The sequence below is a fragment of the Euprymna scolopes genome, chromosome 15, assembly GCF_053919585.1.
Source record: "Euprymna scolopes isolate OS-2025 chromosome 15, ASM5391958v1, whole genome shotgun sequence".
NCBI classification, from domain to species: domain Eukaryota; kingdom Metazoa; phylum Mollusca; class Cephalopoda; order Sepiida; family Sepiolidae; genus Euprymna; species Euprymna scolopes.
In genome coordinates this window covers 101,671,122-101,743,210 of record NC_136496.1, presented here as the reverse complement: position 1 = coordinate 101,743,210, position 72,089 = coordinate 101,671,122, and the positions used below count along the sequence as shown (strand labels likewise).

The 72,089-nt window shown below is 34.8% G+C and overlaps 1 protein-coding gene across 1 annotated transcript; it reads left to right on the top strand.

Annotated features, from left to right (window-relative positions):
* Positions 1–36,348: 36,348 nt before the first annotated feature.
* LOC145294249 (U8 snoRNA-decapping enzyme-like) lies at positions 36,349–66,939 on the top strand. Its single transcript, XM_080141350.1, has 3 exons — positions 36,349–36,616; positions 63,008–63,274; positions 66,476–66,939. The coding sequence occupies exons 1-3, from the start codon at positions 36,410–36,412 to the stop codon at positions 66,662–66,664; spliced, it is 663 nt and encodes a 220-aa protein (XP_079997476.1). The 5' UTR covers positions 36,349–36,409; the 3' UTR covers positions 66,665–66,939.
* The last annotated feature ends 5,150 nt before the right edge of the window (positions 66,940–72,089 follow it).

Genomic DNA, 72,089 nt, shown 5'->3' with positions numbered 1-72,089 from the left:
ACCATCCATTTGCGGCTCCATTCCACTATGGTCTGAAGGTCATTTTCTAACGATTCTCCCATTGTCTTAGATTTATGGACATCCGTTCTTCTTTTGTGCATGTGATAGAGTGTTGTATCATCAGCAAATATACCTATCTTGGACACAATATTATCAGGGAGGTCGTTTATGAAAATCAGGAATATTAGTGGTCCAAGGATCGGCCCCTGAGGCACTCCCACATTAATGTTATGCTGTTTGGATATACATCCATCAATGACAGCCGGGATAATTCTATTGTCTAAGAAGGATCTACTTATATTTAGTATACATCCAGTTATACTTACAAAACTCGATAAATGTTGTCTTAAGGATAATTGCTTCCCATCACCCTGGAAGATCTCACCAGTATGCCCTGTATTAAAGAATTCATGTGATCGCTCATCTCCCTCTCAGTACAGGCCAATAAGTCTCCTGTGCGTCATGAGTAAGTTGCTGGAATCTGTGTTAAATAGAGAAGTAATCAACCATCTCAGCAAAAATAACCTTCTTAGCGACACGCAATATGGTTTCCGTTCTGCTAGATCTACAGCAGGTGTGCTTACAGTTATATCTCATAGGATTAGTGAATCTCTCGACGGAGACTACCTTTCTAGGGCAATTGCTCATGACATATCAAAGGTCTTTGATAGGGTATGGCATAAAGGTTTACTTCACAAGATCTCCATCTATGGTATAGCTGGAAATGTTTTCTCAATTATTAAATCATTTCTTTCTGATAGGTTCATAAGAGTAGTGATTGATGGATAGAAATCAGAAGCTCTCAGTATTAATGCTGGAGTTCCTCAGGGTACCATCCTGGGCCCAATTCTCTTCCTGATCTACATCAATGATCTTCCAAATCTCATCCTTACATTATTTGTAGACATTTATGCTAATGACACTACTATCTATGGTAGCACATCTAAGACCGTAAATGACCAAGTTCTCTCTGATTCTCTCTCCTCTGATCTTGAACAGGTGGTACAATGGGGAAAGAGGTGGTTTGTTACTTTTAATGCATCTAAAACCAAGCTTTTATCTTTACATCATCAACGCTCTGATCTACATCTGGCATCAATTGAAATGAATAGCTCTCGTCTTGGGGGCCTCATGTTTTGCCAAGCTTCTGGGCTTGACCTTTACTCCTGATCTTAAATGGAACACATACATTAAATCTGTTGCCAAGGCTGCTGGAAAAATAGTGGGATCCTTCTATCGATCCAATAGATATCTCACTGCTGATGCAATTCTCTATCTATATAAGAGCCAGGTACGTCCAAGGATGGAGTACTGTTGCCACATTTGGGCAGGAGCTGCTAGAAAGGACTTATCCTTCCTTGATAGAGTTCAAAATAGACCTCGTAGCCTTGTAGGTGATATCCTTTTCTCTTCCCTGCAACCTCTTTCTCACAGAAGAGATGTTGCGAGTTTGTCTCTGCTTTATCGTTATTTTCATGAAGAGTGTTTGACTGAGCTTCAATCCATGGTCCCCCTCGCCAAACTTTCATAAGAAAGACCCATCTAGCAGAAAACGCTATCAATAATTCCCCCCACTCTTTATCTGTGCCTCAACGTAAATCTAAATTCCATGAACAAAGGTTCTTAGAAGTGCACGCCTGTGGAACTGTCTTCCGTTTTCCTGCTTTCCAGCTGACTACAATACGGTTGTCTTCAAGTCTAACATAAACAAGTTTTTGATGAGCCGTTCCATATAAGTAAACAAATTTACCGAATTTCCATTACTAATGATTACTATATTGTCCAATTTCTACTGTACATGTTTTAACCCTTATCCTCGAGTGGCCTCTGGGCCTTGATAAGTGATGATGCCTATGTAAAAAAAAAAAAATCGGCTGGGAAGCAGGTCAATGGAACAGTGTTCCACATGCGGGCTGTTCTAAACTAAATAAAACTATGACCTTCAAGAATATATTCCAAAATTGATGCTGCCTATTTTATTCCACCCGAATGAATCAGAGGAGATTGCAATTTGCATTGTTATGTTTACTGAATTTATGCATTCATATCAAACTCTAAGAAAGTAGCCCCTGTCATATGCGTGCGTCAGAGGCAGAGGTGCATCATTGAATTCCTGATAAAAGTGAATTAATAAATATGCATCAAATTTAATGCAAATCGTAATTTTTGCATTATGAAATTGGAAGTTGTGCTATATTATGACCTCTAAAACTCCTCTAAGATACGCCAAAGAAACTGAAATGTGGAGAATATTTATTAATTTATAGCTAATAATTATGATTAAAATCTCAGCATAGACAGGGGCTGTTCACATTTTCATGAGAGACTTTCAACCCTCTTTGCACCTTTAACATAAAACCATATTAAACTAAATATAGATCCACATACAGCGAAATAGCACCGTATATGGATGATTATATATATATATATATATATATATATATATATATATATATATATTACTCAGAATTGACATGAAGCCTTTAAATCGTCAAATAGAAATCCGTTGTTGGCCTGAACCAAAGTTCCAAGTCAAAGGTTAAACATTATGAAACCAAGGAAAACTCTCAATTCTACCACGGATTCTTCTTATAGTTAAACAGAAAGTCAGTTTTTAATATGGAGAAAATCCAGCTAGATTTTTACAAAAATTTAAATTGTATAGTTTGGAAGGATAACTACTTCCCTGACCGAGGACAGATTAGATTTTTTTTTTTTTTTTTCAAAAGGGTCACCACATATCAAAGCCTGGAGATTACTCAAAGATAAGGGTTATGTGTGTACATTAGTCATTGGGACAATAGCGTAGTAATCGTTTGTAGTAGAAATTTGGTATAATTAGATTATTTAAAAGGGCAGTTCAATAAGAACTTGTTTACAGTGGACTTGAAGACGGCAACAATGTAGTCAGTTGGAAAGCAGACTAGTGGAACAGAGTTCCATAGTCGGACAGTTCTAGGAATAAAGCTTTGTTCATGGAATCCATGTTTAGGTTTAGGCACCAACAGAGAGTGCGGGAAATTCTTGATAGTGGTTTTGTCTAGATGAGTGTTTTTGTAAAAGATTGACAAGGGGGAGGGCATAGATTGAAGCTCAGTCGAGCACTTGCCATGAAAATGATGATAGAGCAGAGACAAGTTTGCAACGTCTCTTCTGTGAGAAAGAGTTTGGAGAAAAGAGGAAGAGGCATCACCTACTAGATTGCAAATTCAGTTTTGAACTCTGTCAAGGTAGAATAGGTTGATCCGAGCAGTTCCTGCCCAAATATGGCAACAGTACTCCATTCTAGGACGTACTTGGTTTCATATACAGGTAGAGGACTGCATTTGTAGTGAGATATCTACTGGAGTTGGAGAATGATCCAAGCATTTTTCCAGCGACCTTTGCAACAGCTTTGATGTATGTGCTTCATTTCAAATGAAATATAGTATAGAACAAATGCCATACTTTAATGCCAGCGAAAAGGATGAGGAGTACTTGTGCCTTATTATAGGATCATGTTTTTAGTATGCAACTATCATTGATCGCTGCAGGAAAATTCAAAGTTATTAGTTCGATTTTACAATAGAATGAAATTCTTCTAAAAGAGGAAATGGATAAGCATAAACTGGTGGTAAAGAATAGTTAACACATAAGAACATGTAAACAAAAAAATAATAAGGTCAATGGTGTGAGTTGCATATAGAAAGTTGATTTAATTTGAATAAAATAAAATATGCATCAAGTGCGCTTGAAAGCCAAATCACAACGTAATATTATGAAAATAAACAAATATTTTACTTGTTTGAAATTTATAACATAAATATATTTCGGAGCTAAACTCCAAACAACAAAAAAACGAAAAAAGAAAGAAAGTAAACAACATACTGAGGATGGAGTTTAGCTCCGAAATATATTTATGTCATAAATTTTAAACAAGTAAAATATTTGTTTATTTTCCTAATATTACGTTGTGATTTGGCTTTCAAGCACATTTGATGCGCATTTTATTTTATTCAAAAAGATAATACATAATTTATAGGAAAGGAATTATCTATCAAACATGTCAAATTTTAATATGTGGAAACAATACTGAAAGAATTTTTTAAACGGTAAAAAAATTTTATAAATCATTTTCATAGATTATGATTAAATGAGTTTGACGGAGAGTTTTCTTCCAATGAGTTTTATATAAACTATATGTTTTTTTTTTGTTGTTGTCGTTTTTTCTTTCTTTATTTTATGTTCTCAAATGTTAACTATTCTGTACTTTTACCCAACTATTATATTCATTTTTTATTTTAATTTTCGTTAAATGCACAATTTTCTTTTTTTCTTTTTTAGTATTGATAATTTATATTTTAGAAGCATATAAATAACTTGTTCAAAAAGATATATTTTTTTTATTATTATTATTTTTGTTTCTGCAAAATAGAATTTTTTTTCCTTTTTAAATAATCTTTAAATTCTTGAATTCAAATCGAGTATTTCACATTTAGGAAGATAGGGGTGGGGGGTTAACAAGTATCGTGGGAAAATTTCTCAGACCAATAGTTTATTGTTGATTCATTTTGGAGGATGAACGTAAACGCTGACAGCTTTATTAAGAACTAGCAGAGGGGCCCGACATTGCCCGGGATTGAATGATGATCAACGAATATTTCTCACTCCTATATTTTTATCGTCATCGAAATCTGTGAAATCGCCCAGGAGGAAGCTTCACATGCGCTCATGCAGTAACTTAGTCTAAAATATATGTTATTCTATATTGCACTCTAGAGAACCTATTGTTTCTTTTATAAAATTATTTTATATAATCTTCTTTCCAGTTAACGAAAAAAAAAGCATTTACGTGTGGGGTTTGAACCTAAAAGCCACGTCATGCAAAAAAAATTTTAAAAAAAAAAAACCTAAATTTTCAAGTCTTATAAAATTCTTTGCAGTTTATGAAAAAAACAATTAAGAAATTTATGTGCGGAGTTTGAACCTACAGACCCCATCATGCAAAAAAAATAAAAACATGCTATCAACTTATCCACGGTAGAATTTTCACGGCCCATTATTCTATCATTGTTGCTAAGTGACAACGTGGAAAAAATGGCTTTACCAATGATAGATAAATTAAAATAATGGTTTCGATTATCAGTAATTATCGGGAGTATTCTGAGACAAAACTTAACTAAGATCACTCCCAGACTTATACACTAAATTTTTAAAATAATTTTAAAGAATATATGTTCAGCCGTTTTGGTGTCTATAAGGAAGGAACTCACACACACAGACACAGTTGCATTTATATAATTGTAGAGATAGAGATGTAGTGGAAATAGCAAAAAATTAGAATAACCGTTTCAAGGATATAGGTGGGGAGATGAAGAAGTATCGATAAGGGTCTATATACATAAAAATGAACCAAGGTGTAGGCAGTAATGTGTAGATGAGAGGGGGGGGCGACAGAGCAGTAGCACCACCCTCGATGGCCGTGCGCGGCAGTAGCTAAGGGTATTTAAATTTGTGGAGGGAGGTTAGGGTTATCTCCCTTTGTCATAATAATTTCTCAGTTTTCAAACTAATAGTTTAGTTTTCGATGCATGCAAGTAATTCGCCCGAGCATCATACTTACATACGCCATGGTGTGTAAGGAATTGAAGGACTTTTTCTCAAAGCAATTTCTATTGACACAATGCATTTTTCTTGTAGGTCTTTACTTTGCGGAGTGGGACTCACATATATATCCTACTCACAACAATATCTTACAATTTTTTTTTTTGATAATCAGTTGCATTAACTAGCTATATAGAAAAAAAGGACATCATTGTGATTGTCATAAATCATGAAGGGCAGAAATGCGCATCAATGAGAATTACTGATAATACACAGCATAGTAAATTTTATATAATTTATCACTATTCCATGGAATATTATAAAGTAATACTTTCAGTATGTATTTCAACAGTGCTCAATACATGAATAGAGTTTAATACTAGTATGAAAACATATCTATGGAAATATATACTGCATACATACTAGAAACGTGCATGTTTTATTCCCAAAGGAAATCATCAGGCTAAATGATGGTTTCCTTCTCTCTCTCTCTGTCTCTCTGTCTCTCTCTCTCTCTCTCTCTCTCTCTCTCTCATACGCGCGCACACACACACACACACACACACACACACACACACACACACACACTTTATTCATTAAAATATTTCCAATCCTTCTAACTGGAATATTTTACTAGTAAAAAAAACAAAAGAACAGCGACTTCTAAAAGCAACTTTCAATGAATTATTATTTATTGTAAGAAAGTCTGCAGAAATAAGCAGACTCCTCATTGGTCGGGTTGTCCGCCAACGATTTTGTTTGAACCTAGCAGATTGCCGAGGGTATTCTTGGCACCAAATTTATCTTTTCAGATCACCAGTTTCGACATAGATGCAGGTTGAAATGAACGTACAAAACTCACTCAAGGCTTGTAGTCTCAAAATCACTTTGTCTCATTGAGATGTTTTAATGCTCTAATGCAGGGCAAAATGTTATCATTTGCAAACACCAATGCGTTTATGTTGGGCGAAATATTATCTTATCGCACACTGTTGTGCTCTGTGAATCTATTGACTTTCATCATTACAATATAATGTCTTGCGGAGATGAAATTAAGGTCTATACATTAACCTGTCATTTGTCCGCCATTTGGATGGTTATCTACAGTGAACTCCATGAGGCTACCAGACTAGCAGTATCCATCACTCAATTCTTCAACCTATTGCAGCATTCTTCATCAGCAGAGTTTTGTATCCAGCATATCGTGAAAATGAACTATTACCCTTTTAGGGTGTTACCAGCCCAGTTATGGCAGATAACTAAAGATGACACATCTTTTGCAACTTGGATCTTTTTTGCTTTAATAAAATTTACGTTGAAGTTTAAAAATCGAGCCTGTTGTAATTTCGGATTGGTTTTCTAGAGAATTTCTCACATTATTTCATTGAGCAGAGAAGTTTTGAATACGATTTTATTGACTCCTGAAACTCACAGCTCTTAATTAATCAATTCAAACTTCTTCTAATGTCTCAGCTAATGAACCCCCCTTGTTTTTACAAGAAATCTATTCACGAATATTCTGTTTCCTATTGCTGTAAATCTTCCATTTTAAACATAAGCTTTATTGCAGATTAATAAAATATCAATATTTCACTAAATATACGTCACAAAAAATGAAAATTGTACCATCAAAAGGTTGCTTTAAGTTTAGTTACTTCCCAAAATGTTATTCAAATTCATGCTATATTCATGAAGTTATGACATTTATTTTTTATCAAAGAAATTTTACTGTCTTCTGCTTTATTGCAGATCTCTTACAATGACAAAAAATCAGGCGAATAAATGTTATTGAAAAGCAAAGGATAGTTGCTGGACTCGCAGAAGGATTATTCATAAAAAATTTAGCCACAAAGCTGGAATGGGATCCAAAAATCTTGGCTGCATCCTTGAACAACCCGAACACCAAATCCAGAAAAATAAGGGCACCAGGAGAAACTTTTCAGATCGTGATATTCGGAAAATTCGTAGAGAAGTCAACCGAAACACAAACAGCACCAGTGCTTTCGTTTTTGCAAAAGCTGGAATCGCTGCAAGATCCAGACATGCCCAATGGAATGTGTTGAATGAGATTGCAAGGAACATCAAAACTCTTCCAATGCCTCCATTGAGCAAACAACATAGGGAAAAACGAATGGCTTGGACACAGAATTACATGAAAATGGATTTCCAACAGAGTTACATACCCAAGAAAGAGGTGAAGGCATCATGTTTTGGCTGGGAGTCATTGGGAATAAGTTGGTTGGACCATTCCGAGTGGCAGAGGGTGCAAAGCTTACCAGCAATGTGTACACAGCCTTTTCGGATAATCATTTGTCGACATGGCTAGATGATCTACCATCGTCACGTCAATTTCAGATGGTTTTTATACATGAAAATGTACCATCCCATTCTGTTTGGGGCGACTGCATCCTTCTTTGAATCTATGGAATTCGTTGGGGAAACTCTCATGACCTGACCACCGTGTTCTCCAGATCTTAACTCCATTGAATATCTCTGGTCAATATTAAAAAGAGGAGTTTATGAGGAAGGAGAGCAATTTACTTCAAAAGATGCCTTGTGGAGGAACATAGTTGATGTTGCTAGAGCCATAACTCCTTTTAAGATCAAAGAATTGACTTCCTCAGGGGACAAAAGGTTGTTTTAAGTTATTTTTAAAAAATGGTGGATATTTCGATAAATAATTAATTTATATGAGGCCCATACCTAGGATATGTTTTAGTTTATTATTCTTTGACAGAAAAATATAATAAAAAGTAAAGTTCGCAAGATAAGACATTGTATTTTTGCCCTAAAACAACATTTTAAGAAGCCTACAATAAAGCGATGGACAGTGGAAATTCTTTGATAAAGAATAAAATGTCATAACTTCGTGAATATCGCATGAATTTGAAAAAACATTTTTGGAAATAACTAACCTTAAAGGAGTCGTTTGATGATATAATTTTCATTTTGTTGTGACGTATGTTTAGTGAGATATTGATATTTTACTAATCTGCAATAAAGCAATTGATATATATATATATATATATATATACTAGACTACCCGTGACCCGTTGGGTCAGTATGTTATATTAGCAATGGAATTCATGTATGAGCATGACATTTGTAATGTAAAGAAAATAGTTTTTTTTTTTTTACATAACAGAAACATTTCTATGAAAGTATATTAAAATGAAAAAAGAATATAGATAGATTTCTATGAGTCGTTTTGTTTATTATAATTGATTATTTAAAAAAAAAAAAACATTTACAGTTACTGAATTATAAGTGGTTGTCCATACTTATAGGTAAATGTGGACTGAACGGATACCATAATATTTATTATAGTTAAATTTAAATTTTTATATATCTGGGGTTTTTTTTACATCGTTCATTTCTGTATTATGTTTAAGTTATTTTAAACCTCATTCTTCCCATGTTAAATAATAATTTCGAAATAATAACATTAATATTTCAGTGTGCAGGTAATGCGCGCATGCGCAACCGGATGTCGTAAACCGGAAAGTAGGTTACATACATCGTTACAAGGTCATTTGAGTTTTATAATTATATAGATATATATCTTTTGTGGATATATGCTTTCGTAACTCATTATTTCGTTTTGTTTACCTCACCTGTCGTTTTTCTCACATTTGATTATAAAACTTGCAACAATTTTTTCACCGAAAATATTTCTCTGAATCCGGCTCCTCCCAAAAATAGTTCTCCTATTACAAACTCCCTAATGTAACACATAAAACTGGCGTAAACACATCCCTAAAATCCGGTGATCGAAATCCTTAAAAATACTTGTGTCAGAAAAAGATTAAGTCTCAAATGTCTGTAAAAACTGAATGAAATAAAGCAACGAATATCGTCAAAAGTCTCTTAAAACATGATGTAAATGATTTTATTCATTAATCAAAAACAAACAAATGATATAACATTATTTTGTATTCGAACTTCTTTAAATAAATTACATTTTGTTTATAAGCTTCAAGAGAGATAACTTTGATTTATTGTAACAGATTGATTTCCAATGGTGGAGATCATGAAGTATGATTAAAAACAAGAAATGATCAGTTTTTTTTGTTTTGTTTTTTTTTTAGTGGGGGAGGGGGTTACACACCTTTCATCCCAAACAAGACATTTCGCCACTTGGACGTAAGGGGCCACTAATTAGGACCATGCCTAAGAAAGATTAACAAGATGTTGATTTACGTTACATTTAAACTTCTGAATCTCAGTACAATTAGGGAAGCTGGCAGCAGGAAGGGAATTCCAAAGTCTAGCTGTTTGAGCGAAAAAGCTATTAGTGTAGAAAACTTTCTGGCATTTAGGAACCTGAACAGTGAACGGGTATGGTTTTGTTACTAAGCAGGTTTGCTGTGGATATGTACGTCGAGGGGGGGCACAAGTGCAATGAGTTCATCAGAGCACATTTCATTAAAATACTTGTAAAACAGGCACGGGGATGCAATATTGCAGCGATGAGACAAGGGTTGGAGCCTAGTTGACAAAGCAGAACCTATTAGATTAGAGACTTTTTTTTTTAACCCTATCCTGGTGGTGGATGCACCTGCCCAGATGTGGCAACAATACTACAAGCATGGGCGAATGGTGGCTTTGTAGAAGTACAGGATACTCTCAGAGGTAAGTAGTTTTCTAGCATGATAGAGGGATTCCGCCTTCCTTGCAGAAGCCTTCATAATGTCCTCAATTGCTGGTGGCACACAAGTCATTTTTGTAAACTTTTTGAATCATTACTATATATTGGGTTCAATATAATACAATAATAAATATTTAAGCATATTTTACGACTGGACAAATGTTTTGAAAGTTATTAAAAGTTAGCATTCATCTTTTATGACGTGACGTCAATCAAATTTCAAATAAATGCGTTCTTTCAAAGATGAATATTATCTACCGATGTTAAAATTAAGAAATTGCATATATAACATATATAAAACTACTGATCCAACGAGTCACAAGTGGTCTAGTGTAACACAAATGGTAGATATACCTATATTAAATAGCTGTATCAGGAGGAAATTAACTCTGAATACTGTAAAAACTAAATGTTATAAATTAAATTTGGTTTAGAACTGTCAAGGGCGATAACTTTGAATTACTTTGACTGAATTATCTCCCATGGATTGATTTCAACGGTTTTTTTTTTTTTTGTTTGTTTGTTTTAATTTATTTTTGTGTTTTATTTTTGTTTGTTTATTTTGCTTTGTTTTTGTTTGTTTGTTTTTTTGTTTGTTTTTTTTTTTTTGCTTGTTTGTTTATTTTTGTTTAACAGAAATAGCGTACGCACCACATTATGAAAAAAAAGCATCATTTCGCTTAAAATTAATCCATAATCATTTTTCCCAGTTCTACTTTTCTTTTCGCTGGTCTTTTTTTGTTATTATTATTATTATTATCATCATAATTATTACATTTTCACCCCAAACAAGGCACAGTGCCACTTTCATATAGGGGGATACTATCAGGAACATAAGTTGCATGGATACTATGTAGGGAGTTGAGCAGCAAGATATCTCTTCACATTACCCTTGAACTTCTGCATGTCACGTCTGTTGGGGAAGCAGGGAACCGGGAGGGAATTCCAGAGTCTGGCAGTTCTGGGGAAAAAAACTATTAGAGTAGAAGGCTTTCTTGCATCTAGTGATCTCTACTGTGTATCGATGAAACTTTTCTGCTTGTTGGGTTTATCGGGAGTATTTATGTGAAGTGAGTACAAGGGCTAGTAGTTCGTCGGAGCATTCACGATTAAAATACTTGTAGAACAGGCAGAGGGATGCAACATTTCGTCGATGGGACAGAGATTGAAGCTTAGATAACAGTTCAGGAACTATCAGATTGGCGACTCTCTTTTGAACCCAGTCCAGGAGCGAGAGACTAGTAGCAAGTGCCCTAGCCCAAATATGACAACAGTACTCCATACATGGGTGAATGGTGACCTTGTAAAGACACAGGATACTTTCAGGCATAAGTAACATTCTAGCACGGTAGAGAGAGCCCACTTTCTTTGCAGCAGCATTGGCAATACTCGCTATGTATCTATTCCAATTCATGTTCCTTGTGAACGTTAAGCTCTATCCCAACCATCATCAATGGACCTGAGATAATCTCGTCAGCATCAGACAAAGCCAGACTCTTTACCGAGAACTTTGCAGCTAATTCTACCCTATTCAACCAAGGCCGTCAACTTCCCTTATTTCCGCCTGTATCAGAAAATATGCTATGCAACATACAAATAACTGTGTGTGATGTTGCCAAGCTAATCAAAAATCTTGATTCCAGTAAAGCAATTGGCTCTGATGGCATTCCAATTATAGTGCTGAAAAACCTTAAACCAGAACTAGATCCCAAACTAACAAAGCTGTTTAAGCGTTGTTTTAAGGAGAATTGCTTCCCAACACCCTGGAAAATCTCATCAGTATGCCCTGAATTTAAGAATTCTGGTGATCAGTCATCTTCCTCTCAGTACAAACCAATTAGTCTCTTGTGCGTCATGAGTAAGTTGCTGGAATCTGTGTTAAATAAAGAAGTAGTCAACTACCTCAGCAAAAATAACCTCCTCAGTGACATGAAATATGGTTTCTGTTCTGTTAGATCTAGAGCAGATGTGCTGATGGTTATATCTCATAGAATTAGTGAATCTTTTGACGGAAGCTTCCTTTCTAGGGCAATTGCTCTTGACATATTAAAGGCCTTTGATAGGGTATGGCATAAAGGTTTACTTCACAAGATATCCAACTATGGTATAGCTGGAAATATTTTCTCAATGATTAAATCATTTCTGTCAGATAGATTCATAAGAGTAGTAGTTGATGGGCAGAAATCAGAAGCTCACAGTATTAATGCTAGAGTCCCTCAGGGGTCCATCCTGGATCCAACTCTCTTCCTGATCTACATCAATGATCTTCCAAATAACATCCTAAGATAATTTGTTGACATTTATGCTGACGACACAACCATCTATGGCAACACATCAAACGCCGTCAATGACAAAGTTCTCTCTGACTCTTTCTCTCCTCTGATCTTGAGCATGTGGTATAAGGGGAAAGTGGTGGCTGGTTACTTTTAATACTTCTAAAACCAAGCTCCTATCTTTACATCATCACTGCTCTGATCTCCATCTGGCATTAATTGAAATGGATGGCTCTTGTCTTAGGGAGGCTGCAAGCTCCTGGGCTTTACCTTTACTCCTGATCTGAAATGGAACACAAACATCAAATCCGTTGTCAATGCCACTGGAAAAATGGTGGGGTTCTTCTTCCGCTCCAGTAGATATCTCACTCTTGATGCAATTCTCTACCTATATAAAAGCCATGGAGTACTGTTGCCACATCCGGGCAGGAGCTACTAGAAGCAGCTTATCCTGCCTTGACAGAGTTCAAAATAGACTTCATGACTTAGTGGGGGGGCCTTTTCTCTTCCCTGCAACCTCTTTCCCACAGAAGAGACATTGCGAGCCTGTCTCTGCTTTGTCATTATTTCCATGGCAAGTGTTCGTCTGAGTTTCAATCTATGGTCCCCCCTCGTCAAACTTTCACGAAAAACACTCGTCTAGTCAAAACCACTATCAATAATTTCCCACACTCTTTATCTAAACATAGATTCCATGAACAAAGTTTCTTTCTTAGAACTGCACGCCTATGGAACTCTCTTCCGTTTGCCTGCTTTCCAGCTGACTACAATTTGATTGTTTTCAAGTCAAACGTAAACAAGTTCTTGATGAACCATACCCTTAAGTAATCCAATTTACAAAATTTCCATTACTTATGTATAACCATTAACCCTTATCCACGAGTGGCCTCCAGGCCTTGATAAGTGGCGACTCCTTTATAAATAAATTTAAAAAAACAGGAGTTTGAAAGAAATACTTTTAGGTAATGTATCTTTAGCCATAGCTATTAATTGTTGAGAAGATTTCTTGTAATTATTGAAGGAAACAAGTTTAGTCTTGGCAGTATTGAATGTGACCATCCATTTTTGTTCCCATTCCACTACAGTTTAGAGGTCTTCCTCTAGTATTTCTGCCATTGCCTTAGAGATGTGTTCATTTCTTTTCCCATCGTGTCTGTTATAGAGAGTGGTGTAATCAGCAAAAATACCTATCAGGGACAATTTTATCAAGGAGGTAATTTGTGAATATTAGGAATAATAAAGGCGAAAGAACTGGCCCATTAAATTACTGCCACATTAGCCTCCTTCTGCTTTTCACCAAAATATTTGAGTCCATAATTAACCAAGCTCTAGTCCATCACCTCCTAAACTTCTGACAAACTAACAATGTGGATTTAGGAAGCCTATTCTACAGTAGATATACTAACTAATCTCTGGACAAACAGTGAAGGATAGAACGGTAGCCCCAGATATATCTAAACCTTTTGACAGGGTGTGGCACGATGGTCTTTTCAGGGAATTCAAATCATACGGTATCACTGAACGAATACTTAACATAATTAAATCTTTACTTAAATAAGAGAAGAATCCAGGTGGTCCACGACGGTTGTACATCCAAACAATATGATATAAATGCAGGTGTACCTCAAGGGTCTATCCTTGAACCTTTATTATTTCTAATATTCATAAATGACCTCCCTGATAAAATTGCATCTGAAGTGGTTATATTTGCTGATGACACCACGTTCTATAATAGGAACAAGGGGAAAACAAATGAACACATATCTAAGAAAATGGCAGAAATACTAGAGGAAGACCTCTAATCTGTAGTGGAATGGGGACAAAAATTAAAAACAGCATTTGATTTACTGTTCTTGACAGTCCCTAATTCTGAAAATAGATTTTTTCAAACATTCCTGAAAGTCAAGCAATCGGAGTGAATATATATATCTTTATATATATATATATATATATATATATATATATATATATATATATATAAACTTGTATGTAATATACTGAGTTCGTGTAATTCAGTAAATTTTCATATACCAATGAGTTTTAAGCCAATGGAGCAATTTTTTGAAGAGAAAGAAAAAAAGAGGGAAAATCCCTAATGAGAAAAGCATGTGAGAAACATTTACCTTGGCTGTAGTTACGGAAAAGCCCATTTAAATATTAATATATCGCCTAATTTTTGTATCCTTATTTAAGAACAGAGTCATAGGAAGTTTCTACAGAGAACCATAAGCCATTTAAAAACTTTTTTTATATATCCCATTCGTTGGGTTCCTAAATTAGATCCTGCTATTCCTTTATTTCCCAATAATTGATTTTTATAAAAAGAATTTTTTAAATTTTTGTTTCTATATTTATATTATAGCCATAACAACCTTGCAAAAACGTTACGGTTAGTTTTAGTTTTGATTAATGGCAAGTAATATTTATAGATTATCGTTATATGCCGTCAAGATGTATAGTACCAAAATGCTGAGGTAACTACGAAAATGGACCAAAAATTACAGTGTTTTCATTTCCAAAAAAAAAAAGGGGAAATAATTTACCAGTGGATTAATGCAATAAAAAGAAAAGATTTTTCTCCATCTAAATATAGCAGAGTAAGTGTTAAAATGTTAGAGATATTTAAAAAAAAACAAAAAAAACGCGCTTTTTTTATTTTTATTTATTTATTTTTTTAAAAATAATATTTCTATTATTTTTTAAACAATTTTAATAGTTTATTTTGGAAGTATATTCCATAAAGAAAATAAACAACCCACTTTAAACGGAGAAATTACGAGTTTTGTATATGTTATTCGCAGTTTTGTGTTAGGGTTGTCAAAAATTCCCCCAAAATTCTGATACTGCTAGTGGCGCTGTAAACAAAAATAACGTTTAAAATTACGGCAAACGAGTAGCTCCCAAGATATAAAGAAATGTTAGTTTTAAAAAATGGGGGATCACTTTTCTATAAAAATTTAACGTAAAATGAGCACCCACTTTATAGCCATCGTTTTTTTTTTTTAGAGCGCTTTCTTTTAAATAAATAAAAGCGAAGAAAAATGAGTATGGCCACCTTTATGTTGGGGGTTGGGAGTCAACGTACAATGAACACAGTTTAACGTAAAATGAGTACCTCCCCCTCTTTAAAAAAGTGTAAACAGAATTTTTGTCGGGGAGAGGGAGTCAACTGTAGGTGCTCATTTTACGTTTAGTTGTGCTCATTCCTACATCAAAGAGGCACTTTGCCGTGTTTGAGGCGAAAATGTATTTTTTTTTTTTTAATTACTCGTTGCCCATGTCAAAAAAAAAAATTGGCCATAAAGTGGGTGGTCATTTTAGGTTAAATTATCCCCCCTCCTTTTTTTTAACTAACATCTCTTTATATCTTGGAAACTACTAGTTTGCCGTAATTTTAAACGTTATTTTCGTTTTCAGCACCCCCCGAAAACCTATAAAAGTGGTGATTTAAAAGGATTTTTCGAGGGTGGACTAATTCTGCACATTTACCTTATTTTTTTATTTTATCGTTTTTTTTTGTCATGTAATTTTCTTTCTTTTTTTTTTTTGTATTAAGTCAAACATGGTACGATTTTCTATTAAATTATTTTTTTAGGCATGTGAACTTCATTTCCGACCTGAAGACATACAGCGAGAGGCATCAGCATTTGATGAAAGGACTGGAAAGACAATTTAGTGTTAAATTAAAAAATCCCTATCTTAAGGATGGTGCTATTCTTCGAATATTACCAAACTGTCTCTCCTATTTATCGTCATCAACCACTTTTCGAGATTCTCCTAACGCAAAGAAAATGCGTTTAAAAAATTCTGCTCTTAAGCGTGCATTATGTAAAAGTGTTGCTGACGAGTTAGAGTTATGGAAACGTAAAACTTTCCATAATATTGATGATTTAGAAAAAAAATTAACGTTTATAGATAAAAATTATTGGACTTCTATTAGGCAAGACAATACCATCATTATATGCCATATAAAGAGATGTCCATGCCCAAAAATAAAAATGTCTATGGTGATTGAACCGGACTTGGCCGTTAGAGTATTGTGTAGTGATGTGGAAATGAGTGCTATAGGGGAGTATAGAATTCCTGAACATGTAACAAAGGAAAATGCTCTGCAGATTTTTATGGAAAACATGAAAAAAATGTACATCGAAGGACAGAAAATGAAAACTTCTAATATAAGTTTTTTATTAAAATTAGTCTTATCATTTTTGCTATTAGTGCAAGATGAATCATTTAAATATTTTAATGCCATTAAGTTCATATATGAACAAATTAACATAATGACAATGAATAAGGTTAATTATTCGAGTGAAATGATGGTATTTTCTTCCGTATTATATAACTGCTCCCCTAGAGGGTACAGACTGTTAAGAGACACTAAAAATATAATTTTACTATGCTATTCAACCATTCGAAGATTAACCTTATCAACTTTTATGAATCCTGTTATTGAACAACACGATACCAATTTTCTCATGTATATTAAAAGTAAGTTCAAGTTACTAATGCAGAATGACATCACAGTATCTTTACTTGTTGATGAAATACATTTCAAACCTTATCTTGATTATAAAGGTGGTAATATTGTTGGCTTTGCTAACAACAGCAATGAACCTGCCACAAGTGCATTTGCTTTTATTCTTAGCAGTGTATTCTCACAATATAATGGTGTTATGCATGTTATGCCAACTAAATGTCTTCTAGCTGAGAACTTATTTGACATAATTAAACGTGTAATAATTGGCTTAGAAGATATAGGGTTTAAGATATTATCTGTTATAACAGATAATAATGCAATAAATAAAAAAACTGTCTTTCTTTTGTAGCCCATCAAAGCTTTCAATTGTATATCCCCATCCAGTTAGAACGTCTAGCTCTCTTTTCTTCTTATTTGACTCAGTGCATATATTAAAATGCATTAGAAACAATTGGCTTGGCCAAAAAGATGAACGTAAATGCATGATGTTCCCAAAGTTTTGTTATAATGGAAATCATGAATTAGATAACATCCAAAGTGCTCCATTTTCTAGTTTGCATAAACTTTATGCCCTAGAATCTCAATCACTTGTGAAATATTACTATAAGTTGACTTCAAAAGCTCTTTCTCCGACTACTTTTGAGAGGCAAAATGTTAATTTGGTTTTGCAAATTTTCAACGAATATACTATTCAAGGTTTGCTAACCTTAGGAAAACAGGAATGCTTGCCAAATTGTGCAGAAATCGCAGAATACATTCAAATATTTTATATTTGGTGGACAATACTGAATGTGAAAACACCATATAAAGGTTGTCGACTTTGTGATAAATATGCTAATCCACTTACATTAAATAGTGATAATTATAGTTTCCTAAATGTGTTCTGTGACTGGTTAGAAACTTGAAATAGCATTCCTGGAAGAACTGGTAAGTTAACAAAGGAAACATAGGAAACATATACTGCTTTGCACCATACTACTTATGCAATTTTAGAATTGACTAAATATTGTATAAATGTCCTGAACATGGTGTATATATTACCAGGAAAGTTTCAGACAGATAACCTTGAGGCAAGGTTTGGCCAGTATTGACAACTTAGTGGAGATCAGTATAATATATCGATACGTCAGGTGTATAAATGTGAAAAAAAAACTTAGAATGTTGTCAGTTTTAAAATTGAGCTTACCAATTAATAATCGAACTATTGAATTGAAAAATTTAAAAGAAACTAACTGGGATGAAATGACAATGGAGCAAGAGTTACATGTTTATAAATTTAACATAGATGTAACAGAAGATAATGTTAATCAATGCAAGGAAGTACTTCCTGTTATATTATACTTAGCAAGTTATTGCTGTCATGCAGTTTTCAAAAAACTGAAATGCAATAGCTGCAAAAATTTAATATCCGGGAGAGAGGCTGTTGAAGAAATAGTTGAATTAAACAGCTACTTTCAGGGTATTAACAGAGGTTCTCTGCTATACCCAAATGATATAACTAATAATTTTGTCTTATATAATTATATAGTTATAAACAAACTTACAAAATGCGATTCTTTTTTACATTCGATTCATCAGAGAAAATTAGCCATGTACATAACTTTAAATATTTTGGCTGATAAAAATCGATTATTTCATGTTGACTCTTGTGATGAGGGTCACACTATTCAGCAAATTGAAAAAATGCTGATATGGAGTTCATCGAATTCCCTTATAAACAACTTTTGTCGCAAAGAGAATGACAATATTAGTAAAAAAAAATATCAGAAAAAGAAAAATTCAAACTTTTAATTAAATTCTACAACAGATTTTTGAAAAGTTTTAATATTCAATGTTTGAAATATTTCTGCCTTAGTAACTTTGTTTATACTAAAATTTGTTTGAATTTAATTTTTAACTTATTGTTTGTTATTCAGTTAAACTAATTTATTGTTCGTTATTCAGTTAAACCAATTTATTGTTCGTTTTTCGGTTAAACTAATTTATTGTTCGTATTTCAGTTAAACCAATTTATTGTTCGTATTTCAATTAAACTAATTTATTGTTCGTATTTCAGTTAAACTAATTTATTGTTCGTATTTCAGTTAAACTAATTTATCGTTTGTTTTTCAGTTTTAATTTTTAAAATATTGTTTTTTTGATTTAAAAAATATTTATTGTTCATTTTTATTTATTTCTATTGAATAAACTTCAGTTTCATACAAATCAAATTGTATTCCTTTTCTTTTTAAACTTTTTACAACTTTTCTCCCTTTCAATTCGTTTTTTATTATTAATATTTTTATTATTAATATTGGATGAGTTTCAGTACAAAGTATCATGTTTATCTTTTATAATCCAATTTTGAAGTTTTCTGACGCTTTCTGTAAAAAAATGTCTGCTCATTATCGACAGTTTGTGTTCCACTTATCTTGCTTGCTAGTACCTATTGCGATGACGTCATTTTTCAGCTGACAGGCCATCTATGACGATGGTCACGGCGAAACCCGGTTGGGTGACTCTACTCCTTTATTGATTTTTTTTTTCAACCTCTGTTAAATGTTTTCCCTCCATCCTTCTTTTTACCATGGATACAAAAAAAAACTAAGTCTTCTTTTTTTAACAGCTATAATATATATATATATATATATATATATATATATATATATATATATATATATATATTCACACACAAGTTATTAATATTAGTAAATTACCAAACAATCTAACCGTATAGAAAAAATAAATGTAAAGAATTAGTTTCGTATTTTTCAATGGATGTAAACCATTTTTAGATATAATCCTAGTTTTAAAAAATAGATAAAATAAATATTAGATAAATAATAATAATAATAATAATAATAATAATAATAATAATAATAATAATAATAATAATAATAATAATAAATACAATGAACAACAATCATGAAAACAGCTGAAATATTTAGACAAACCCTTGAATGTGGAAAATAACACACAGGAGCAACAAGAAATGAAACACTACATAGAACCAAGAACACCGAAACCACATATCTATAAGTTCTCTAACCCAACCCTACCCCCATTACCACATCACTACCCCCCACTCAAAAAAATGAGCGAGACCAAATAACAAAATAGAGTCAAGAAAGAAGAAAAGACCGATGAACTGACCAAACCTCAGCTGAATAAATGCGAAGAGAACTGGGACCTTGGAGAGGCTTATTACCACTCAAATCTCAGTAAAGACCAATAGCTACTGCCATCAAGAAATCAATGGCAAGCAGCTGTTGCGATAATGCAAATTTATTTGCAAATGTTATCGAAAGAGGTGGAGAGTACTGGAAACCTGAGTAGACTTGTTGTCACTCAGTTTCCAGGGAACACCACTGGCTGTTTTCAGGGAAAGATCTCTGAAGACCTGTGTAAAAGCTCCTTGTGAGCCAATAATAATAATGATAATAATAAGTAATTTCTTTATAGAAATATTTTTTTTTAATTCAAAGCACTTTAATTCATGCATTGAATAAAATCTGTTTGCATTGAATAAAAGCTTTACAATATGAACAAAGATAGCTGCTGGAACAAACACATAATGTTGAGTCTTTTATGAATTTGTCTCTTGCAACATTATATTGTCATGCATTTTTTTAAATCTAAGCAAAGAATTTCTCATTTTTCGGAAGAGTATATGCATGAAAAGCAACGGTATTGACATAATAATTACTGTTTGTTTCTGCATAACGAAACGGATCTATAAAACCCTAAACTGGTGTAAACCCAAACCCTAAAGACCGCCTCCATAAAACTGGTGAATACTCAACGTCATATGAACATGCAGAACCTTCTGATCTTAACAACAGCAACCAAAAAGGTAACTCGTTCATGCCATACTAAGATAAAAACAAAACAAAACCAAATTGCAATGTTTTGATAGAATGAAAATCAACAAAAGTAACTAAAAGAAAAATTATTAATAAATTAAGTTATTAATTAATAACTAAAAGAAACATCTCACCACAAAAAAAGTGTGCACAAACCTTATGATTCATCTAAAATCAGCAGATAACGGAAAAACTCATCAAAAGGCCAACACTAACTGCAACAAAAATGCAATCTTCCGATATTGTTCAAAGAAAACCAGCAAACAAGAAACGAATTTCTCACATAAGTAATGAAAGCAAAGTGAACCAAATTGTCTACATAACTAATGTCCGAACCTGTCGCGTGTGATAATAATATTCAATGCAATCTCGGTTTATCTATTTTCAACTGAAGTGCAGCATCCTTCCAATTTTTTCCTACAAAATATATGAAATCTAGTTTCATCATCAAAAATACAATAGAGCTCAAAGAAACAAAACTTGACATTCAACAACAACAACAAAAAAACTCACTGAACAAAAAAAAAAGAAGCTTTACTCCAAAAGAAAAACACTTGAAAGTCAAATAAAAAAAGAAACAACAATCGCCACTAAAAAAAAAAAAGATAAAAGAAACACTTCATTTTTCAAACCAAAAAATAATTCTAAAAATATTTTTTAAACACAACCAAATCCTTCTTTACATTTTGTTTGTCCAAAAAATATATACACTCACAAAAAATATATACACTCACAAAAAATATATACACTCACAAAAAATATATACACTCACAAAAATATATACACTCAAAAAAAAAAGTGCAACTCAAAAATGCAGAAAAATGTTTTAACAATAAACAATATATATATCTTGAGTTGAGCATATTGAAAAGTGATACACGAATTACCATTAGCGTATAAAGCGATGCTCTTTGTGTAAAAAAATCGAGCTTAGGTATTCCAGACGATGTCAAAACATCGTTAAACTCACGACTCGCATAGCCGCCTATATTGTAGTGGTTAGGAGCCTTGACTGTCGTTCAGGCGGTCGGGTTTCAATCCTGGCTTGAGGTAGTTGCCTGTCTAGCCGCACTGATGAGCTGTGAAACAGCGAAACAGTACTGCATGCGGATGACTATATATAATCTTTTTACAAAAGCGAAAATCATTTGACAAATACAACTTCATTATCTAGGTGGAAAGTTCTGTAGTACTCGATGTTTACACATCGACTTACAAAATCAAAATGTATAAACACGATTGTACGGAAGTCGTTTGTGCAAATACTATCCTGAATGAAAACAAATAATTATATTTTGGATCAATCAGAAAACTTTCTGAATTCATTTGAAATAGTCTTTTTGGGGGCTACCTAAATCCTTCAAAAGCCAGATTTTTCTTCAATAAAAAAGTAGAGCCCAGTTGACCCGAATCTGTGGATCAGTGTTACTAGGCGCCCCCACTGTGAGTGCTTCACTTCAGCCATATGTCTTCACTCACACGCACACAAACATTAACGAATACACAGATACATACACACAACTCATAGTGTCATTATCATCTGCAGATCTGTATAGACTTTATTCATTGAAATATTTCCAATCTTCTTACGGAAATATTTTATTAATATAAAAACATTAACTCTTATAAACAACTTTCAATTAATTGAAATTTATTTAATTGAGCTGAGAAGTTTTAAATATTGTTGGTACAGGCTTAGGTTCTTCCAAGTCCCAAAACTACCGACCAGCTTTAATAATTACTAAACGTACAACAAGTATAAACGACAAGAATTTATTAACAAACATGAAAACATGACAACACTGCAATTCAGAACATTAAGGTAAAAAGATTACTCACTTCAATAGTGGGGTTTACGGGAGGAGTGAGGACTGTATTCTAGAGTTGTACTCTGCCTGTCCAACCTTGTCTTTTAGGAGAAGAACTTTTTGCGTCCGTGCCTCATGTGTACGGACTCTCCTTTTCTTTTCTCAAGGGACCTCACTCCTTACCCTACACCGGTAATCCGGTGCTCTTATTCATTCCCCTACAGTACTCCCCCCAAAAAATACGGAGTACCTGAAATAAATGGGCAACATTTTTAATTTTATTTAAACCGTCACAAAATTTTTTAAATGTGCTGGCCATCTGACATGTCTACCTGACCGTGTCTTTTTCTTTTCTACTTTCTGAAGCGTCATATCTACTGGCATGGCGTTTGGGGGTGATACTTTTAGATATGTCTCTTCCAGTGCTGCGGGTTTTAACCTGTCTACCGAAATGTTTTGTTCCTCATTCTTGATAAGCACCTTGAAAAACTTATTTTGTCTCTGCACAACCTTAAAGGGGCCACGATACGGCGGTTGCAGGGAATGCCTCCTTTCCGTATCACGGATAAAGACGTGCGTGCAAGTCTCTAAACCCTTAGGTACATATGGGACCATGTTCCTATTCGAGCCTGAGGGAGAATATGCCATCTTGGCCATTTTTGTTGTTAGCCGGTCGACAAACGCTGTCATGTCCATAACTGTTTTTGGTGCTTCAAAAAAAATATTGTGCTGGCAACCGCAATGTGCTTCCATATAGAGCCTCCGCTGCTGAGCAATCCATATCTCTTTTCACCGTTGTCCGCAGTCCCAACAATATTAGTGGCAGATGTTCTAACCACCTTGTATTGTCCGTAAGCTGTGCCCGTAAGGAGGCTTTCAGACTGCGATGTAGTCGCTCGACCATGCCGTTTGCCTGGGCGTGATAAGCCGTGGTGTGTATACTCTTGGTGCCCAAAAGTTTTGCAAGTTTATGAAAAAGGTCTGACTCAAACTGTCGACCTCTGTCTGATGTAACATTTTGTGGTACACCGAATCTGGCCACCCAGCCAGCAAGGAATGTCCTGGCAGTTGTGTATGCCATCATGTCTGGCATCGGTAGAGCTTCAAATCATCATGAGAATCTGTCGATACATATAGATAGCACTGACCTTCACATGTCGGAAATGGTCCGGTGATGTCGATATGAATGTGCTGAAATCTCTCATCTGGAACTGGAAACGTGCCTAGAGGAGCCCACGTGTGACGACCGACCTTGGCTTTTTGACACTCCACACACGTTTTCACCCACGCTCTTGTATCAGCTTTTATTCGCGGCCAGACATATCGGTCTGTTAGTAGCCTTACCGAGGCATTGGCCCCTGGATGTGATAGACCATGTACTGCCTTAAATATGTCTTTGCGTAGCGATGCTGGAACGTATGGTCGCAGTTTGTTTGTGCTTGTGTCACACACAACTTTTGTGTGGCTGGTAGGGTTGGTAATTGTCACTAGGTTCAATGAAGTTGGATTATTCTGCAGGAGATTTTGTAAATGTTCATCCTTCTGTTGTTCTTTAGACAAGGTGTCGACGTCAATTGCCGGCTGCAACAGGAAGGAATTAATTCCCCGCGATAAGGTGTCTGCTGGGATGTTGTCTGCTCCCTTGATGTGCTGGATATCCGATGTCAATTGAAGGATATAATCCATCTGGCGAATCTCTCTGGGAGAATATTTGTCCGAGGAAGACTGTAAAGCGCCTAACAGGGGTTTGTGGTCCGTGAGGATATGGAACTGCTGACCTTCCAAGAGCTGCCGGAAATGGCGTATCACAGAGAATGTAGCTAACAGCTCTCTGGAAAATGTACTATAGCGTTTCTCAGTCTCTGTTAATTTTTTTGAGAAAAAGGAAATGGGTTTCCAGTCCGCATCACATTTTTGTTGTAGGACCGCTCCAATTCCAATTGCGGATGCATCCACTGCTAGGCACAGCTCCTGGTTGGGTTGGATGTGAGACAATTTTGCAGTCTCCTGCAACATAGCCTTGATCTTGTTGAATGCTTCTACCGCGTGCTCTGAAAATACAATGTCACACTTCCTCACATTTGTCAACAAACTTGTCAATGGTAAAAGTACTTGTGCACAGTGAGGTAAGAACCTACGATAAAAGTTTATCAGCCCCAAGAATTGACGCAGCTGCCTCATTGTGGCAGGGATAGGGAAATTTTGAATGGACTTGACCATCTCTGGTGATGGAGATATTCCCCCCTCTGAAATATGGTGTCCTAAAAAAATTACTTCGGATTGACCAAAAGCACATTTTAATGGGTTTAGGACTATCCCATATTGCTTCAAATGTTCGAAGACCTGTCGCACATGACCGATGTGTTCCTTTCTAGTTTGGCTAGCAATAAGTACATCGTCAATATATGCACAGACGAATGGCAAATCTGACAACACCTGGTCTATGAACCGTTGGAATGTTTGTGCTGCATTCCGCAACCCAAAAGGAACTCGCATGAACTCGAACATCCCGAATGGGGTGATGATAGCCGTTTTAGGAATGTGTTCGGGCTCCACCGGTATTTGGTGATATGCTCGAATTAAATCCAATTTTGTAAAAAAACGGTTATTTTGAGCCACTGCTGTCACGTCCTGGACATGTGGTACTGGGTATCTATCTGGTTTAATGACTGCATTCAGTGCTCTATAGTCCCCACATGCCCGCCATGTGTTAACACCTTTGTTGACAAGATGAAGAGGTGAAGCCCACTCGCTCTTTGAAGGGCGAACTATGCCTAACTTCATCATTTGCTGAAATTCAGCCTTGGCCGCTGTTACCTTTTCTGGTGCTAAGCGCCTAGCTTTGCTATGAACGGGCGAACCCTTTGTTTCGATATAGTGTGTGGTGGAGTGTGGCAAAACGTCCCTATGGAAAGAAGGCACTGAAATTGAAGGGTATTCCTTCAAGAGACTCAGAAAATCGTTATCCTGGTTTGCATGTGCCACTGCTGGACACAATGGAGTACCAGTCCTAACTACCCCACACGCTGTGAGATGCGTTTCTGGATCTTTCAGACACTGGCCTGTTATATCCACCACCAAACCGAATGCCTGTAAAAAATCGGTACCTAAAATAGCACTGTCTACATCCGCCACTATAAAAATGTGGGTAAATGTTCTATGCAGACCTAAATTAAGGTCCATACACTTCTCCCTATATGTGTGTATTAACGAGCCATTCACAGCTCGTAGTGTGAATTTACAGGGAAGGGATTTCTTGTCGGCTGCAGTCGCAGGAATGAGAGACACCTGTGCCCCGCTGTCCACCAAAAAGGACGTACCTGAGTTTTTGTCCACCACATATAATAGGCGGCCTGAACGAGATGCACCGACAGTTGATGCCGCATTCTTCTGTCGGTTTAAGCTTTTCCAGAACTCTTGTAATTACACGGTGGGATACAGGAGTTTGCCTTCTCCCCAAATCTCTTGTGCTTCCAGCAAATGGTCCTATCCTGCCTCCGTTCTCTGGAGTGGCTGCACGCACCCCCCCGCCTTTGCTTATTCTCGAGGGTAAGTCTCGCGATGTCCTCCGCCATTTTGTCCATGCGAGCTTCCAATCTGGTCTGTCCCTCCATTAGTTTGGAGAGTAGCTCGTCTTTCTCCGATGTCTGAACGCCAGCCACCGTTGACGACCGTGTCAACATTATATCGGCAATATGGTCGGCTATCTCAGCCACTCGTTCCACTGGCATAGATTCATCTTGTGCAGCTATTACCACCTTATACTCGGTTGGTATGCGCTGTAGGAAGATGTGTTTGACAATATTATTGTCCATTGTCCCTTCAGCCAACTTCTGCAGGCGCTTTAGAAACTGTGATGGCGTGCTATCCCCCATCGTTTCCTGTTCTAATAATTGTGAGATTCGCCTGTGTGCTGAAACTGACACAGCAGTTGTCACTCTTTCTCGTAGGGTGTCATATGGTTTCTCCGTGGGAGGAGATATAATTAGGTCTCTCACCTCGACGATAACATCCTGAGGTAATATAGTCGCCACATGGCAAAACTTTTCAGTCTGTCCTGATATCGTTTTCTGCCGAAAATATAAATCTAGCTGTGCGAAAAACAAAGCAGGGTCATTCCGTACATCCGTTGGAATCAGACTGAATGTGGGCGACGCCATTTCACATTTATTTATGATTTTTATTATTATTATTATTATTATTATTATTATTATTATTATTATTTATTTTTATCTTATTTATTTATTTATTTATAGCGACAGTTAGCTAGATGACACCGTATAGTAGTAATAGTAGGGACAGAGCAAGAGGAAGACGAAGTGTGACGTAGTGTTCACATCAGCCAATCACGAGCCTGGCGCCGCATGCAAATTGAAGAAGGCGCGGTCGGCCATATTTGTTGTGCGAGAAAAATGTGAATATCCCGATGAAAGGGTAACGATACTTGTATAAAACAAATCTCGGCACAAAACGTAACTAGTCATTATTTTTTTATTTTTTTATTTTTAACTTACGTACGTAAATGTTTTGTTTATTTATTTTTAACTACTCTGTAGCCGGGATTCATGTTATGGATTATTTTTATTTAAAAATAAACTTTAATTTTACGCATTTTCCTTTTGTTATTAAAACATAAAAAAAAACGTTGCTTTGCGTATTCTATGTTGCTAGTTGGGGTCACCACTGTTGGTACAGGTTTAGGTTTTTCCAAGTCCCAAAACTACCGACCAATTTTAATAATTACTAAACGTACAACAAGTATAAACGACAAGAATTTATTAACAAACATGAAAACATGACAACACTGCAATTCAGAACATTAAGGTAAAAAGATTACTCACTTCAATAGTGGGGTTTACGGGAGGAGTGAGGACTGTATTCTAGAGTTGTACTCTGCCTGTCCAACATTGTCTTTTAGGAGAAGAACTTTTTGCGTCCGTGCCTCATGTGTACGGACTCTCCTCTTCTTTTCTCAAGGGACCTCACTCCTTACCCTACACCGGTAATCCGGTGCTCTTATTTATTCCCCTACAATATGATTTTTCCGACCACTTAAACTAACGGCTCTTATTTAAGCGATCCAAAATTCTTCTATTTTCTCAGCTAGTGAACCCCTTGTTTTTACAAGAACTCTAAAATATTCACCAATATACAGTTTTCCTATTGCTATAAACTTCCATTTTAAACGTATACAAAATATCTTTTTTGTAAATATATGCCTTCTAAACTCATTATTTTGTTATGTTTACCGAATGACAATGTCTCTCGTTTTCTCACATTTAATTATAAAATCTGCAAATCTTTTTCACTAAAAATATTTCTCTTAATCTGGCTCATCCCAAAAATATTTCTATCTAGTACAAAGCACCCTAAAGTAACCCCCCCCCCCCAAAAAAAAATCTGGCATGAACACAAACCCTAAAAACTGGTGACCGCAAGGTTAATTTAGAGTTATTAATGTATTTTCTGAAAAGGTTCTCAAGTAGATGTAGGTATGTTGCAATAAATTATCTGCATATAAGAGTAATTACATAGAGTTGAAAATTAAGATGTGCCACATTAAAGATTATAAAAATAGAGGTGCGTCGTTATACATTAACCAGTATACATGTAAGTACATTAATAATATAATATAAAATAAATAAATAATGTGTGTGTGTGTGTGTGTGTGTGTGTGTGTGTGTGTGTGTGTGTGTGTGTGTGTGTGTGTGTGTGTGTGTGTGTACTAGCATTTCAGCCCGGCGTCGCTCGGATGTTTGGAGGTGTGTGTTGAGCAAAAAAAAAAAAAAAGCGGTCAATTTTTTTTAAATTTGACCCCTATTATGACCCCTTAACATTTATTGTTTTGGGCTCAAATCAAGTTATTAAGTTCGATCCATGTCCAAAGAACCTATATCTAAAATTTCAAGTGTTTAGACCCAAAATTGTCGAAGGAGTTTGGTAGAGTTCTCAAAGGTCAAATTGTTGAACTTTGACCCCCTTAACAGCCAAATTTCTGACCGAAAACGGATTACAAAGATTTTCCTAAATCTCAGTACCCTGTATATCAAATTTCGAGTCTGTAGACTGAAAATTCACAGTTATTGCATAGGAAAATGTACACAGACACACACACACACACACGTTCACTTTTATATATACAATAATAGATATGTATGTACATACATATATATGTACATATATATATGTACATTTGAAAATATATATATGTACATATATATTTGTAAATATATATATGTACATATATATTTGTAAATATATATATGTACATATATATTTGTAAATATATATATGTACATATATATATATGTACATATATATATGTACATATATATATAAGTAGATTGTAGTTTGCTTGAAGCATTGTTGAAGAAAATTATAAGGTAAAATTAAAAGAACAATGCGAGATTTTTTTTATATAGAGTAAAATTAAATGAAAACAAAAGAAATAAATTTCTTTTTTTTTGTTGTTTGTTTTTTCTTTTTCACACAAATTTTAACTCTAAACAACAGTCATTTTTTTTTTTTTTTCTGTTGTATTCAATGGTGTTATAAATCTCAATATATTTCAGACCTATTAGTCCTTTTTCAAGAGAAGACAGCGGAAGAGTGTTCAAAATTGGAAAAGCAGCCCCAGAGTTTGCCACGTGATGCCGCGAAATATAGAACAAAAAATGACGTTAGGAGAACGTTAAAATAAATCAGTTGGTGTTTGAAATATTTGTTGCGTTTGTGAATCAAGGGAGATGACTATTCAAGCAAGGGTTTTTTTTGTTTGTTTGTTTTTTTTTATTATTATTTTAATCATTGTTTTTCTTATGGTTTAAACTTATATTATAAAAGCGGAGCTCAATTCCAGTCTATTGTTTAGTGTGGGAGTATTTTTTGAAATAATTAAAGATTCGAGGATACGAAGTTGACCTACGTTTCTTGAAGAAGCAAGAATGTTGATGTGAAAATCTGGTTCTGAATTAATGCAAGTGCGAATATGTTTATAGAACGACGAAGCAGTAGTGTTTAACTGCTCTTTAATGCAGTGGTGAAGCAATCTGGTAGTGCTTCCGATGTAAGATGCACTGCATTTAGCGCATTGTAGGTCGTAAACAACGTGGTTCTTAAAGCATAAACCTGTGTGTGATATTGGGCAATTAGAGAGTGAACAAGGGGAAGGTATATGCGATGGATGTTTTCGGTTGAGCTGTTGTCTTAAAGTAGATCCAGTGTGGATGAGTTGAATGTTGAGTCCCTCGCTGCGGATGGCTTTTCGGATTGAAGATGAGATTTTGTCACTGAGGAAGGGTAGTTTTAGTTTTATAACACCATTGAATACAACAGAAAAAAAATGACTGTTGTTTAGAGTTAAAATTTGTGTGAAAAAGAAAAAACAAACAAAAAAAAGAAATTTATTTCTTTTGTTTTCATTTAATTTTACTCTATATAAAAAAAAAATCTCGCATTGTTCTTGGCTTTTAATTTTACCTTATATATATATGTACATATATATATATGTACATATATATATGTACATATATATATATATGTACATATATATATATATTTATGTATATATACATATATATAAATATATATATATATGTACATATATATATACATATATATATGTATATATACATATACATATATATGTATATATACATATATATATACATATATATGTGTATATATACATATATATATACATATATACATACATATGTATATATATGTATATATACATATATATATACATATATATGCATATATATGTACATATATGTACATATATATATACATATATATTTACAGATATATATATACATATATATGTGCATATATATATACATATATATGTACATATATATATGTACATATATATATATGTATATATATATATATGTATATATATATATATATATATATATATATATATATATATATATATATATATATATATATATATATATATATATATATATATAATGTACATATATACAGTTAAAGCCGAAATTATTGGCACCCTTTCAATTTTGGCGTGTTTTGGAGAAAAACATTTTTTCACTAATTATTTTTTATCAAAGTGTTGATGAACATTTATATCGACCATCTACAGATCTCCTGAAACACTTTTAATTTATTATAAAATATTGAAAATAAATATTAGTAATGATAACAAAAAACAGGCAAATTCAAATTTATTGGCACCAATGATTTTTATCATAGAATTCACGATATTTTATGCAAAATAATACTTGTTTTTTATGATTTGGATATTGCATAATCTTCTAGAACGTTCCAAAGCCTTCTATAAATAACATGCATTAGTCAATCCTTCACTTTATCAATAACACCAGACTGCAAAGGTGGCTAAAATTAAGGAACACAGTTTCGATGTTAGACAGAAAATAGTGGATGCACACATGAAAGGTAGTGGACAAAAATCCATTTCTAAGCGTTTTGAAGTTCCTGTATCAAAAGTGAGAAACATTATCAAGGAGTGTGATGTTTTCAATACGATTCAAAACTTGATGGGTCGAGGCCGTAAAAAGAAACTTTCTCCCAGAACTGTATGACAAGTCATTCGAGAAGTGGAAAAGGACCCGAAAACTACTGGTAAGAAAGTAGTCCAACAATTGAGCGATCAAGGTATTGAAATTTCTATTTCGACATTGAGGAGGGCACTGAAGTCACACTGGATTCAGTGTACCGACTAAGGAAGACTCCTCTACTCTCCAAGAAACATGTTAAACCTGCTTATAGTTTACATGAGAGTTTATTGACAAGGATTAAACTTTTTGGGGTTCAGTTTTATGGTCAGATGAGACTAAAATTGAACTTTTTGGCAACAGAAATGTGTCGTTTGTGTGGCGGAAGAAAGGAGAAGCCTTCAAAAGAATATAGTCCCTATGGTGAAGTATGGTGGAGGAAACCGTATCTTTTGGGGTTGCTTTTCGGCCAATGGGACTGTAAAACTTGTCACTGTGGATGGCATCATGAGGCAAGATCAATACATTAAAATATTGACAGAAAATCTGAAACTTTCTGCAGAAGCCCTTTAGTCTTGGAACCAACTGGTCTTCCCACAGGACAATGATCCAAAACATACGGCGAAATCGGTGAAGAAATGGCTTTTGGATAATGAAATAAACGTCCTGAAGTGACCAAGTCAAAGTCCGAACTTGAATCCTATGGAAAACTTGTGGGCTGTGGTGAAGGCGAACGTGAAAAGAAAGAAACCAAGGAACCTGAGAGAATTAGAAGACATTGCTAATGAAGAATGGTTTAATATTCCTGTTGATGTGTGTAGGAATTTAGTAATGCCGTATAGAAAACGTCTAGCAGCTGTTATTAAAAACAAAGGCTTTGCAAGCGGCTATTGATAAAGGGTGTCAACAAATTTGAATTCGTCTGTTTTTTTGTTATAATTAATAATATTTATTTTGAATATTTTATAATAAATTAAAAGTGTTTCAGGAGATCTGTAGATGGTCGATATAAATGTTCATCAACACTTTAATAAAAAATAATTAGTGAAAAAATGTTTTTTTTTCTCCAAAAAACGTAGAAATTGAAAGGGTGCCAATAATTTCGGCTTTAACTGTATATATGTAGATATATATATGTACACACACACACATATATGTACACACATATATATATATATATATATATATATATATATATATATGTACATATATATGTGTGCATATATACATATATATATGTGTATATATATATGTGTGTGTGTGTATATATATATATATATATATATATATATATATATATATATATATATATATATATATGTGTGTGTGTATATGTATATATACAGTAACATCCAAAACTAAGGGACAAAATTTAAAAACTTAATATTTGTTAGAAATAACAACAGTGAAAAACTGAAATTTTGACAACTGGTAGTCGTTATCATCCATAATAATATACTAAAATTTTAATTATTTGCAATAGCTAGAAAAAGAATTATAACAATTATTAAATTATTTTCAAAATAGGAACGTCCAGCCTTTTTCCGGATCGTTTGGCTGAAACTGTTGCACCAATTGAATTTTATATGGAAATTTACTCTCTTCATGAAGCATTCTGTGAAGAGATGATCGAGAGACTCCACTTTGACTTCATCTCTTTCTTACAGATGTGGATGGACCCTCAGTCACACTCTCTGCTAATCTCTGACGATTCTCATCACTTCTTGCCGTACGAGGTCACATACAGTAGGGGAATTGCTTGTGTTGAAGTTTCGTCAAAATTCTCTTAGAGTTTCTGATATTAACTCATTCAACCGAAAATACGACTCTATGATAAATATCCGCTCCTCGGTAGTGTAACGACTCATGATGACCTTAGAAGGGTTACTCTAGATGATCTGAAAAAATAAAAGAAAAATATAAAAAATTAAGAAAGTTATGAATTTTTTTAACCAACAGCTTCTTTTGGGATACCCTGTGTGTGTGTGTATATATATATATATATATATATATATATATATATATATATATATATATATATATATGAAACATTTAGCTGCAGTTTACAATTAAGTCACTTACTTGCTAGCACTTTCACATACTTTCACTGTATGTTGCCTGAAACCCTCATTTGTATTCTACATTTCGTTTATTCTCTCTCTCTCTCTCTCTCTCTCTCTCTCTCTTTGTGTATGTGTGTATTTGTGTGTGTGTATGTGTTCTCTTCTTAACAATTTAAATTAATAAAAAAGTAAAGAATAAAGCAAAACGATTAAATAGTAAATTACAAAGGAGAAAATCGCCATAGCAGTAATACTATTTTAATACTTAAAATGTATTTTGAGAAGAAAAAAATGTATATGTGAGAGAGAGATAGAGAAACAGATAGAGAGAGAGAGGGAGAGAGAGAGAGAGAGAGAGAGAGAGAGAGAGATAGAGAGAGAGAGATGTAGGAGACTAGGATATATATAAATAGCCCAATCCCGTTACAAGAGAATAATGAAACGAATGAGGAATTGAAGGAAACAAAGGCTCAGTTAATGGATAAGATAAACGTTGTTTATTTGCTATTGAAAGAAATGAACGTTTTAGTTACAATATGTCCGCGCGTATGTGGCCAATGTTCGTTGCAGGACTGGTGTTGTTGCAAGAAGGGAAATGTGTTTTCATCTGAAGTTCGGGTCACTATTGTTTGTTCGCGCGTGGGAAGAGAAATAATTGTTGTAGGAAAATTGAGAATAGTAGTCCAGCGTGTGTATGCATTGATAAGGAATTAACTTCTGTGGGGGTAGTATAATTAAACAAAGCGTACTTATCTTTTCAGACGACGGGGGTGGTAAGTGGCGGCCAGCCGTGCTACTTCGGTGATATGTGTCAGGCTTTTAACTGGAGAGCGACGACTACATTTATCAAGCTAGCAGCGCGGCGTTTTTGCCTCCTGTGTTTTTCTTCTTTTTCTTCTTTGGTTTGTGTAAGATAGGCATTGTTAGAATTGAAGGCGTCTCGGCTCATAACGTGAGAGCGGAGTTGGCTTCAGTTCACTGGTGCCTTATTTCTTCTTCTTCTTCTTCTTCTTCATCTCTTTAGGTCGGGTGGAAGAATGTCTGTGCGTTCACTGACGCAGCTGGGCGAATCTCCTTTTCTTTTCTTTTTCTTCTTCATTTCTTTAGGTCGGGTGGAAGACTGTCCGTGCGTTCACTGACGCAGCTAGGCGAATCTCTCTTCTCTTTCTTTCTGGTCCCCTCCTTTTATAGTCGTAAACCGGCTTCCAGCGGCCGTGATAATTTAGGCCTTTATTTTCGGCGGGGAGCTCTGCTATTGGTTCATAATTCTTTTTATGGTTTCTCATTTTTCTTTTTCCAAACGGAAGCGATGCGTGGAGCCATGTGCAAACGACGATTTTTTATTTCGTCTCTTATGCTGGAGACGTTAGCATCCGGTAGGCATGTTCCCACACACATCGCCACCCGAAATAGCGGAGCTATTCCGAGAGTGCCCGTGAGGATTTTAGTGGATTGGTTGGTTGGTTGGTTGGTTCGTTCGTTGGTGGGTTGGTTGGTTCGTTGGTGGGTTGGTTCGTTGGTGGTTTGGTTCGTTGGTGGGTTGGTTCGTTGGTTGGTTGGGTTGGTTTGTTGGTTGGTTCGTTGGTTTGTTGGTTGGTTCGTTGGTTGGTTCGCCATTTATGGCTCAGAGGTTTTTTTTTTTTTTTTATTTTATTTTTTTTTTTTTTGGAGGTTGAGGAGTTTTTTTTTTTTGTTTTTTTTTGGATAGTTTTATTTAGAAGAGGTGAAGTGTTCCTAGGATGTTTGTAGGTGTGTATGCATGCTTCGTTCAACCTCATCCATCTCATTTAAATAAAGGGGCGGGGTCACCATTTTTGTAGGGGACTAGGATATATAAATACCCCAATCCCGTTACAAGAGAATAATGAAACGAATGAGGAATTGAAGGAAACAAAGGCTCAGTTAATGGATAAGATAAACGTTGTTTATTTGCTATTGAAAGAAATGAACGTTTTAGTTACAATATGTCCGCGCGTATGTGGCCAATGTTCGTTGCAGGACTGGTGTTGTTGCAAGAAGGGAAATGTGTTTTCATCTGAAGTTCGGGTCACTATTGTTTGTTCGCGCGTGGGAAGAGAAATAATTGTTGTAGGAAAATTGAGAATAGTAGTCCAGCGTGTGTATGCATTGATAAGGAATTAACTTCTGTGGGGGTAGTATAATTAAACAAAGCGTACTTATCTTTTCAGACGACGGGGGTGGTAAGTGGCGGCCAGCCGTGCTACTTCGGTGATATGTGTCAGGCTTTTAACTGGAGAGCGACGACTACATTTATCAAGCTAGCAGCGCGGCGTTTTTGCCTCCTGTGTTTTTCTTCTTTTTCTTCTTTGGTTTGTGTAAGATAGGCATTGTTAGAATTGAAGGCGTCTCGGCTCATAACGTGAGAGCGGAGTTGGCTTTAGTTCACTGGTGCCTTATTTCTTCTTCTTCTTCTTCTTCTTCTTCTTCTTCTTCATCTCTTTAGGTCGGGTGGAAGAATGTCTGTGCGTTCACTGACGCAGCTGGGCGAATCTCCTTTTCTTTTCTTTTTCTTCTTCATTTCTTTAGGTCGGGTGGAAGACTGTCCGTGCGTTCACTGACGCAGCTAGGCGAATCTCTCTTCTCTTTCTTTCTGGTCCCCTCCTTTTATAGTCGTAAACCGGCTTCCAGCGGCCGTGATAATTTAGGCCTTTATTTTCGGCGGGGAGCTCTGCTATTGGTTCATAATTCTTTTTATGGTTTCTCATTTTTCTTTTTCCAAACGGAAGCGATGCGTGGAGCCATGTGCAAACGACGATTTTTTATTTCGTCTCTTATGCTGGAGACGTTAGCATCCGGTAGGCATGTTCCCACAGAGATTAGCAGAACGTTTATTTTTGAATTTTGCCTTTTTAATTTTAACTCGTTTTACAAACTCATATTTGACCCGATTTTGAAGTGTGTGTGTGTGTGTGTGTGTGTGTGTGTGTGTGTGTGTGTGTGTGTGTGTGTGTGTGTGTGTGTGCGTGCGTGTGTGTGTGTTCTTTTTATTTAGCCTCGACCGTCGTGATCGTAAAGAATAGCCTTGAGATTTGAATGCTTTTATCTTTAACCGGACATTACGTTCCACCTGTAATTATTATTGTTCAAGGGAGATAACTATAAAATACCAATTATTGTTGATATTTCTTATCTCCCTTGTAACGAGTCGTTATTTTGTTTTGTTTTTTTAGTACCAGCTGTCTATTGCTTGCGTTGCCGCTCAATTTCAACAATGGCAGAAATCGGTTGGGGATCTTTACATACATGCGAATTATTCGGCCGTGTTCAGGACAAAGACACAGATTTTAAACCGATCACTTACGAAGGGGTTGGAGGTGCTTATCCAGCCCCTAATTACCAACATGCTGCTCATTGTATGATTTATTGTAAGGACGAGTCCATTTTATGGGACTTGTACCCACGAAGAGCAAAAGTGTTGGTAAGTTTCATGTTTTTGTTTTGTTTTGTTTTCACTCTCCTTTGACGGACACGTTTACCTGTAAACTATTTTCGATGCTTGTACAAAGAAAGGCGACAGATCAAGCAAGGGAGATAACTAATGAAGCAAGGAATATTTTTTATTAAATTGTTAGGTGAAAGTTAAAGTATAAATACTTACATAACACCTTCCCCTCCCATATTAAAAATGGCTTTCTAACGTTAATAACGTTATTATTTCAGCTCGGTACAACAAGTGCATAAATACTAATTTAGTTAAACAACAGACAGCAAAAACAGTATTTTAATTAAATAAATTAAATTTTGAATATTTTTCTGCTGTTTTTGTAAATTTATACAAAAAAATTTTTTTTATATATATATATATATAAAAGTAATTTAATTAAATAACGAATAATAAGCAAAAAGTGAAAGTAATCTTAAATATGTTTTCTAAAATAAGCAATCTGAGTGATATCCCTTGTTTCTGCAATTATATTTTTAAACATCGTAATTTACAAACACCGTAATTTTCTAACATAAAATTGAAAAAAAAATCAGTGTTTGTTTAATTATTCGGTATAGCATCAAAGGCTCATAAACATTTTGGGGTATGTTTTACTATAGACAACAAGCGAAAAAGTGGTAAAGAAACAACAAATAAATGTTACCAAAGGCAAGAAAAGTTACTCTTCTATCTAGATGGATAAGTTTGTATGTGTGTTAACTTATTTTAAAACGTTTATTAATTTTGAAGCGCATAGGGCCGAGCTATCAGCTTTGCAGTGCACTGCAGCCTCGAAAATTGTTCAAAACTCGAAAATAAAACCAAATACTGTTAGAAATTGGCCCAATAAAATGTCACTAGGTACTTCCAACGCGCGCCACAGTTTTACCCACTCACCCCTGTATGTAACACGATGTAACTAATTAATTTATTATCATCATCCTAGCATTTTTTACTATTTAAAAGAAGAAGCTTCAAATAAACTGCTAATATTTTTTTAATATTTTACTACTTACAAAAATAATCAAAATGCGAGACAAAAATCGTGTTTACATTATCGACGCATTAAAACAATGTTCCTATGTAGTAACGTGTTTTAAACCGTTGACAAACCTATGTGTTTAAAAATCTAGCAAAAATCAAATAATAGTCATATTTACCTGCAATTTTCGCTATTTATTCATTATTAAATAAACTTACATATTTAAAGTAGGTTCAATATATTAGAGGATGTTTTTTAGGTGTTCTACCCTTCCCCCCCCCCCATATTTCATGTTACGAAAACTGAAAAAAAATAAATCACCATTTCGGTGCTTCTACACTTTATTGGCGAAATTGGAGACGCCATTTTATTTCACGCACCTGCTGTGCAAATGTAAGGGAGACACCATTATTTTAAACTATGGCCGAGGCATGAAATAAATAACAAAAAAAAATAACCTTCCAGAAAGAACTGCGGAAAAAAGTGAATAAATTACTGAAAACGAGAAATGAAAACAAAAACATTTACTGTATAAAAATTTATCAAAATATAATTGTAAAAACATTTATTGAAAAGTTTCCGTAAGAAAATATAATTTTAATATAATATTGTAATGAAAGCAACATTGGATTTTTATAAAAAAAATTTTTTTTTTTCGGACAAATAAATAATTTTAAACATGTTATTGATTAATTTGTTTTTAACCAATTCAATAACATGTTTAAAATTATTTATTTGTTCGAAAAAAAAAAACTTAGTTTGATGACGTAGTACACAACATTTTGGAAGTACCAAATGTCGCTGTTACATTTATATTTAAAGTATTGTTTTGTTGTTGTTTTTTTTTGTTTGGTGTTAATGCACGTACTGATCCGCGCTATTTTTTTAAATCGTATTTCCAAGTTTAATTAAAGTTTTATGATATGTTTTTTTTATTCAATTGTAAGGTTAAAGTATAGAATAGATACAAAACACCCTCCCCATGTTAAGAATGTTTTTGTTTTTTAAATAATAACGTTATTATTTCAGCACGGATCATGAGTACCTTTTTTTGTGTGTGATTTTTTTTTATTTGTTTTGTTTTTTTCTTTTTTTTGCTGCTGTTTTTGTTTTCGTTTTGTTTTTCCGGGGTTTCATGTTTACTTTCCATCCCGCTGGATTTATAGAATTATAAAGTGTTTCTTTACAGGATGGCCAAAGCCAGAATATATACGTACGGGGGGTAATTTTATGAGTATTTTTATAGAATCACTCCCGTCTCTAACCTGAGCTCCGAAAAATGAACAAGCAGAGGAGGGCTTTGTTAACTCTCTTGTACGTTCATCTAACAATTAAATAACGTTATTAACAATCTAATAAACAAAAGATACCGTAAAAATTTAATTTAACTTGAAAATCCTCCCTAAAAAATAATTAAAAAAAAAAAAATAACATGGTCCGAAAACTACAGAAGTAGAAGTATCAACTTTTTTAATGCCACAAAAAGTCAAAAATGTTTTTGTTTATTTATTTATTTATTGCCTTTCAAGATATTTGTTTCAATGAAACAGTTTCATCTTGTGATCCTTGTTTTTCTATCGTTCCCGTAACTCGTGTACAAAAATCGATCCGCCATTGGTCGCCATGGGTATCGATGTAAACAACGGTGATTGTTGACTTAATGATCTCCGCAAAACCTGTTAAATTTGTTGTGTAAAAAGAAAACAAAGTTATTTTAGCAGGATTGGAGTTTAGGTGGCGATTAACCTCGAACCCAAAACAACCCAAACCAAAAACGAAAGGGACACAAATATCAATTCACCGGTTTTTATCCATGGAAACAACAATGATCATATCGTTCGGTTTACAAATAAGCTGAACTTATTTTTCAAAATTAAACAATATAAACAGAATTTTTTCTTTTATTTTAAACAATATTGTAAATTTCTTTTAATAGGGTTTGTTTTACTGTACACATAGATCCGGAAAAGTTGTCACAAAACAAATATAGGTACTAGTGCACTACTGCAGTAGTGCAGTACAGTACTGCAACTGCACTAGTAGTGCAGAGAGTGATCCGATCCGGACGTAAATAATAACGTTATTATTTAAAAAGCCGTTCTTAACATGGGGAGGGTGTTTTGTACCTATTCTATACTTCAACATTACAACTGAATAAAAAAAACATATCATAAAACTTTAATTAAACTTGGAAATACGATTTAAAAAATAGCGCGGATCACTCTCTGCACTAGCACCCAAATATATAACAAATAAATGTTATCAAAGGCAAGATAAGTTACTGTTCTACCTAACTGGATATGTTTTTAGTGTTTATATTCAATGTAACATGTTTATTCAGCTCGAAAAACATACAGTGTTTACGGATGTGTTGGAAAATTTAAAATGGCAGCCGACTCTCTCTTTGAGCCGGTAAGTTTAGGAAAATGAGTTATAAATAAAATACCAGACAAAATACTGTAAGAAACTCGCTCAATATATGTTACCGTGACATAGGCTGACATATATTCGGCGGATTTTTATCAGTATTTTGAGTGGGTTTTTTATTTATAACTCCTTTTCCTAAACTTACCGTCTCTGAGAGAGAGTGAGCTGAGCCGCCATTTTAAATTTTCCAATACATCGGTAAACACTATATGTTTCTCGAGCTGAATAAACATGTTACATTAAATATAAACACTAAAAACATATCCAGTTAGGTAGAAAAGTAACTTATCTTGCCTTTGATAACATTTATTTGTTCTATATTTGTTTTGTGACAACTTTTTCGAAACTGTGTGTACAGTAAAACAAACCCGATATTTGTTTACTCTGTTGATGTCGCGCAAAAAAAAAAAAAAAAACCCGCTGGAAAAATAAAATATATATATATATATATATATATATATATATATATATATATATATGGAGGATTTTAATAGCACTGGGGGAAATGCCATTATTGAAATTGAGGACTTTTTTTTTTTTTTTTTGACGTTTGATTGATAAGAAATACTACAAAGTCTGAAAATCTAATCTCCAAAACCAGTATGTAGTTCAAATTATTTGAACCGAATGAAGGGGGAAATACGTATGAAAAAGGGGGCTAAAAAGAATTAAATCAACGAAGATATCTTTCGGCCGAATCTTTTCAACTGTAACATCGGCGGATTTAAGAGATAAAAAAAATAATAATAATATCGAGGTCTAAAGACCAAAATTAACAAATGAAGGGGTGAAATTAATAAATGAAGTTTGGAGAGACGGGGAAGTATTCTCAAACTACACCTATAAGTTCTAGATTATGGGTGTGTTCTTTTTGTTTACACAGAGTTGGTTTTCGTAAAATAATCGTGACCGCTTCAAGAATTTTCAAATGTATTTTCGAGCGGGCTCTGTGTAAAATGAAGAATGCTCCATCCATGTAACCTCCAGTGCAGACTTGACACTTTAATAAGTGTTCATCAATGGCCGAACTATGAGTATGCAAACGGCCGGATGTTAGCCATTGTTTGTGCCTACGTATCGAAGGGGGGACATGTTGGGAAATTCTCACCTCCAATCACTGAATAGTATGTCCCACGTAGTCAGCCTCACACTGACCATGAAATTTGTATACTACCATATTATATTCTGTGGTGGGAATACTATTCGAAAGGAGGGGAAAGCACTTCTAGTCCCAAACACTGCTCGAGCCTTCGTTGCAAAATAGCAACAAGAAACGACTGTACTAATTCTATGTGAAAACTCTTGGCTTTTAGTGCCAATCCATGGGATTTTCACATATACGAGACATTTTTGAGGGCCCAAAAATGTTCCACCTTTAAATGTAAGAGTTTTCTTCTTTATACACATTTGAAGGATAACCATTGGCCAATAAGATTTCGGTTAGGCTTTGAAGTTCTGTATCTAATTTTATCGTGGAACATATTTTCAAAGCACGATGCACTAGAGTTTACTAGATTTATCTTTCTGGTTTTAGGAGAGAATGAATCCCAGCTGAGGTATTGCCCAGTAAAAGTGGGTTTTCTATAAACGCTGGTTAGAAAACGCATGCCAGATCTTTCAACCAGAACGTCTAAGAACGGCAATGAATCATTAACCTCCCTTTCAATGGTGAAATTCAAAGAAGGGTGAAGTGAATTTAAATGCCGTAGCAACCCTTCAGCTTCCGTAGAGGATGAGCGAATAGCAAAAATGTCATCTACATAACGGAAATAGCACATCGGTTTTGGCCACTGTTCAAACAACAGTTGCGCCTGAAATCCAACAAATATATTGGCCAATATTGGACCCAGGGGGCTTCCCATTGCTACCCCATCAATTTGCTGATACATGTTCCCATTAAAACTAAATTCAACAGATTTAGTGGCTAAGTTCATGAGCTCTAAAAATATATGCTCAGGAAATGGGGGCTTAGCTAGGGAACCACGATAAAGACTATCGGCACAAATCCCGATAGTTTCATCGAGAGGCACATTTGTGAACAAACTGGATATGTCGTAAGAACATAAATATCCAGTATTTAACGTAACCTTAAATTCACGAATAAATTCTGCAAAACGAAACGAGTCGGAAACGCAGAGTGACAAGGATGACCAACGACCCCCATTTTCCCCCCTTTTGAGTTGGCCTTGTGCCTAAGTTTTTTGTTCATGTTCATTTTTTCCTGAATAAAAGATTTAATATCTCAAAGTGTAGTATCTGTTCTTATTACATGCTGTACTTATTGTGATATAAAGTGGGGGATCACTTTTCTGTATTAATTTAATGTAAAATGATCACCTACTTTACAACCAGTCAGTCTCAAAAGCCATTCATGTCATTCTCCAGATAATTTAAGTTGTTTTTGAAGGATTCCAGTTATTTTTTAAGCATTCAAGTCATTCTTAAGATCATTCAATTCATCCTTAAGTTCATTAAAGTCATTCTAAGTCATTTACTTTTTATTTAAGTCATTTCAGCCCATTTTTCGGTCATTTTAGTTTATCTTTAAGAATTTCATGCCAATCCTACATTCACGGATTCATTCATTACACGAGAGCATGCAACTAATGGCTATCGGCCTTGTTTATTTAAAAAAATCTGTTTATATTGTTTTTCATTTTCAGCAGAGTTTTTTTTGCGCAACGTCAATGGAGTAAACAAATATCACTAAAATTGAATTAAAATTAATGGTAAATGTTTTTTTTTCCCTGCCCTCGACAAAAATGAATTATTGTATTACCTTTATTGTTATCTTTTTTGTTTTTATACGCTATTTCCTCCTTTTTTGTTTTTATACGATATTTCCTCCTATAACAGACAACACGCTATGCCAAATATCTATGCATGAGGTCGCCAAGCTAATCAAGAACCTTAATTCCAGGAAAACAACTGGCCCTGACGGCATTCCAGTTAGAGTGCTGAAAAAGCTCCAACCAGAACTTGCCCCCATACTTACAAAACTGTTTAAGCATTGCCTTAAGAAGTGCTTTCCAACACCCTGGAAAACCTCATCAGTATGCCCTGTATTTAAGAATTCAGGTGAAAAGTCATCTCCCTCTCAGTACAGACCAATAAGTCTCCTGTGTGTCATAAGTAAGTGGTTGGAATCCATATTATATAAAGAAGTAATCAACCACCTCAACAGAAACAACCTTCTTAGTGATATGCAATATGGTTTCCGCTCTGCTAGATCTACAGCAGATGTGCTAACGGTTATATCACATAGGATTAGTGAATCTCTTGACAAAGGTTTCGTTTCCAGGGCAATTGCTTTTGACATATCGAAGGCCTTTGATAAGGTATGGCATAAGGGCCTACTTCACAAGATTTCCAGCTACGGTATTACTGGGAATGTTTTCTCAATAATTAAATCATTTCTCTCTGATAGGTTCATAAGAGTAGTGGTTGATGGGCAGAAATCAGAGGCCCACAGTATTAATGCTGGAGTCCCCCAGGGGTTCATCCTGGGCCCAACTCTCTTCCTGATCTACATCAATGACCTCCCAAAACACATACTTAAATCATTTGTTGACATCTATGCTGATGACACGACCATCTATGGCAACACATCAAAGGCCGTAAATGACAAAGTTCTCTCTAATTCTCTCTCCTCTGATCTTGAGCGCGTGGTACAATGGGGGAAGAGGTGGCTGGTCACTTTTAATGCATCCAAAACCAAGCTTCTATCTTTACATCATCAGCGCTCTGATCCCCATCTGGCATCAATTGAAATGGATGGCTCTTGTCTTGAGGAGGCTCCATGTTTTTTTTGTTTTTTTTACGTAGGCGGCACCGCTTATCAAGGCCGATAGGCCACTCAAGGATAAGGGTTAAAGTAGTCAAAAGGACAATATAGTAATCGATAGTAATGGAAGTTCGGTAAATTTGTTAACTTAAGTGGAACGGCTCATCAGAAACTTGTTCACGTTGGACTTGAAGACAACCATATTATAGACAGCTGGAAAGCAGGAAAACGGAAGACAATTCCACAGGCGTGCAGTTCTAAGAAAGAAGCTTTGATCATGGAATCTATGTTTAGGTTTAGGCACAGATAAAGAGTGGGGAAAATTATTGATAATGTTTTCAGCTAGTCTAGTGTTTCTTGTAAAAGTTTGGCGAGGGGGGACCATAGATTGAAGCTCAGTCGAACACTTTCCATGAAAATAACGATAAAGCAGAGACAAACCCGCAACATCTCTTCTGTGAGATAAAGGTTGCAGCGAAGAGAAAAGGACATCTCCCACCAGGCCACGAAGTCTATTTTGAACCCTATCAAAGCAGGACAAGTTTTTTCTAGCAGCTCCTGCCCATGTGTGGCAACAGTATTCCATCCTTGGACGTATCTGGCTCTTATATAGATAGAGAATTGCATCAGCAGTGAGATATCTACTGGATCGATAGAAGGATCCGACCATTTTTCCAGCGGCCTTGGATACAGATTTGATGTACGTATTCCATTTAAAATCAGGAGTAAAGGTCAAGCCCAGAAGCCTGTCAAAACTTGAGACCTCCCCAAGACGAGAGCCATTCATTTTAATTGATGCCAGATGGGGATCAGAACGTTGATGATATAAAGATAGAAGCTTGGTTTTAGATGCATTAAAAGTAACCAGCCACTCCTTTCCCCATTGTACAACGTGATCAAGATCAGAGGAGAGAGAATCGGAGAGAACTTGGTCGTTTACTGTCTTAGATGTGCTACCATAGATGGTAGTGTCGTCAGCAAAAATGTCTACGAATGATGTAAGGATGTGATTTGGAGGATCATTAATGTAGATCAGGAAAAGAGTTGGGCCCAGGATGGACCCCTGAGGGACTCCAGCATTTATACTGTGAGCTTCTGATTTTTTCCCCTCAACTACTACTCTTATGAACCTATCAGAGAGAAATGATTTAATAATTGAGAAGACATTTCCAGCTATACCATAGCTGGAGATCTTGTGAAGTAAACCTTTATGCCATACCCTATCAAAAGGCCTTTGATATGTCAAGAGCAATTGCCCTAGAAAGGTTGCCTCTGTCGAGAGATTCATTAATCCTATGAGATATAACTGTAAGCACATCTACTGTAGATCTAGCAGAACGGAAACCATATTGTGTGTCACTAAGAAGGTTATTTTTGCTGAGATGGTTGATTACTTCTCTATTTAACACAGATTCTAGCAACTTACTCATGACGCACAGGAGACTTATTGGCCTGTACTGAGAGGGGGATGAGCGATCACCTGAATTCTTAAATACAGGGCATACTGATGAGATTTTCCAAGGTGATGGGAAGCAATTCTCCTTAAGACAACGTTTAAACAGTTTTGTAAGTATGGGTGCTAGTTCTGGTTGAAGTTTTTTGAGTACTATAATTGGAATACCATCAGGGCCAGTTGCTTTACTGGAATCAAGGTTTTTGATTAGCTTTGCAACATCACGTACAGATATTTTTATCACATAGTGTGTTTTCTGATACAGGAGGAAATATTGGGAGTTGGCGGCCTTGGTCGCAAAGGGTAGAATTGGCTGCAAAGTTCTTGGCAAAGAGTTTGGCTTTGACTGATGCTGACAAGATTAACTCAGGTCCATTGATAATAGTTGGGATGGAGCACACGCTTCTGTTCAGGATTCTGTTTGCAATTTGTCAAAACTGGTGGGAACCAAGCCGCTGCTCAGCTACTTTGGACTTGACAAACTGAGCATACAACTCTCTTGCATTCTTTATTACTTTCTTACAATGGTTGCTGGCAGTCCTGAAAGCGGCTTTAGTTTCCATACATCTATTACGTTGGAAGCAGTGGAAAAAGTGATTTCTGTGTGCAATAGCAGCAGCACATTCTGGAGAGAACCATGGCTGGCTGTTAGGTTTTTGCTGGAACTTTTTCGAGGGTATGAAATTGTCTATACCTACAATTAACCATTCTGTCACGTCTGATACTATAGACGACACATCCTTTTTAAACATGGAACATAGAGGAAGATCCGATATAAATGTACGGAAACTATCCCAGTCAGCCATAGTGTATCGATATACTGTACGATGGAGAGGTACGTCTGAGGACTTATTACATTTCATTTTTATCTTAATTGATACAACTGAGTGGTCGGAAGATCCAAGAGGAGACAGAACGGAAACTGAACATAGTTCAGGGCAAGTTGTGAGAAAAAGGTCTAGGAGACTTGCATACTGGCCGTCATTGTTGGGCACACGGGTGGGTTCGTAAACAATCTGAGTGAGGTCCTAAGCAATGGAGAAATCATGGCAGAATCTCCCCTCATCATCGGTCTTGTTTGAGTGGGTCAACCATTCCACATTGTGAACATTGAAGTCTCCACATACGTGAATGTTAGCTGAAGGATATGCTGATAGAACTTGGTCAATTTTCTCAGATATGCTTTTAAAGAGTAACTCCGCTGTTATGGGGGCGATAGAGAGTAAATATAAATGCCGTAGTGTGAGCTAGTGCTACTCGGAAGCACATATAGGGTAAGTTAGGATCTTCTCTGGAGATGTCCCTACCACATGGAAAGCCATCTTTTATATAGGCACATATTCCATGCCCATGGCGATCTTGGGGGTCAGATTTGGAAGTTAGGTTAGAGTATTCTTTAATTACGAACTCATTTAGGGAAATAGTCTGTCCAATTCCAGTTTCGCTTAAAAATAAAAGGTTTGGTTTAGTCTCCTGTAATTGGGCTTCAACCTCTGGAAGGTTAGAACGTAGACCCCTGATGTTGGAGAAGGAGACATGGAAATGGGGGTCTACGTTGGAAGTTTCAGATCTGGGTTTAATCGTGTATTTTTTATTGAAACTTGTCATGATGGAATTTTGGAGTTTGTGGACTAGGTCGTCAGACTTACTTAGAGCAGGACAGAGAGGGGAAACAAAGAGAGAAAAGTTACAAAGAATTTTTTTTTTTTTTTGTAGCACATAAGGTAAAGCCGTAACAATTACCCACTAGTATGGCATCGAGAGGCCCCACCAGAGACTACTGCATGGTCCAGAATCCATTCACCAAATGGCAATACAGCAGCCCCAGTACTTTGCGCCTGCTGATAGGACAGCCTCCTTAGTGGTTAATCCAAGGTTCGGGTCCCTGACTATCAGGCGGATAACGTCAGCCCAGATAAAACGTTTACCTCCAGCACCCTTACTAGTGACATGGCTACAAGGATAGACATAGAACAGAAAATTTCCGCCATCTCTGTCGACTGTTCACGCAAAATACTGCCAAACTAGAATACAGCTTTTTCTTCTCCCTTTGTCAGAAAAATCACTCATTAAAAAAATGAGGACTGAGTGACAAATGACAAGTTTGACCTTTACTCCTGATCTGAAATGGAACACGTACATCAAATCTGTTGCCAGGGACGCTGGGAAAATGGTGGGATCCTTCTACCGCTCCAGAAGATATCTCACTACTGATGCAATTCTCTATCTGTATAAAAGCCAAGTACGTCCAAGGATGGAGTACTGCTGCCACATCTGGGCAGGAGCTGCTAAAAACAGCCTATCCTGCCTTGACAAAGTACAAAATAGACTTCGTGGCTTAGTGGGGGATGCCCTTTTCTCTTCCCTGCAACCTCTCTCCCACAGAAGAGACGTTGCGAGCCTGTCTTTGTTTTATCGTTATTTCCATGGCAGGTGCTCGTCTGAGCTTCAATCCCTCGTTTCCCCTTCGCCAATCTTTCACGAGAAACACCCGTCTGGCTTAAACTACTGTCAATAATATTCCCCACTCTTTATCTGTGCCTAAATCCAAACAAATTCCATGAGCAAAGCTTCTTTCTTAGAACTGCACGCCAGTGGAATTCTCTGCCGCTTGGTGTTTCCCACCTGACTACAACTTGGACGTTTTCAAGTCCAACATAAACAAACTCCTGACAAACCGCCCCCTTAAGTAAGACACTCTAACTAAACACCCAATAGTAATGATTACTACAATACTATCTCATTGATTACTGTACACGCAATAACACTTATCCCTGAGTGGCCTTCGGGCCTTGATAAGTGGTGAACCCCATGTAAAAAAAAAAAAAATGTTACCTTACGCTACAACAGAACACTGATCACTCTAATTTGGTTTTTAACGGTATTCGAGGTCGCTGACAATGAATCTGATAATCAATCCCACCGCAAACTTACTCTCAGTGGCCGTGGTCATGGTGCCTTTTTCAATTAGGCGTTTAAAAATTTTTTATCTAAAAAATAAATGGATTTTAAAATATAAATATGGATAAATTCTTAACAATGAAGAATGGAACTACACATTGATCAGTAAGTTTTATAGGTAAGTGATTTTTTTTAATTTATATCGAATTTTTATAATCGACATAAGTTAAATTTCGTTTATTTTCTTCAAATCTTTTTTAAAGAAAACCGATTTAAAAATACAATTATTGCATGATTTGCTATTAAACCTGTTATTTTTTTTTAAATTTGGTCTTAACTCCTTTAATTGAAAAAAAATTAGGGTTTGAATTACATTTTTCAAGTAGTTATAAGCTTGGAAAGATAGGGGGTCGAATTATTCAATATTTTTCACACATTCGTAAGGTCGGTTTCTGACACACCTCTCGGCGCATCACCTATCAGAATGAAATTTCGGAAATCATAAAACTGAATTTCATGCGAAAACAATGGTATCTACGTATTCATCATATTTTTAGGATGATTATATCCAAAAATTACGAAAATCGATGAGGTAGAAAATTATTTATTAAAGAAAATAGAAAATAGAATTTGAAGAAAACGATCGTATTTACACAGGAGAGTTCAAAAGGGAGGTAATTTCCGTTTCGATTTATTCTTAATTAAAATTCTTATACATGTTTTCAATAATTTGTTTTTAAAAAAGTGCACCAAAAGTGTTTTCAATGATTCTTTAAAAAAAAAAAAATACAGCTAATTTCAATAATTCTTAATCAAAATGAGACCAAAAAACTTTTCAGAATTATTGTTTCATTCATGGGTTAGTATCAGAATGAAGACGATACAGAGCTGAGTATAATCGTAGCTTTATTGAGTGGCCATCTTACAATGAGAAGCCTCCTCTTTTTATAGGAGAGTTATGTAGAAAAGCGTTTCTTGTATGTTCTGAAACAAAACCAGTTTGGACGAAATATCTGATTTCTCCACACTGTCTAAGGCGATTAATGGGAGGGCAGTGATGGGTGTTTGATTATATGTAACATATTAAGATGGAATACTCCTCCAGTGTTTGTAGTATGTCCTCCACAATATGCTCAGTTTCTGGGGAGTAAAACTGCATGCCCTGATGTATAGCAACCTGAATTTCTCATGGTTTATGGTCCAAACTTGTAAATAACAATTAGTTGGACCATCTTTTATGGAATATATATATATTTTTTTTTTTTTTTTTTAACACAATGATCACTTATCAAGGCCCGGAAGCCACTCAGGGATAAGGGTTATTGCAAGTACATTACGTTAGTGAGGAGATTTGCTGAAGTGTTTACTTAAGGGGGCGGTTCATGAGGAATTTGTTAACATTGGACTTGAAGACATCCAAGTTGTAGTCCGGAGGGAAGCAGGCAGACGGAACAGAGTTCCACAGGCGTGCAGTTCTAAGAAAGAAGCTCTGTTCATGGAATCCGCGTTTTGATTTAGGCACAGATATAGAGTGGGGGAAATTTTTCACAGTGGATTCAGCTAGACGGGTGTTTTTCATGAAAGATTGGCGAGGGGGGACCAGAGATTGGAGTTCAGACGAGCATCTGCCATGGAAATAACGATAAAACAAGGACAAGCTCGCAACGTCTCTTCTGTGGGAGAGAGGTTGCAGGGTAGAGAAAAGAGTATCCCCCACTAAGCCACGGAGTCTATTTTGTACTCTGTCAAGGCAGGATAAGCTGTTTTTAGCAGCTCCTGCCCAGATATGGCAACAGTATTCCAGGAGTCTGCCTTATTCCCACTAAATATGAGTTGTTCTGGGACCTTTATGTATCGCCAATCAAGGAAACAGTATAAGTTGCAGTGGTCATATTCTCTTCGGTGGACATTGCCGTGAGATAGATATGTTCTGTTTTGGAAATTAATCAATGTAGGGACAAAAAAATATTTAGGCAAGAATCACTTGCGACAGCAACTCGATAACAATAATAATGATAATGATAACAGACTCTAGAGATAAGCAGGGAACATAAGGTGAGGGTATGCCATTAATATATTCATATGGGAGCGACCGAGCGATAAAAAAAAAACATAACAAAAGTTAAACCCGAAAGGAATACTGCTTACACATTATTTGACGATGTCATTCTTCTTGGATGATATGAATTCTGTATTCTTTAAATGTGCTGCCACCATGTTATGTTCATGGGTTAATATCAGAATAAAGATGACACAGAGCTAAGTGTAGTCTCAGCTTTATTAAGCAGCCATCTTAGAATGAGAAGTCCTCCTTTTTATAGGAGAGTTATGTAGAAAGGAGAGAGGGCTAGGAAGGGCAGTAGTGGGAGTTTTGTTATACGTTACAATTATTAATAAAAGAATGATCAGAAAAACGTAATAACAAAGAGTACATGCACAGGGGAGATATAGGCGTGAGAGATTAAACGAAGGAACTGATTTGTCTTTTCACCGCTTCTGGTAGCAGACACACCGAAAGTTAGAAAATACGTTAGCTGACTATTACCAAAACTCGTTATATTTTCCACACTAAAAACAAAAACAACAAAAAAAGAAAATTACAGCAATCTTTAACAATTGCATTCCCAGAATTAAGAGGATGGAAATTGATAGTTAACGTAAAATACAGAATGGAAGTCATTAAGCTTGAAACAAAATACAAAATCATAGAAACATTTTATTTCAAAAGTTTATTTTAGTTTTAACACTTGTTATTATGAAACAAAAACTATAAATAAACTTCTGTTTTTTACATTTCTATAAATAATGTTTAGACGTTTAAATTTTCTTTATTGTTTCGTGATAACACAAGTTTTAAAACAAGAAGACTTTAAAGAATAAAAAATAAGTTTATTATTTTTTTGTTTTCATAACATAAGAGTTATCTCCCTTGTCCCAAAGGGATTTGAAGAGCTGTTGTCAGTTGGAGTGGATATGACACACAACGCTTTTCAATTAATATGTCTGAGAAGTAATTCTTTCTTTGTAAATAAGGAATAAATATTAATTGTTGATCTTTTATTTTTTTTATTCGTCCTATATATCTCACAATTAGTGATGTGATGATTCCAATAATTTTCCAGATTCCAATATAATTACTGATTCTGTTCTAAAATCATGATTCCACTACAGTTATTTATTCCGATTTTTCATGAAGGCATAATCTACATAGGTCGTCTAGGTCTCTACACGTGGTAGCTTGTCTTATTATTTTCCATTCGACTACCGACGAATGTCCGCTTTCCTTGAGTTCCCAGTATTTATTTGCTAGCGTTGTTTTCATACGATGTTTTTTATTGTTGAATGTACTTTTGTGGTCATGACCATATGAAAACGACGCTAGCAAATAAATACTGGGAACTCAAGGAAAGTGGACATTCGCCGGTAATCGAATAAAAAGTAATAAGACAAGTTACCACGTGTAGGGACCTAGACGACCCATATAGATTATGCCTTCATGAAAAATTTGCTATCCTGTACTTCAAAGAACCCCAACATCTATTAAACTGTAGAAGAGAAATAACAAACAACTGTGTTCACAAGATAAAATTTACTCTACGATAGCGATAAAAAATAGTTTTAAAACTAACAAAAACAATAGAAAATAAACAAATAAATAAATTAAATAAACATGAATATACATAAACGATCACACATATATGTATGTATATATATATATATGTATATATATGTGCATATATGTATGTACATATATATATTTATATATAAACTAAGATTAAAAAAAAAACACTAACCTAGATTTAAAACAGATCAAGAAACTAGATATCCAGGCTAAATAGAGCACACACAAAGGAACAGGCCAACCAGAAGTCAAATAGGCCTTTGTCCGATAAGTGCATGCTCATTGGCTGATAGGAAGGGCACGGTGGATACTAGAAAGCTGATTGGCTAACTAAAATCTCAATAGAAGATGCGTATATAAAAACGATAAACAACCACAAAATTTGCGCATAAGCCTGAAGAGTCCTAGAGTGGATGAAACGCGGAATATTCAGTGTAGCTTAATTGGCATATATATTTTATAACTTACTAACTAGCTCTACGTACGTATTGAGCACTTTTGAAGTAAATACTTAAAGTTTACGCATAAATTTATACTTTCGTATATTAATTTTATGTGAGTAAATTAAGTAGTTTTGTGGTTAAATTTTAAATTCTGAAAAAACAGCATATAGAGACATATATTCGATTTAAGAATTTATTGTTTGACAAAAGGAAGATATAGAAGGGGTTATTTTAATTTCCTTAATCCATAATGGCTCATATCATCAGAGGAAATGAAATGCAGCTAGCAAAATGTTCAGCTGCGAATGGACGCTATTTTGCTTTTCAGCACAATTATTGAAAATAGTTTTTGAGTAGTTGTGGATAATTATATGGAGAAAATTATATGAAAAGAGAAGTTGATACAACCTGGGTAATCCATTATCGGAAGGAGTCCAATGTCATTCGGGGTTATAAATCCAGGTGGGCAGAAAATAGGCCCATGGGAGAAAGTGATATTCCCATATAGCGAAAGCGTACTACTCCTTATTGATTTTTCGAAAAGTATACTTGGCAGCCTTATTCGTTGTTGCGTGGATTGTGTTGGTTGCTGTAGTCCAAATGCTTTCTCGGTGTTGACAAAGGGTATCTGAAATTGGGTGGATATACCATTCCATTGTAATTATCCCCGTGAGTAATAGAATTTGAGCATTGAGTTTAGTGTGCAATGGACCTCAAAATTAATAGTGTAGTTATCAAAATGGCAAAGATAGCAAAATAATCCTGGAGATGATATTTAGAACGGTGCGTTAAAATTTAACCACAAAACTTATATATTGCTCTATTCTTAAATATTGAGCTTTTCCTTTTTGGCTAGGATCACTTTGAAAGTATTACTTCAAGTAATATCTATCAAGATTTTTCATCTGAATTCTATCAGTGTCTTATCTCGCTTATATATATATATATATATATATATATATATATATATATATATATATATATATATATATATAAAATGGGTTAAGAAATTCCAACGAAAGAAAGATGTATATTTAAATAAGGGGGTAGTCACCAACAATGTGTATTTTTTAACATTATTTTATTATTCCGTGTCTTGGTTTTTCATTGAGAATTATGTTTGGATCATTGTAATAATGTTTTAAGTCATTGAAATCGTTTTACGCACGTTTCAGACGGTCTGTGATGCATCCTCGTCAGAAATTTAAAAATAATTTCTGACGAGGACGCATCACAGACCGTCTGAAACGTGCGTAAAACGATTTCAATGACTTAAAACATTATTACAATGATCCAAACATAATTCTCAATGAAAAACCAAGACACGGAATAATAAAATAATGTTAAAAAATACACATTGTTGGTGACTACCCCCTTATTTAAATATATATATATATATATATATATAGTAAATTTACAGTAGGTTTTTGTTAATTTTATTTATTGTATTTTTATTTTTTTCTAATTTGTTTTGAAATTTGTCTGTTACTTTGCTTGGTTATATCCAGTGACTGCTATTTGAGCCTGAACCATAATTGATGGAAAATCCTGAGAATCTGGGTCAAATTCTGCAAGAATGCCAAAAAATTTAGCACCTTAAAAAAAGTGTTTAAAAATTTTCTAAAAGAAATAAAGCTCCATCTACATTAAAACCTGCCATGCATTTTTGAAAGTCAAACACACGCCTGACGAAGGGAAGACATCCCGAAATATAGCATCATGGACACACACTACCTGACCACCTGACACAAGTAAGAACATCCTACATGTAAAATATTGTATGAAAAAAAGTTTATATATATATATATATATATATATATATATATATATATATATATATATATATATATATATATATGTATATATACGTGGTTATACATATGAATTGAATCAATAAAAGTGAAACTGCTTAGCCGATTTCATCATTATATCTTTAGTTGCATTAGTTTGAGTCTGTCACACCTTTGCATTGTTCTGCCTTCTATAAAATTTGAATTTCTTATTGCATACATATTTAACAATGCTTCAAGCAAACTACTTTAACCTGTTAAATAAAGTTCATTTATTTACTAATTTGAAAAAAAATCCAGAAAATGTAGTGAATTCATAACAGACTGAAATCTCAGTTGAATTACCAAAACCAAAAGAATTTTGAAAACAAATTATTTCGATATTCATAAGTGATAGAAAAAAAACAAAAAACACGGATCAAGTCGATCAAAAAGTAGCAAAACTTATCACAAGAGCAAAATGAACTGGATTAATATAAAAGAAATGAGACTTATTATTTTGCTATCTAATTTACATACGTGTTTATGGTATGTGCAAAGACACGATGCCAATTAGTTAGACCACTTGATTTACTAGTCTAATTGACAGCAAGTTCCAAGATATCTACAGCTTCTTTCAGGTCTCAGTTTTCTGATTGAACACATTTTAGTCAATTTTTTAATCATCATAATAATTATTAAAATATGCAGCTGTGTTTTTGAAAGATGATAGGAAAAACAATTTAGTGAAAAATTAAAAATGCAAATATAAAATTTAACAGTCGAAAAGACCAGACAAGTGCAATATTTTTTTTAATCATTAAAATTCTAATTTTCAAATCATAACAGATCCTTAATCAGGAAAATAGAATTTTAATAAATATGTTTATTAAAAACAGTGAATTTCTTAATATTTTGACCCATGTGTGCAACTGACGCTTAACACTGTTGGTCATTTAAACATCAATCTTTAAGGAAATGCTGCCTGGCTTTACCATCACCATGATATGAAGGTAAAAGAGAAAAAAATACTGTCTAGATTTTCCTGATGGATCTTTTACAATTCAAAAATTAGAATTTTAATAAATAAATATATCCATTAATATATATATATATATATATATATATATATATATATATATATATGAGCAAATAGTTAATAAAACATGTTAAAAACACTTTGAAAAAGAGTTAAAAACATATTTAATCTGAAAAGGAAACACTTAATAAGTGGATAGACCTTAATCCGCGGAGTTTCGAAGAAATACTTTCCTTCTCATCAGAGGGTAGGAATTAGAAAAATGCAGGATCGGATTTTGCATACAAAAGTATTTGATGAAACTGCAAGTAATTCAAAGATCTTACTTGATAACAAAAAGTGACACAGAGGGAATATGGTGAAGAAAAAGGTGATTTCACGTGAATGGATAGTCTGGTGAAAGGTAAAGTATCCAATGACGGTAAGATCCAAAAATATAAATCCAAGAAAGTTAATTAAATTTCCATTCGCACAAGTAAAATCCAAGGAAATCGCGTAATTAAAAGATGGTCCAAAATAATCCAAAAGGCCGAAATCCGTGGAATAATTCACAAATATGTACAAGGAAAAGGGGAAAAAATTTCAATAATATTGATAAAAGAAAAATAAAATATACGTTTAACATGGCTGCCGAGACAAAGTGTAATTAAGAAAAATTTATTTTATATATATATATATATATATATATATATATATATATATATATATATATATATATATATATATATCAGTCTACCTGTTGGACCTTAAAGGGTAAAATGAAAAATGTTAAAAATATAGTGTTGTGGGGACATACACACCCTTATAATCACTAAGATGGATTTATCCATTAGCCATATAAGCAGCAAGTATAGACCGCTCAATGAGAGCTATCCAGATGCCGTACAGAGACGACTCACCACGGACTTACTAATCTTCCTGTATCACTAACCCTGTTCTGGATATAAATGTTCGTCGTATTCTCACCAGTCGTCGTGTTTTCCTATTTTCACCTTTCCCGACTCTACTACAATGGCAACAAGGATGTAAAAAAAAAATTTTTATTTTAAAAAAAAAAGAACTCGCGTGCAAAAACTTCAACTCTCCAGCTGTACGAAATAGTCAAAGTTACAACGCAAAATCTCAAAATTCAACAACAAAAAATTGCAACATAAAAAAGAAAAGTCTACACTTCCAATTTCTTTGAGTAGATAAATTTAAGTGGAATTTTTTTTTCATGCTTGCTAAAAAAGAAAGAAGAAAAAAAGCAATCATGATTTAATTTGCCATAGAACGGGTTGATGCAATTGTTTATGCAAATTACATATGGACTTTATGTTGAAGATTTTTTTTTCTCTGTTACGGAAATTTCGAGAAATGAATTCTTGTTTTATAACAAGAGAGGAAAAAGGCAAATATTCTTTTTATGGGCTGGGAAGCCATTTTTTTCTTTTGATGACTTAAAAAAAAAAACACAAAAAAAAGTTTTTCTCTTTTTTTTTCGTCCAACCCATTTTTTTTTTTTGCAACGGCATGCATGCACACTGAAAGGAAATGATACCTTCTATTAATTTTTTTTTTACCTGTCAATTTCTTAGTGCACTTTAAAATAAAGACTCTTTTCGGTTGGTTAAACTTTTGCTCGCCAGCAGAGTGAGGAAAATACTGCTCGCATAACAATATCCATCATTGAAAACTGGAATCCGGAACAATTTTTTTATTAACCGTAACTTTGCTGAACACAAGTTCACTTGTATATTTTACATTGTATGTGTCATATCGTATATTTTACATTGTATGTGTAATATTGTATATTTTATATTGTATTGCATATTTCATGTTGTATGTTGTATGGTGTATATATTGTACTTTTTTTTTTTCTCTCTATGGTAAAACAAAAATCTGTCCCCATTTCTGAACTATTGGCATATCAGAGACAAAATAAAATAAAGAGACACAATGGAAGATGTGAAAGAGACGATAAACCGTCTACTTGAATTTCAAATGGACCAGCAAAGTAGAGCTGATGATAGACTACAGCAGGCAGAAGAAAGAATGATCCAAATGCAAAAGAGAGCTGATGACATATTTTTTACATTGCAAATAGAGCAGAAAGAGAGAACTGAAGCACTACCCCAGGTTTTAATGAATAAGAATCAAGCTACAGAGAGCGATACAGCATTTTCCCAGAGTGCGGTACTAAGTACAATAAATAATTTCACCTATTGTCCTGAAGAAAATTAAACATTTGAAACGTATTTCAGACTGTATGAAGATCTGTACAATATCGACTGTGGAAATTGGGCAAACCAAAAAAAAAGTGTTTGTTTGTTATTCAGCAAATTAGGGGCTACGGAACACGACAAATTCGTCGACTATATCTTGCCACAAAAGACTAGCGATCTGACGTTTACGGAAACCATTAAACGACTAACTGAACTATTTAGTTCGAAATCGTCGCTGTTCCATAGACGGTGGACATGCTTGAACCTTACGAAAAAAGACGATGTGAACTACTTGACTTTCGCCTCGATTGTTAACAAACGCTGTGACGATTTTAAATTGTCAGAATCGAGTGCCGATGATTTCAAGTGCCTCATATTTGTCCAGGGGTTAACTTCGACAAGAGACTCTGAGATCTGTCGAAGAGTTTTGTCAAAACTGGAAAGTGAACCAGACTTAACTGTACAAAAGCTGGCGGAAGATTGCCAAAGAATCACTAGTATCAAGAATGACTCACACATGTTAAATCACAGTTAGATTCAGGGTCGGACTTATTGATAATAAATTTATAGACGTGGAGAAATTTAAATAGACCGACTATGCATAAAACTGGCAAGTCAGCAAAAATGGTAACTGGAGAAAAAATAAATTTTGAAGGAAAACTAATTACAAATGTCACTTTTAATGGTACAAGGAAAAAACTGAAATTATTTGTACTCAAGAACACAGAAAATTTGTTTGGGACCGATTGGTTTCAGGAATTTAATCTGTGGGATGTACCGATCAACACCTTTTGCCAAAAAATAGAATCGTTTTCTACAGAAAAACAAGAACTTCAAGTAGATCTAAAAAAGCTTCCTGAAATTTTTTCAGCGGGCTTGAGTAAATGTAGGAAAGTAACAGCCAAATTTGAACTGAAATCCAATGCGGAACCAGTTTTTAGGAAAAAAAGGAATGTACCATTTGCTTCACTAGAGAAAATTTATGAGGAACTTGACAGACTAGTCAAGACCGGCATCTTATCAAAAGCGGAATTCAACCAATGGGCAGCTCCTACCATGTACGTCAAAAAGAAATCAAAGGAAATCCGTGTTTGCGCTGACTCTCCGACTGAAAGACTACCATTATCCACTGCCTAGTCCCGAGGAGATTTTTTACAAAACTGAATGGAGGTAAGATCTTCTCTAAGATCGATCTCAGTGAGGCTTATCTTGAGATTCCGGTTGAGGAAAATAGCTCAAAGCTACTTTGCATAAACACCCACAGGGGTTTATACAAATTTGAAAGACTAGCATTTGGAGTTAAGGTTGCTCTAGCGATTTTTCAAGAAATAATGGATATTATGCTAGATGGACTTGATTTCACAACTGCATACTTGAACGATATAATTATCATCAGAAAATCCAAGAAACAACAGAGAGCACATACTAAAGTAAAAAAAATTTTTTTTAATTTCACGGATACAGGATTTCGGTTTCAAAGTTAAGGAAGGAAAGTGCAAATTTTTCCTAGAAGAAATTAAATACCTAGGATACATAATTGACAAAGAAGGAAAGAGACCAGATCCTGACAGGACAATTGCAATAAACAACATGTCAACTCCTGGGAACGTCGCCGAACTACAAAGCTTTCTAGGACTGGCCAACTATTACCAGTCATTTATTCCCAACATGCATAATCTTCGGGCCTCACTTAACAAACTTTTGAAGAAAGGCAGTACTTGGGAATGGACATCTGAATGCAAGTAAGTATTCAGCAAAATAAAAACTGTACTTACGTCCGACCTATCTCTTACACATTACAATCCAGAATTAGATATCATAGTTGCTAGCGACGCAAGCTCTCATGATCTCAGAATGCCGGATGGAAGCAAGAAACCAGTGGCACATGTGTCACGCACGTTATTACCTTTGGAAAAACATTACTTGCAGATCGAGAAGGAAGCCCAAGAAGAGAAATTCATTTGCTCCACAAAAGAGAAAATCATGGAAAAACATTGACAGATAGCGGGCATTTTGTCCTTGTGTGACAACGAACTAGTATATAGTGAAAGGGTGGTTATACCCAAGACTTTACAGAAACGAATACTAAGAGATTTTCACGCAGGACATCCAGGGAAGAATGGGATGAAAAGCCTCATGCAGAGTTATGTATACTGGCCAAATATGGATTTAGACATCTCAAATTTAGTGGATTCTTGCAAGAGTTGTTCTCTAGCAGCTAAAGCATCACCAGTCACCTACAAACCAGTGCAAGACAGACCAACCTTGGTCGAGAATACATGTGGATTTCACAGGACCAGTGGAGAATGTCTACTACTTGATTGTAGTAGATAGCTATTCAAAATGGCCAGAAGTACTCAGGTGCAAGAGACCCACCACAGGGGTCACTATCTCTTTCCTCCATGAACTTTTAGCCCGATTTGGCGTTGTCAATTGCTTAGTCAGCAACAACAGGACACAGTTCACATCAACTGATTTTAAGGAATTCTGCGACAATTTTCAAATAAAACACATTACTATACCTCTGTATCATCGATGATCAAATGGACAGGCAGAACGTTTCGTAGACACTTTGAAAAGAGCATTGGAGAAAGCTTCAGGAACACCTTCAGATAAGGCCTTACAACAGTTCTTACAGGTTTACAGGATTACACCGAACCCGAATACCACTGAAGCAACGTCTCCTGCAGAGACCATCTTTGCACAAAAAATAGACCAGTATTCGAAAAACTACTGCCAAAACAAGCAAATTCAGGTAGGACCACAACCGTTCCCACAAAAAAGTATAACCCAGGAAAAAAGTTTTCTTTAAAGCATACGGAAACAATACATTGTTTTGGGAACAGGGAACAATTAACAAAAGAATTGGAAACACAACTACATCGTTCTAGGCCCTACCACCACTCACAAGAGACACATAAATCAAATTAGACATCGTCATAACGATGGCAAAAACACACCTCAAGTCGAGGAAGAAGCTAGCGATACGTTATATGATATGTTCGATATTAAGCCTCCCCAAGCAAACTTAGAACAGCGCCGATCGACAAGGAAGAGAAAAGTTACTGAATCCCTTATCATCGATCCAAAATGGAAGAAATATTAACGTTTTTTTCGGAACAAAACAGCGTGAGAGGAGAGTGTTGTGGGGACATACACACCCTTACAATCACTAAGATGGACTTATCCATTAGCCATATAAGCAGCAAGTATAGACCGCTCAATGAGAGCTATCCGGATGTCGTACAGAGACGACTCCCCACGGACTTACTAATCTTCCTGTATCACTAACCCTGTTCTGGATATAAATGTTCGTCGTATTCTCACCAGTCGTCGTGTTTTCCTATTTTCACCTTTCCCGCCTCCACTACAAGAAGTGATTTTGAGATTATATTGTCTTATATTGTTTTAAGAAAACATTTTTTAAGTGAGGAGTGAAAAAAATAAAACTCAGGAAGCCTCCAGAGCACTACTGCAAGCACTAATTAAAATTAAGTGGGCCCTACTAAGAGCGCTACTAAAACCACGTTTTTACCCCCTCCACCTCTTCTTGAAGAGAAAATATTTTTTAAGTAAAGCCTGAAAAAAAAATTGTCAGAATCCATAGGAGCGCTACTAAAAGCAGTAAATGTGGTTATAAATATGATTATAGTTATATATTGTATATTTATATTCAAGTCAGCTTTTTTTTTTTACTCAACAGGGTTAAATTACATTTATTTGTAAGGAAAACATGTTAAAATAAGTTTAAGCAAAATTGAAATAAAAATTATTAACATTGTCTATGCTTTGATTACCAGCAGTGGCTTTTAATATCAAACTTAAGACAGAGTGGCCATGAACTAGACAAATTTTTTTAAACCGGAACTCACAAACTGGATAGACGGTTTAAACGCCCAAGCAAGCAAGCTGATCTGAGTTTTATAATTATATATAGATATTGCACTTGTCTGGTCTTTTCAACCATTAAATTTTAAATTCTGAATATCAAATGATTCTTAAACAGAAGATTTCCTAATATAAAAACATGAATATTTAAGAGATTGAAATTTAAATGGTAAGTTAATGATGTAATTAACACAACTGGCATTTGTCATCATCATCATCATCATCATCATCATTGGTTTAACATCCATTATTACATACTGACATGCATTTGGATGACTTTAAGAAATTGACTTCCAAAGTATGTAACCTCTCTCTGGCCAGGTATTTATCTATCCCTCTTTCCCACAGATCCAAATCTTATCCCTTCACCTAATGTTTTTGTTGGCCTTCTCCTGTGAACTGAGCCTGCTACCTTCAACTGTTCTACAACCACTAACACAAGAACTCAACTCTGTCATGGCTGACAAAATGGGAATAGCTGGAAATGTCCTCTCAATTATTAAATCCTTTCCATTTGTCGGTGGGCAGAAATCAGAAACTCATAATATTAACACTGGCGTCTCTCAGGGTTCCATCCTGGGCCCAACTCTCTTCTTGATCTTCATCAATGATCACCCAAATCAAATTCTTTGATCATTCATAGACATTTATGCAAATGACACCACAATCTATGGCAACACTTCAAAGGCTAACAATGACGAAGATCTTTCTGATTCTTTCTCTTCTGATCTTGAGAACATGGTACAATGGGGAAAAAGGTGCTGATTATTTTTAATGCATCAAAACCAAGCTTGCCTCTTTTCATTATAATTGCTCTGACCCCCATTACACCCCAACTAAAATGAATGGCTCTCGTCTTGGGAAAGCTCCACATCTTGACAAGCTTCTGGGACTAACTTTTACTCTTGATCTAAAATGGAACACGTACATCAAATATGTTGCCAAGATCGCTGGAAAAAATGGTTGGATCACTCTACCATTCCAAAAGGTATCTTACTGACGATGCAATTTTCTTTCTGTATAAGAGGCAGATACACCTTACAATGGGCTACTGTTGTCACATCTAAGTAAGAGCTGCTCCGTGTGCCCTATCCAACCTTGATAGAGTTCAAAATCAGCTTTAAAACCTAGTAGGAGATGCCTTTTTCTCTTCCCTGCAACCTTTTTCCTGCAGAAGAGACGGTGCAAGCCTGTCTCTGCTCTATTGTTATTTTCATGGCAGGTGCTCAACTGAACTTCAGTCTATGGTCCCCGCCCCCTTGCCAAACTTTCACAGAAAACACTCAACTAGCTCCAACAACTATATACAATTTCCCCCACTCTTTATCTAAATCTAAACGCAGATTCCATGAACAAAGCTTCTTTCCCAAAACTGCCTGCCTGTGGAACACTGTTTTACTGGCCTACTTCCCAGTTGAATACAACATGGTAGCCTTCAAATCCAATGTAAACAAGTTATTGTTGAGCCGTCCCCATAAATAGTCAAATTCTACCCAATTTACACAATTAACAATTACTAAACTGCTACCCTAGATTCATTAACCTTTATCATCGAGTAGCCTTCGGGTCTTGATAAGTGGTGACTCCCAAGTAAAATAAAATATTTTCTCTACACAAAATCAAATCATTAATAACCATCTCCATTTGACATCAGCTCGAAAATGAAGAAAAAAAAAAAACAAAAAAAAATAATGTCTATAACTGACTGAGGAAGGCTGAGGTTGGTTGAAATATTGTTTTCATTTATTGAAAATAAAAATAAAACATTTAGCATCGAATTTGGTTTCAAAAATGAGTTATATATTCAATCCTGCAGTGCTTTTCAATGTAGAAATAAAGAAATCTTTTTTTTTTTCTTTTTTTTAACTTTCAGATGCAACCTCGTTTTGATGGTTTGCTAGGCTTTCCAGGAGGTTTAGTTGAGCCTGGGGAAGATCCTGTTGAGGCTGTCAATCGAGAACTTTTGGAAGAAGCTGGCATCACCACTGAGAAGCATCAAGTCCAGGCATCCAATCATGTGATTTCGCACTATAATCCGCCCAAGAATTTAGTACTTCACTTTTTTGCCAAAGAGGTCAGTCCTGAGGATTACCAAGCCATTGAAAAGGGTGTTGTGCAAGCTGTCCACTACGGTGTAGAGGTACGTATGCTAATACCTGCATTATGATGATGAAACAATCTATGACAATCTATCTTCTATACTCCTATAAATTTGGGGTTTTGTGTATTGATATTCATATTAAAAGCCGTTTTTTCTATTTATTTAAAAAGAAAATACAACTTTGTTATATATGGGTCGTTGAATTGCATTTATCTGCAAAAGATCTAGCTAATTTGCATATTCGTTATACATTCATTTTAATTAATTCCCTATTACTTTTTTCCAGTTTTCTTATGGAATGATCATCTTTAGTTAACTATTACATGTCATTATATTTATGCAGATATTCTACATGGTTTATACTTGCATAATATTTGCATAAAAAACTCTTTCTATATATATTTATGTATGCGTATATATTTTTGTTTAAAAAATTTTGCCTAGCAACCTCCTCTGTTAGTTTTTGGTTTGCAGATGAAACTTCATATATAGGGTTTTCGAACCCATGCAAAACTTTATATTTGGGTTTTAGCGGGGAAAATCAGTGCAAAAGTGTGAAAATTAAAAAAATGAAATTTGCCAGGTGAAGATCGAATAACGGCATTACGAATATGCATGCATGACGTAATAGCTATTAGTTCATCAGTCATTAACATCAAAGGAAAAAGTAAATCATACACTAAACATTTGGTTTTGATTATTGGTGGTGGCATACGAGTCATTTTTTAAAAAACGTTTTAAATCATTACTATATATTGGGTCCAGTATAATCTATATATATCAAAGCGAAAATGTGTGTTTTTATGTATGTATGTGTGTTTGTTTGTATGTATGTATGTATGTGTCTTTGTATGTCTTGCAAAAACTTTCCACACAGGTCACGGATTTTTGCCAGACCGGTATCATTTTAAACTTCCAACCTTCGCCCGACAAATATCGAAAAATTGGCCAAAAACGTTAATTTCTTCACCCTGAAACAGCAGTTTTCTACAGGGGGGGGGGTCAGCAAAAACCATCCTCTCATGACGAGTTCGGTTCTACGCATGCGCAGACGACGTCATAACCTGATTTAGTTTAAATATTTGAAAAAGCGACACAATTCCGTCGATGTCGTCTTAGCTCAGTTGCTTATCTAAAGGTTTTGGGTTCGAATCATGTGTTAGATGTCTTTTTTTTTTTGTTGATTTTTAAAATTTTAATATTGAAGCAGGGTTATTTAAGCCATTTTTCACGTAATGTTCGTTTTTCTGTTTCGTGTTTGCCTTATGTTAGTTTTTTTTACTTCGCTTATTCTTAGGTTTTCATTAACACCCCCAACACCCTGCCCGCCACACACACCCAAAAACACCTGGGCAACGCCGAGTAACCCCCTGCTAGTATAATAATAAATACAAAACACGCATTAATTCAAAATATCATATTTAAGTGTATTTTACAACCAGGCAATGCCAGGCGGCCTGCTAGTGAGTATATAGACAGTTAAAAGTATTTCTAATAGAGGATTACTCCACCCCCCGCCCACTACCCTGCCAAAAAATATATTTTCACTCATATGATAATAACTTACAATTTTTTTCTGCAATCCAACCATACAGTGTGGCATGATAAAATTGTCGCCCGAAAGAAAACAACATCACAGCTTTATTTTAAAACTTTTATTGAAAAAAATCAATTCAGGTAACTTGATTATGTAGTAGAGCTGGCATCTATTTAATGTAGCCGCCTTCAGCCTCAATAACCGCCTCGATACGGGTCCGGAACTAGGAGCATGCCTTTTCCACAAGCGCCGGTGGGAGTTCAACAAATACTCGGCGGATGGCTGTGATCAGGTTAGCTTTGATGTTGTGGGAGGTCATGTTGGTGATGTTCTCAACGTATGACCAAATAAAGTAGTTTAGCAGATTCAGGTCAGGTGAGGAGGGGGTTAGTGAGAGAAGGGTACAAAGTCATAGCATTCCTTCTGAATGCTGGGTTTCTACAGACTTGTTGGCTGGCACTATTTTTATTATTATTATTAATAGTATTATTATTATTATTATTATTATTATTATTATTATCATTATTATTATTATTATTATTTTATTTTTATTATTGTTATTATTATTATTATTAGGATTATAGGATTATTTTTATTATTATCATGATTATTATTGTTATTATTTTATTGTGATTATAATTATGATTATTATTATTTTATTATTATTATTTTATTATTATTACTATTTTATTATTATGATGATGACTGATTATTATTATGATTATTATTTTTTTTTAATTGTTGTTGTTGTCGTTGTTGTTGTAGTTGTAGTAGTAGTAGTATATGACTAGGTTATTTGAATTTGCAGGCATACATTTTGTTAATAAATAGTCTGAAAATGATGAACTCTATTTATGACTCCAAATTCTATCTATAACTCAAACTTTGATGCAGAGCAATTTTTTTGCTCATGGAAGGTTTATTTAGTAAACAAATTTTTCTAATGGACATATGAGATTACTTGATTAACCCTCCCCACTCCTCGTAAAAATAGAAAATAATTTAATTCAGTTCCTTCTTCCAAGAAATTGTTTGTTTGTTTGTTTTTTAAATAATTGTGTGGGGTGGCGTAAAACAATTGATGACATTAAATGAAAGAAATTAAAAGAAATTATCTGTTTTGGGTGATAGCAGAAAAATGTGTTGTGTTGTTAAAAAGTAATTCATGAAAAAAAAGGTTATTATTACAGAAATGTGCATCCATATTATTTTGTTGACATAAAATGCATTGGTATTCACAGTGTTAAGAATTCAAAAGTAAAATGTAATTTTGATATTTTATCAAAGTAGGTACTCTGACAGGCACTACAACATCAGATCACAGTGGATCTGAAAGCAATGACAAATAACTAGCTGGCTTCCCAATTAAGACTACGATATTGGATGTAGTTTAATATCATGCCCAGGACCGGGTTGCAGTAGCTTGAGTACTCAGGAGCTTGAGTACTCAGGAGCTTGAGTAGTTGATGTGGTTTGGAAATGGGTACATAGAAGAAACAATAAAATTAAAATAAAAAAGATGATGATGTGTTATTACCTTGCCAAAGGGTACCTCAGGCAATTTAATACTGTGCCCAAGACCAATATACAAGCTTTTCATGTCTGTCGGAAGATGATCCATATAACATGAGGTCTCTTATTTCAGTGCATTATGCCACTGTTTAATTTCTGTTAACATGCTATTTTTTTCTGATGCTTTTCAGACGTGTGGAATTGTTCAGGTGCCTGTATATACAATGGGAGATGGAATTCGCGGTCTACCTGCCTTTCTTACTAACAGATTCTCTGGAAATGCCCGGCAACAACTGCTACATGCTCTTACATCTTGTAATATCCTCTCTGAAGAAGAAGTCAACAAAGTTCTCGCTGCCAGTCAGACAATATACAAGTAAAAGTGCCCTATCGGACATAACCGAGTTTTATAATCACTGGAAATTGTTGGAATAATTGTTGTTCTTGTTGTTTTTTTTTTAAAGGGTTTTTCATCTTCAGATCATTCCATTTTTCATTTATCTATTTACTGGGTCATTTGGAGATATAAAAACATAAAATTCAATTTACCTATGTAATCATTATGATACCCTCCCCCTCCACATTAGAACAACCCTAATGGGGCCAATATGCATGTGCTACCTCAATATGTAATTCATACAAACTCAACCACTGCATCTTTTTGATAAAATATGAGAGATTGGAAAAACCGAGATCAGTGCAGAAGACCGGAAAAGTGGAAGGAAAACAAAACAAACAGATGAGGTCATATTGAGACGATGGTAAAGAAGTATCTATTTATTTTTGCTTTATTTTTAAAAAATAAAAATAAAAAATAAAATATTTCACAAATTTCAGCAAGGTAGGTTACTGATGTGTCCAGGAGAGTGTAAAGTCCTTGGATGGTAAAGGTTTTTTATTAATTTCAGAGAAAAAATCCTCCCTTTATCAAAAAGAAATTTAAAAGTAATATTCAAAATGGTGGAAAAATCAGGTATGCAGAAACAGCAGTACCGCAACAAGACTTTTATATATATATATATATATATATATATATATATATATATATATATATATATATATATATATATATCTTTCCTTTCTCCCTTATCACTACTTTTTTCTATGTCATTTTTATTTTATTTTTATTTTTTACCTTCATTTCCCCCCTCCTTTTCCCTTTTTCTTTCTTCCTTCTACTTCCCCCTCCCCTCCCTCCACCTTCTCCATCCCTCACCATCTTTCTCTCCTCCTACTCACATTTTTTTGTTATTTTTCCCCCCACCTCTATCATGTTGATATTATTACATCCCTATCACTTTCACACCCCTCCTACCCTCACATCTATTCATTATCCTGTTCTATCTATTTTTTTCTTCTCTATTCACTACATCTCTTCTATCTCGTTTTCATTTCTCATTCTTCTTTATATTATTATCTATATATTAATATTATTATTTTTATTTTATTTTATTTTTATTCATTTAGTTATTTTTTTTGGAACACGGCAAGAAACTTCATATACGAATTTCAAGATTATTCAACACCTCCATAGTAAGCTGCACCAACATATTCACTCATTCACTGCCATCAAAACCTCTCTTGCCTCTTCTGCTGCTTCTTTTGAGCAATCACTACACAACATAAATACTGCTATTCACTGTGACTACCACCTCTGCCACCACACTGAGAAAAAAACATCTCAAACGGAAATATACTTGGTTACAACAGAAATCTCTACTGGTACACTCCAACAGATGCATGGTAAACACATATGAATTACCCTCTAACAACACACCCACACATCAAACCCTCTTACTGGCTTACATTACGTACCTTACTGACTCCCTCTCTATAACTGAAACTGAACTTCTATCTCTCCGCCTCAAATTTATCACCACACAAAAACTCACTGACAAAGTAAAACTTAACATCGAAACACAATTCTGTAGAACAACATACCACGTTAAATTGTTGTCTCCACCCTCCGGACCCCCCTAATGACACCAGCCATAAGCATTCTAACAACTCTTTTCCAATATACCAGTTAGATCACCCTTTGCACCCCTCCTCCAGTCATTGATAGACTCAACAACTACACCTAAACGGACATACTTTTAGACTTGATGTTGTCTCCCTCTATACCTTGATCCCTGCATCAACCTCCTTGCTGATCTCATAATTTCCAACAATCTACACTGTTTTGGAATGATCCTTTCTTGACATCCTCCAACTCCTTTGAGTGATTATTGATAATATATATTTCATATTCCTACATCAAACGTACAAACAAGTATCTGGCCTACCCATCGATTCTAGTCTCTCCAGTCTCTAAGGTATTGCTTACATGGATAGACTTGAGTGAAAAGCACTCAGCACCTACCATTCTTACCTTCTCTTCACGAGGTATATTGGTGATATCCTCATTCTCATATGCTCCAGCGACAAGGCCATTAAAATATCCAATACATTTAATAAAACTGACCCCCACTTACAGCACATTAACAATTTCCTACAAACCCTCTTCATTAACAGCTACCTCAACTCTGCCTTATCTTCACTTAGAAATAAAAAAAGATGCCAACACCACATTTTCGCCAACATGTGTTTCCTCAAACTCCCTTTCTTCAATGACAGAATCTTCTCAGCTATTCATAGAGCCATACACAAGCAAAAGCTAAATATCCAATTTATTCACACTGGCACCACTTCACGACAGCAAGAAACACATATCTTACACTCCTGACACTTGCTGCCTAGTCAACTGCCTCATCTCGGATACAGGCTTATGTTTTCAGACTCACATTATCCATGACCCACAATGCACCAAATCTAACAACTCTTATATAGGGAGCACCATCAGATCATTACACCAATGTATCAAAGAGCATTTAAACACTCAAATTTCCTGATTCCACGAACATATTATTTCATGCAATAACACACAACGTAACATCTGTGTTAACATCTTTGCTTCGGTCCAAAATCTAGGTAATCTTAGGATTTCCGAAGCACTCCTGATTTCCAAGCACAAACCTTCCCTTAATGACAGACTGGAACTAAGCTTCCCCTTCATCCTTTCATTTTTGTTATTCCTTTATTGTATTGTTCCTCCTCACCTCATACAAAACAACTCAACAACATCACCATAAAAGCTAAATATTATAATAGAGGCAAAGTATGAAGAATAATAATGGAGAATGAACTAAAGAACGAATATAAATATGAAATAAAGAGTAGAAGGGATTTGGTTGAAATATGAATAAATAATTAAACACAGGATAAAGTATAAATGAGGGTGAGATTTAACGTAGATATGGAGATAGGAAAATAAAAGAAAAAAATAAGAAGAATGAGACACAAAAATATGAAACAGAACACAAAGGTCGCCAACCTAATAGATCCTGAACTATCATCCAAGCTTCAGCCTCTGTCCAATCAATGCCATGTAGCATCCCTCTGCCTGTTCTACAAGTACTTTAACGGTATATGTTCAGACGAGCTGCAAGCACTTGTACCCCCTCTACGTAAATACCCCCGACAAACCCGACAAGCAGTACAATCCCACCCCTTCACAGTAGAGATCCCTAGATGTAAGAGAGCCTTCTACTCCAGTAGTTTCTTCCCCAGAACCGCTAGACTTTGGAACTCCCTGCCAGGTTCCTGCTTCCCCAACTGTACTGACATGCAGAAGTTCAAGTGTAACGTGAACTGACATCTTGCTGCCCAACTCCCCACCTAGTACCCCTGTAGCCTGTGTCCCTAATAGTAGCTCCCTACATCAAAGTGGCAATGTGCCTTGTTTGGGGGGAAAATGTAATAAAAAAAATTTTTAAAAGAGGGGGGATAGTGGGATTTGAATGAGTGATAAAGATTTATTTATATTATTTAAGTGAGAAGTAAGGGTATCTAAGGAAAAAGGATAGAGGCAAAAGAGAGGAGGGAAGAATAAAAAAAATAGAATATATAAATAAGAAAGGATGAAAGATATCATATAAAACAATAAAAAAATTTTTTTTTAAATAAGCAACATATTAGATTAAAATAGAAATAAGATTTTTAAAATTAACAAAAAAAAAAATATAGTACACAGGGAGTGATAATAGGATGAAGAGAGAAACGGGGAGGACAGAACAGGGGAATGGGAGAAAAATAGAGAGGAAAGAAAAGATACAGAAAAAAAATAAATACTAATACATTTTTAGGGTAGCTGGTTTTCCCCTACATTATAAACGCCCTTGTGTCTAATTTGCTTCTATGGGGAAGCAAATAAATACTACGACAGAAAACAGAAAGCTTAACTGGCCCTCGGCCAGGTTTAAAAGCAACTTTCATTTCTGCGTCGACTCCTTTGAATCTTCTTAATTACCAACTCATTGAATTCACTTTGGCCTAATGGTTAGCAAGGAAGACTAATTACCCTACGATTTCAAGTTCAATCCAACTTCTCTCTCTATACTTTTTTATAACATTTTTATTTTGTCCTTGTGCCAATATCCTCCACCAAAGCAAAAGTTAATTACCAACTCATTTAATACCCTATCCTCTTTTTTTCACATTCTTTTCCTCCTTCGCGGTATGGGTTCGAGCCTGCCAACCTGTCTGCCTGTCTACTACCACTTTTTTTTTGTTCAACACACACCTACAAGCATCCGGGCAACGCCAGACACCCCCACTAGTTAAAAATGAGTAAAAGTTAATCCCCTTCCACCGTCAGTTTACATCATTTGTTTTCATACAGTTATATTGAGAGTTTGAATGCTGTTTGAAGTGAGTGAGAGGGGAAGGAAGATTGAAAGAGAGAGTGAGAGGTGAGCAAAATAAAATTTAAAAAAATAAAGAAAGAAAGAATAAGAGGATAAAGAGATCATATAGAAAAAAAAAGTGAATGAGAGCGTAGAAGGAAAATAATAAGGGAGTAAAAAAGAAAAGAGGAAAGAAAAAAGAGAAAAGAAATAAAATAAAGGGAGAAAGGCAAAAAGAAACATAATAATACGACATAAAATTAGAGAGTGAGGAAAAATAAATAAAATAAAATAAATAATAATAGAATGACAAATGAAAACAAAAAATAGAAAAGATGCAGTGAATACAGAAGGAAAAAATAGATAGAACCGTTACCGTCCAAGGATTTTACACTATCCCAGACATATCAGTAACCTAGCTTGCTGAAGTTTGTGAAATATATTTAGTAAAAAAAAAAAAATAAAACAAAAATAGATAGATATTTGTTTACCGTCGTTTTAATACAACCTCATCTGTTTGGGTTTTTTTTTTCTTTCACTTTTCCGGTTTTCTGCATTGCTTTCGGCTTTTCCAACATCTCAGTTTTTTATCTTTATCAGCAATGCTTCAAACAAACTATCTACTACTCTTATCTTTTTTATATATAGAACACAAGAGGATGACTGTTGGTTTTGTTTTGTTTTTTGTATTTTTTTGCAAATTTATATTATCACAAAATTTTATTGTAATAATCCTAAATTTTAGAAAAAAAAATGTACAAAACAATGAAAGGTAGCTGCATATATTCAACAAATTTCTTTTTTTATAAAGTGGATTTTTTTAAATATGAGGTGCCTTCAATAAGTTTCCAGACTTTTTTTTCGAATGTGCACTTTTATTCACAATACACACATGTAACTCTAGTCCCTTTTGAAGTAATCTCCTCCGGCTGCAATGCACTTGTATCATTCCAACAACTTCTTAAAGGCTTCCTGGAAGTCTTCTTGTGTGTGCGTGTCAATGACCCTCATCACAGCCTCTTTCATTTCCTCAATTTTGTCATAACGACAGCCTGTAAGGTTTTCCTTGAGCTTAAGAAAT

Bases quoted from the DNA above. Each gene is read 5' to 3' on its own strand.
- LOC145294249 (XM_080141350.1), top strand. From the start codon at position 36,410: ATGGCAGAAATCGGTTGGGGATCTTTACATACATGCGAATTATTCGGC. The intron at 36,617-63,007 runs GTAAGTTTCATG...TTTAACTTTCAG, and splicing joins CACGAAGAGCAAAAGTGTTG to ATGCAACCTCGTTTTGATGG. The intron at 63,275-66,475 runs GTACGTATGCTA...GATGCTTTTCAG, and splicing joins CTGTCCACTACGGTGTAGAG to ACGTGTGGAATTGTTCAGGT.